This window comes from Xenopus laevis, chromosome 9_10L (genome assembly GCF_017654675.1).
Source record: "Xenopus laevis strain J_2021 chromosome 9_10L, Xenopus_laevis_v10.1, whole genome shotgun sequence".
Lineage (NCBI taxonomy): Eukaryota > Metazoa > Chordata > Amphibia > Anura > Pipidae > Xenopus > Xenopus laevis.
Window position 1 is genome coordinate 61728636 of NC_054387.1, and position 71910 is coordinate 61800545.

At 41.6% G+C, this 71910-nt stretch overlaps 4 protein-coding genes across 5 annotated transcripts; 1 reads left to right on the forward strand and 3 right to left on the reverse strand.

Annotated features, from left to right (window-relative positions):
* Positions 1-239: 239 nt before the first annotated feature.
* ubxn4.L (UBX domain protein 4 L homeolog) lies at positions 240-17736 on the forward strand. Its single transcript, XM_018235691.2, has 13 exons — positions 240-430; positions 6856-6958; positions 7104-7132; positions 7636-7754; positions 12785-12947; positions 13178-13295; positions 14291-14345; positions 14522-14686; positions 15359-15486; positions 15581-15683; positions 16252-16383; positions 16962-17173; positions 17361-17736. Exons 1-13 carry the CDS (start codon positions 349-351, stop codon positions 17494-17496), a joined length of 1545 nt encoding a protein of 514 aa, XP_018091180.1. The 5' UTR covers positions 240-348; the 3' UTR covers positions 17497-17736.
* A 734-nt stretch (positions 17737-18470) lies between these two features.
* lct.2.L (lactase, gene 2 L homeolog) lies at positions 18471-34848 on the reverse strand. Its single transcript, XM_018236846.2, has 17 exons — positions 34212-34848; positions 33682-33752; positions 31249-31329; positions 30784-30886; positions 29447-29525; positions 27942-28632; positions 26024-26669; positions 24290-25849; positions 23415-23683; positions 22982-23272; positions 22272-22470; positions 21739-21941; positions 20540-20646; positions 20320-20454; positions 19974-20194; positions 19166-19402; positions 18471-18962 (listed from the first exon to the last, which is right to left on the reverse strand). The coding sequence occupies exons 1-17, from the start codon at positions 34819-34821 to the stop codon at positions 18733-18735; spliced, it is 5733 nt and encodes a 1910-aa protein (XP_018092335.2). The 5' UTR covers positions 34822-34848; the 3' UTR covers positions 18471-18732.
* Positions 34849-41811: 6963 nt separating this feature from the next.
* Positions 41812-47216, reverse strand: MGC79670.L (MGC79670 protein L homeolog). The gene is given in 2 exon segments (NM_001093323.1): positions 41812-45417; positions 47154-47216. A coding segment is annotated over 1 exon segment (1581 nt). The 5' UTR covers position 45417; positions 47154-47216; the 3' UTR covers positions 41812-43835.
* Positions 47217-54567: 7351 nt separating this feature from the next.
* Positions 54568-69940, reverse strand: LOC121398285. Of its 2 annotated transcripts, none has more exons than XR_005964222.1 (2): positions 62088-63186; positions 54568-55147 (listed from the first exon to the last, which is right to left on the reverse strand). XR_005964222.1 is itself a non-coding variant. In XM_041577300.1 (2 exons), exons 1-2 carry the CDS (start codon positions 69822-69824, stop codon positions 55003-55005), a joined length of 753 nt encoding a protein of 250 aa, XP_041433234.1. In that variant the 5' UTR covers positions 69825-69940; the 3' UTR covers positions 54568-55002. The 2 variants fall into 2 exon arrangements, 1 of the variants encoding a protein (XP_041433234.1); XM_041577300.1 differs by lacking the exon at positions 62088-63186 and adding an exon at positions 69217-69940.
* Positions 69941-71910: the final 1970 nt, after the last annotated feature.

The window sequence follows — 71910 nt, forward strand, 5'->3', positions numbered from 1 at the left end:
CAGATAAATCAATGTATAAGACCAAACGGAAAAACGATGCAAATACTGCAATACGCAGAATTACTTTATAAAACAGTGAATTATGAGCAGAACACATAGTTGTGAGTGACACTCTTATCACCAACATTTCTATCACCACTAGAACATGGTGGCTTGGTTGTTTCCACGACAACAACCTCCTTCGGCTCTGCGTATTTGTTTGGGACCTACAAGGGCGTGGCATATTGTGTGCGTGCGCCGTAGAGTGGACGTGCTACGTCACATCCTGTTTTCCGCCTCGTCATCATCTGTGTGTCTAGTGAGGGCAGTGACAGGAGGCGGGCAGTAGTTTTGTGCAAGGCCGGGGATATGCTGTGGTTCCAGGGCTCCATCCCGGAGGCCATAGCGGCCGCAAAACAGAGCAGCTCCGTGTTCGTGGTGTTCGTGGCTGGTAAGGAAAAGGGATTCGCTGCCTTTCACTGGATTGAGAAAATGCACAGTAACTTGTCATGTGTTTTAGCGCTTACCTAGGCCGGTGCATAGCCAGCTGTCTGTCATAAGGAAGGTACAAGGGCTGCCAGAACTTCCTTTATTGGGGGAGCCCTGTCATTTTCATAGTTGTGCGTATACGGTGGCGAAGATAGCGACTGGCAAAGCTGCTTGTGATTGCCCAGAGACTGCCATAGTTTTATACCTGTCAGAGGAAGCCCAGAGACTTCCATAGCCAACTACCTGTCAGAGGGGAGGCCTGGAACTGGCGTAGAGAACTATCAGCATCCCAAGGACTAACCCTGCTAACTGCTTGTCAGAGGGAAACCCAAGTACTTCCACTGTCAGAGGGGAACCCAGGGGCTGGCAATATTATCTCCATAGGGTAGCATGAGAACTTTTAATTGACCTTTAATAGTAATAACGTAATTGTCAGAGGGAAGCCCAAGTAGCATTTAACTTAATGTGGTTCTCAGCCTTACTAACTTTCTACATGTCTCACAAAGTTGAGCAACTCTCCGCTTCTGTCTGTATAATGAAATGAATACTTTCTCTGTAACCTAGACAGCCTAACGGATCAACCCGTGTTACGGGAAGACGGGCCATTATTATTCTCAGTGCCTAGTAACTGCTTGTTACGAGGGCATTACTATTCCCAGGGCAAGTAGTTGCCAGCTTATAAAGGGTAATCATTGGTGGGGAATAGAGGTTACTGTTTAGCAGGTGCAGCCTGGTGATTACCCTTCTCTAAATTCGAGAGCACTGTGACCATCCTCCTGGCAAAAGGGGACCCTTGTCACTGCCTTTAATAAAGTCATAGCTGGGATCTGCCTTTTATTTTATTGAATGTAATCACTGCTTGTATAATAGAGAACACTAACTGGGAGGTTGGAGCTTGACCAATAAAGGCGCAACACTATGGCTGTCAGTGTACAAGGACATTTAATAATGAGGAATGGAGTCACTGTATGCATTTAAAGGGTAGTTCACCTTTAAGTTAACTTTTAGTATATTTCAGAATGGCTAATTCTAAGCATCTTTTCAGATTGACTTTTTTTTTATAGTCCCCAGCTTTCAAATAGGGGTCACTGACACCAAGAAAAAAAACCTCTGTAGGGTTATAAATTGTTATTGCTACTCTTTATAACTAATCTTTTATTCCAGTCACTCTCCTATTCATATTCCTATCTCTTATTCAAAGCAGTGCATGGCTACTAGGGTCATTTGGGCCCTAGCAACCAGATTGCTAAAACTGCAAACCAGAGAGCTGCTGAATAAAAGTCTAACTAAAAAACCACAAACATTAAAAAATGAAAACGAGTTGCACATTTTCTCAGAATACCACTCTCTACATCATACTAAATGATAATTTATTGATGAAAATGCCCTTTAACAGATGGAGCACATCTGATGATGCATGGGCTCAGTGGCAGTTAACAGTCTGCAGTCTTATCTGTGAGTACTTGAGCTACACAATGCAGCCACTGCAAATTTACTAGTACAGGTATGGGATCCCTTATCCAGAAACCCATTATCCAAAAAGTTTTGAATTATGGAAAGGCTGACTCCCATAGACTCCATTATAATCAAATAATCCAAATTTTTTAAAATTCTTTACTTTTTCTCTGTAATAATAAAAGAGTACATTGTACTTGCGCCAAACTAAAATATAATTAATCCTCATTGGAAGCAAAACCAGCGTATTGGGTTTATTTAATGTTTACATGATTTTCTAGTAGACTTAAAGGGGTTGTTCACTAGAGAGCTTTTTATTCAGCAGCTCTCTAGTTTGCAATTTCAGCCATCTGGCTGCTAGGGTCCAAATTACCCTAGCAACGCTGCATTGATTTGAATAAAAGACGGAGTATGAATAGTAGAGACCTGAATAGAAAGATGAATAATAAAAAGTAGCAATAACAATACATTTGTAGTCTTACAGAGCTTATGTTTTTTTAGATGGGGTCAGTGACCCCCATTTGAAAGCTGTAAAGAGTTAGGAGAAATAGGAAAATTGAAGACCAATTGAAAAGTTGCTTGAAAAATTCGCCATTCTGTAACATACTAAAGGTTAACTTAAAGGTGAACCACCCCTTTAAGGTATGAAAATCCAAATAAAGGAAAGATCCATTATCCGGAAAACCCGAGGTCCTGAGCATTCTGGATAACAGATCCTATACCTGTACTGCTATAATACTTTTTCTTTCTGCATCAATGTTGCTTTTTATGAGATGTCCCTTAATGGGGATGTAAAGGCAAAAATATAAAATCCCATTTTTACTTTAATGAAAAATAAATCTATCTCCAATATACTTTAATTAAAAAATACTTTCAAATGGCAGGGGGAGCCCCCCACCTCGAGCTCGAGCAGCATTGTTGGATTCCCTGTAGAGATTTGTATCGAGAGACTCAGTGCAGTCTTTATATTCTGATTACTAATCAGTCTTACTGTATTGGCTTCTATGGCAGATATTATTTGACTTGTGCTGTTTTGATTATTTATGACGATCCCTAAGCTTAACCTCCCAACTAAAGCCCAGACCACACTGAGCATGTGCAAGTCTTGATATTGCAGAAATGTCTAACAAAGTTACAAGATGACAGCCCCCTGCGCCAACTTTGAAAGCATAAATCATTTGTCTTATTAGGCTGCTAGTGCAGTAAGTTCATGTTTATATTTAGTATACAAAATACAGCATTTCTAACATTATTCTATTTTAGACTTTAGTTGCCCTTTAAGTTTGTTTATTATCTATTTAGTGCCTTCATACAATCCACTATTGCGCCATCCCAGTAATTATAGCCAGTCTTCTGTTAAGACTGCACTTGGCAGAGTTAGGCCATACTAAGCATTATAGTTGTCTATAAGAAAATAAAACCGAGAAAATATGTGTGCACCTGTCCTTCAGATTTATTTGCCTCACAGGGAGGGTTTTGGGTAAAGAAATACGTAGCACTTGATCAGTGTAGCTTTCCTGACTAAAATATGTTTTCATGAAACACAGTGGAGAGACTGAGATTGTCTCCCATTATCTACATCTAAATTCCTTCCTGACTCCAAAATGGCAATCGGATTTGTCCCTGGATCAACTTGTACTATGAGCTATCTTCCATAACCCTGTATTCCCTCACATCTAGGGGCATTGTGACACCCATTATTCTTATAGCATCCAGGTGCCTTCTGGGTAATTTTGTGGCATTCTCATTAACTGTTATGGTAAGCAAGGCTCTGCAATGTGTTATAATAAAGTGCTGCAGGTTTAGGTGATCTTATTGGGAGGCATACAAAGGTTAAACAAAGGCAGGCCAGATAAACCACAGCCCTCCCAGTACTATGGGTGGTATCAGTTGTTGACTGTTTATTATTGCCGGAAGGGGGTTATTGTGTTGAAATCTGGGTATTAGATGATAGACTGAACTAGCAGGCAGAGCTCCTGATGACAAGTAGCTGCTAATAATACACATGTGCTGATATGGTATTTATAGAGTCCATGTTTATGTGCTCTCAGCTTTGTGTGCAATGTCAGAATCAGCCAGTTATATCTTACTAAACATATACACAATCTCCTGATATCATCTTGCCTTACTTTATATACTTTTCCACGGGTACTTCGCTTCCCCTAGCACAGAGCTACCTTACTAAACTCAGTACCGTCTAGTGTCCTTAGAAGTGGGCAGATTATTCTTTATAATTCACAAGGAATACATGTGTTTGTTTTCCCTTTAAACATTGTTAGCCTGTACAATGTCCGGACTGCATTGCTGTCATTCCTGCAGCTACAAGGTCTTTTCCTTCCCTTTTGCCCTTGAACAAGTTACCAAATCCTTCTGTTTAGCAATAGTGACACTGGTTATTCGCACTGTCCTGGAACCATTAAAGGGGTTATAAACCAAACAGTAACAAAATAAAATGTAACTTTTTAAGTTACTTTCACATATAAATTCACAAGGGACATCAATGGATTTGAAGTTATTTTAATTACGATTGATTTGTCTCTCCCTTTCTGCACTTGCATGCTTCTAACAGGTCTGTTAATTAGCTGACTCTGCTACATTGTTTCTATAGTTACGTCCACCAGGGCATAGCATAGAAAGGAACAGAGAGAGTCATTACCTGGATTGCATAGCCAACATTAATTTAATTTTAGGTCATTTATTTGGTATGCATTAAAAAAGATGTATAGCATAAGTGAAACCCCAATTCCTTGTAGGCAATGAATACTGTATTGTTCACATTTCACAATGGGCTAAAAATTATCATTTAAGGGATACTGTCATGGGGTAAAAACATTTTTTTCAAAACACATCAGAATTCTGCACTGAAATCCGTTTCTCAAAAGAGCGAACAGATTTTTTGAAATCTGACATGGGGCTACACATATTGTTAGTTTCCCGGCTGCCTCCAGGCATGTGACTTGTGCTCTGATAAACTTCAGTCACTCTTTACTGCTGTACTGCAAGATGGAGTGATGTCACCCCTCCCCCCCATAGCCTAACTATAAAACAATGGGAAGGTAACCAGATAGCAACTCCCTAAAGCTGGCCATAGATGCAAAGATCCGATCGTTTGAATCCTCATACGATCGGATCTTTGTGTCTATGGCCAGCTTAACACAAGATAACAGCTCCCTGGTAGATAAAAGAACAGCACTCAATAGTAAAAGCCAGGTCCAACCGCGTCCCATTCAGTTACATTGAGTTGGGGAAACAACAGCCTGCCAGAAAGTAGTTCCATCCTTAAGTACTGGCTCTTTGTGAAAGCACATGATCAGGCAAAATAACCTGAGATGGCTGCCTACACACCAATATTACAACTAAAATTAAAATACACTTGCTGGTTCAGAGTGAATTATTTGCAGTGTAATTTAGAAATAAAAACTATATCATAAAAATCATGACAGAATCCCTTTAACTTTAAAAATGGACCATAAGGGTAAGGCCACACTGGGCATTTGAGGAGATTTGGTCGCCTGGCGACTAATCGCCTCGTCTTTGCGGCGACCAATCTCCCCATATGCCTTCCCTCACTCTGTGCCGGCTAAAATGGAAAAACGCCAGTGCTAATCACACGCCGCAATTCGTTTTCCGATGTCGCCCGAAGTTTCCTCGTGAGGCAACTTCGGGCGACTTTGGAAAATGAACCGCCGCGTGTGATTAGCACCGACGTTTTTTTTTTTTTTTCATTTTAGCCGGCGCAGAGTGAGGGAAGGCGTTTGGGGAGATTGGTCGCCACAAAGACGAGGCGATTAGTCGCCAGGCGACCAAATCTCCCCAAAACGCCCAGTGTGGCCTTACCCTTAATTGGAGCTCCCCAATGATCCTTTCTGGTCCCTGTCCATGTTTTAGATGGGGTGGGCATGTTCTAACAGTCTCTGCCAGAAACCCAGTAGGAGGGGGATAGACAATCACAACCCTGCAGTCCCATGAGCAAAGACAGGCTTTGGTTCACTTTGGTTCTTATCTGTCTAGTTGTGGATTGGCTCCTATGCTACTGTTTAATGTGCTGAATGGTGCTGCCTCCCCAGCACAGCCTGGGGAGAACAGAAAGTGGAACACATGGGTGGGACTAGTAGGGTTTTAGGAGAAATTTTCAATAAATCAGTCCAAAACACATCTTTTTGAAGCAAATTTCTTCTATATTTAAGAATATAATGTACTGGCACATACTTGTTTTTACACAATATATCGCCTTTAATGATTTAGCCCATACACACATTATTTAAATCAAATTGGGAGCAGAATCAGTAAATACTATTAGTGAGCATGTTGGAGACCTCTAGTGACCAAAGAGAGGTAAAACCACAATCTCAATAATTTCTCCAAAACATGCTATTCAATAAAAAATATATATTTTATTCACATCAGTAGTTGAAAAATATGTATAGTATTCCCTCTAACGCCTAACGCGTTTCATGCTTACCCAGCACTTAGTCATAGGCAGAATACACACATTAACCCAACCCAATGCAACCTCCTAGTGATACTGGCCTCTCACATGTTCTAGCCACCAGGTATATAATGGCAAATTCTCTGATGCCTTTCTGTGCTTGTCTGAAAGCACACCGCCTCTACCAAATTCTGGCCACAACAGAAAGACATAGGTTTTCATGTACATAGGGGCCTAAATGGACACCCCCAGGCCCAATAAATAGTGATTGTCTTTGGCATCTTACATAAGCCCATCTGGCATTTGCCAGAATCTACAGATTGCCATTCCAGGCCTGGGTCTTTGTGTGAGAAAAAAACAAAAGGCTTGTGTACTCAACAATATTATTTTATACTGCATCAAGACATTTGGTTTTATAGTATCCTCGTGCTTAATAACAATAAATGATAACACACACTTCTTAAACACACCTTAAATACATTTTTCTCATCTTCTTGTTTCAGGGGAAGATGAGCAGTCGGTACAAATGTCAGAAAGCTGGGCTAATGAACAAGTGATCCAGACCACCATGGAGGGATTTGTCGCTATAAAGCTTGATAGCCAGAGGTTTGTTTACTGGGTGAAATTTATATAGTTTCTCCTCAGTCTCTGGTCTCTCTCAGCCCTTTCTGATAAGCACACGAGGAATGGCAGAGTTTTAGTTGTTCTTTAAAGACTTCTATTTCTAAAATGTATCTGTCTTTCTTTGCAGTGAATCCTGTCTGCAGTTTTCTCAGATCTGTATCCTTTTTTTAGGAAGACAAGCCTGCTTCTTTTAGTGATGCCTGCAATAGCCTGTATGTGTCTGTTGTTACTATGGGGTACATTTTATCAAATGCTCACTTTTGTTTCCACCATTTGATAAAGATATGCCTGTCTAAATCCTGTACTGGTGAACAGAGAGCTGTGGAGTTTCTCTCTGGCTATGACCTATTGTGAGATCTTTTTTCACTTAGTTAAAATTGCCCCTAAAAATTCCTTACACATGAGCACAAAGCTGTTTTCACCTCTGGTGGAACATTTTTAGTATGTTTTGAATGAAAAAAAAAAAAAAAGTTAAAGCTTCTTTTAGCCCTATAGTTTAGCTGCATTTAAAGCAAAGTCTGTGGCATGGCTATAAATGCCAAAAGGTAGCGCTTGGGAGCTGTGCAACCCTAATACAGTCAGTGCCATATGGATATGTAGCCCACAGGGTTAATGAGAGTTGCTGTCTGGTTATAGCTTCTTTACTAGTTGTTTCTCAGATCCTGTAGTGTGTATCCCATCGAGCTTCTTTATCGGGGAGAATGGAATGCCATTAGAAGTCATCGCTGGCAGTATTTCTGCAGAAGAACTTGTTGCAAAGATAGCCAAAGTAAAACAGGTCAGAAGAGTGCATTTCTAAGTCATCATATAATAATTGTGATTTTTGCATCTGGGAGTACATTAAATTAATTATGGGATAAATCATGGCCCAGTACCCATTAACCCCCCTCCCCCTGTGCTTGTAGGTGATTTTAGTCTCCCCCTTCCCCCCTGGGACCCAGGGATATAGCTTTAATTATATGTACTTCCTATTCATGGGCTGCTCTCTTTCCCATTCACAAGAAAAGGCAGGGCATGAAGAGCATAAAGCAGGTTGATAGAGCTTAGTCTTTTAGGGAGATTGATCTAGCAATCTGCTTTTCTCTCACCTAGATTGGGGGACACAGGCACCATGGGGATGAAGATCCTGCAGTTTGGAGAGTGGACACTTAGATGTTAACGGTGACTCCTGCTCCTGCTCTGGTCTTCATCCCATGCCTCCTCCTACCATCTCCAGTTTTTTTTAGTGTCCTCAGAAGTAGACTCTGACACTTGGCGGCAGGAGCAATTGGTCTGAACTGCGGTGTAGATCATGCCACACTGGGGCCAGTGAGTACCTATCTTCAGCGCCTTCTCAGCCAGATAGTTGCCTGCATTTAAAAAAATTATATAGATGCCCTCCTGCCTTCCAGCTCTATGGAGTCTGCGTGCAAAGCTCCTATCTCCCTGAGGCTGAGTTCCTGCTCTGTGGAGGCCCGCACCAGCCTGATACACAGAGGATGTTTTTATTCTGGGCACAGGCATTCTGGCTGAACCGGTAAAGATTTTTCCCACCCCCACCTTGCATCCTCCCCCAGGCACATAGCTTCCTTCTATTGCCTGTTCCTACTCCTGGGGAGTGTAACGGGCCCGAAGGCACAGTAATAGTGTAGACCAAAGAGGAGACCAGACCAGGTTCGAGGTACAAGAGGGTTTATCCAAAGAATCGTCAAAATACAGGCAAATAGGTCAGACCAGGCAGAAGACAAGCAGAATCGAAGAACAGGCAGAAGTCGGTACACAAGAATCAAAATAGACAATAACACCCAGGAACTCTGTAGCAGGAACCTATAGTTGGGCAAGGACTGGAAGGGGAAGTACGTTTAAATAGTCTCTGGGTTGGCGCCAAATTTTGACGCGCTTGCGTCAGACGCAGACGCCAGCGTCCTCACGCTGACGTCTCGAAGCCGGCGCCCGATTCTGACGCCGGCGTCCGTTCCGTCGCCGACGACCAATCCTGGAGTGGGAAAAAGGTGAGGTCATAGACCTGTGCCCAGCAGGAGCCATGTGGTGAGGCAGGTGGTCGCCATCTTGGACGCCATCTTGAAGACCTGAGGTAGATTCCATTACAGGGAGTGAGTCTCTTCTACAGTAGGGAGTCCCTACTAACCTCCAAGCTGCAGGATCCCCCTTGCCATCTTTTCACACCACAAACCCACAGGGGGACAAAATATCTCCTCTGATGAGGAAGGACAGGTCCTAATAGACAATGATTCTGAACAGGATCCTGATCCAGAACCTAAAGCCCCCAGAACACAGGGAGAAGTGGAGGGACTCATACAGGTGGTTCGCAAAACTCTTAATATCGAGGAGATGTCCTCTACTACAGAGACCTGAAAGAATATTTTCAAGAGACAAAGAAAGATCTCCTGTGTCTTTCCAGCGTATGAGCAATTCGATGAGATCAATAAAGCTCAATGGAAAACATCAGATCATAGGGTCCCACAGGAATGCATAGAACTATGGTCCTCTCCTCCTACTGTCAATTCGCCAGTCTCCAGACTGTTGAAGACTACAACTATCCCAGTAGCAGATGCAGTATCCTTCAAGGATCCTATTGACAAGAGGCTAAAGGGTTTCTGTAAGACAATCTTCACCGCATCTGGAACAGCTTTTAAACCAATGTTAGCTATCGCCTGGCTGGCTAAGGCAATGAAGGTCTGGGTTGAACAGGTGGCACAGCTGCTTGTTTCAGAAGACTCAACGACGGACCTCCTACTCTCCCAAACAGCAGATGCTACAGCCTACATCTGTGATGCTTCACTGGATGTAGCTTGTTGCCAAAGCATCAGAGCAATCCATAGCGGCTCACAGGTTTCTATGGCTCAAAACCTGGTCAGCGGACCTGACATCAAAGAGGTCTGTAGTCAGTCTACCCTTTCAGGGAAAACAGCTGTTCGGGGCAAAACTTGACAAGATTATATCACAGGCAAGGGGGTAAGAGCACCCTGCTCCTACAAAGCAACTTTAAGAGGCCCCCCTTCAAACGATGACCCTTTTTTCGTCCCTTGAGCCAGGGGCAGAGGTCAAAACTACATCTGGAGAAATCCAACACAGGCTTCTGCCAGAGATACCATAACAAGCAGGGGTCCACGTGGAACTCCTCCAAGGGTTCCGCCAAAACCCCCCAGGACAAGTCCACTTCTTCCTGAAGGTGTGCCCACCCCTGGAGGGATGCCCTTAGGCGGATGCCCTTAGGCAGATGCCTAGTGTCCATTCAGGAGGTGTGGCGAAGTCTAGTGAAGGACCAGTCGGTCCTCTAAATAGTAACCCTTAGTATTTAATAGACCTGTCACAACATCCGCCTCACAGATTTTTCATCTCCGGACTTCCCCAGTGGAGTCCCAAGTAGGAAGCATTCCTAAGGGTCATACAAGATCTAGTAAGTTCAGGGGTCATACAACCCGCCCCACGGTTAGACAGAAGAAAGGGGTTTTATTCAAACCTTTTCATCGTACCCAAGAAAGATGGTTCCTACAGACCAGTACTAGACCTAAAGACCCTCAACCTTTTCATCAAGACTTACCACTTCAAAATGGAATCAATCCATTCAGTGTTAATGTCCATGGAGAAACACAAATTCATGATGGTTATAGAAATAAAGGATACATACCTGCACATCCCCATTCTCCCAAATCATCACAGGTTTCTGAGGTTCTATGTGGTGGGGAACCACTATCGTTGGCCCCCCGCATCTTCACACAGATAATGCATTATCAGGATTCAGATTGAAGGGCATATGGGCCCCCCCCCCGAAATGTTGATACTGGTGGTGTTATAAATAAAGAAAGTGGCACTTCCCCAACTGCAGAATAATAGAGTGTACGGATCCTTGATCAAAAATTTCTGGTGTTGTGAGACCTAGCTGGGTCTGTAGATGACCAGCACCACCATTGCAGTGAATTTAAGTACAGGAGTTGTGGTGGATTGTAAATATATTTGAACTTTTCAGCTTCACACCAGGCCACTACAACTGATACTACGGCATCAGAGGAGAGATTGCGGGAACTTGGACAGAGAGATAATGATCCCAGAACAGGATAAACTGTCCCTCGAGTGGTGGCTCCACCCCCACCTGATGAGGCGGTAAAAAACCCTTTTCCCAACCACTCCTGGACGGTGGTAACAACAGACGCCAGTCTACGTGGTTGGGGAGGAGTGCTGGACAAGAAAACAGTCCAAGGCCTTTGGAACCAATCGTAGAGGTGTCTCCCGATCAACCTCTTGGAGCTCAGAGCAATACTGTACTCACTACAATATTGGCCAGTTCTTCTGCAAGGGAGACCAGTACGAATACAGTCAGACAATGTGACAGCGGTGGCCTACATAAACCACAAGTCTAGCTGCCATGGCAGAAGCAAAAATTAATTCTAATGTGGGCAGAAGAGAATGTCTACACTAGTTCTAGACTAGTTCCCCCGTATAGGTATCCAGTCCCCCCACTGGATTCTGTTCGGCTGGCCACGCTGATGGAAAAGGTGGTATTCCTTTTGACAATGACATCTGCCCGCAGAATTTCAGAGCTGGTGGCACTATCATGCCAGTCTCCATTCACCATTATCCATTATGATAAGGTGTTTCTCAGGCCAACACCGGAGTTCCTCTTTAAGGTCGTATCACAGCTCCACCTCAATCAAGATTTGGTGGTTCCGTCACTCTGCCAGAGCCAAAGAATTCGCTAGAGAGGTGTCTAAACAAACTGGATACGCGCAATCAATACACACTTGGAGGCTACAAAGAAGATCAGGAAGACTAATTCACTTTTCTTACATCCTACATTAAGAGACACAGGCACCATGGGGATGAAGATCCTGCAGCTTGGAGAGTGGACACTAAGATGTTAACGGTGACTCCTCCTCCTGCTCTGGGCTTCATCCCCTGCCTCCTCCTACCATCTCCAGTTTCTCACCGAAGAAGGAGTAAGCTCATCTAGAGAACCCAAAACAGAGAAGGAGTCTCCTCACCCCTTAACCAAAAAAACAGGTAAAACTAAAAATTTTCCAATGTGGAAAATTGTAACTTACTTGGGCAACCAGGATGGCCCATCAGGGAGGGAAGGCCTGTGTCCCCCAATGTAAGGTGAAAGAAAAGGATTTAACGGTAAGTACTAAAATCTTTCTTTCTCTTACCAAGATTGGGGGATACAGGCGCCATGGGGATGTCCCAAAGCAACCTGTCAGGTTTTCAGTTTAGAACTGTCTGTAACACCTTCCTCCTGAAGCTTGCTTCTGCTGACGCCTGAGTGTGGAGACTGTAGAAACGCGTGAAGGGAGGACCAGGTGGCTGCTCGACACACACGTTCGGCCGACGCTTGGTGTCTAACTGCCCAGGAGGTACTGATTGAGCTTGAAGAGTGACTCTGAAGGGAGGCGGTCTGCCCTTCACTGCATAGGCTCTGATTATATTTGAACAAATCTGTTTGGCTATAGTTGACTTAGTGGCTCTCATACCCCTTTTCTGGCCTTCTGGAAGAATGAAAAGGATTTAGCCGTAAGTACTAAAATCTTCCTTTTCTGGGCCATTGAGAGAAAGTCTGGGAGAAAGATTGCATCAGCTATTTCACTGAGGTCCAAGCCCTTTCCCCCTTCCTGACAATTCAAAATCTATGAGCAGGAAGTAAGCAGACTCTGTATTTGGGAAAGTCGTGTGGGTGAGATTGAGGGTTTCATGTAAATGGCCTGAGTTTTATCCCTACTAGCCTTATCTCTTTTAAGCAGATGAAAGCCTTGTGCTTTCATAGCAAGTCCTTCTCTCTACAATGGCATGATTATATGAATTGATACTTTCTAGATGCACTCAGGAAAAAAAGATGGGTTTCTAGTAAATGCAAAGCTTCCAGAAAGTTCGCCAGAGCCCTGTTCCGATTCACCTTGTCCTGTTGTTCCACATGCCAGCCCTCCAGATAATGCGCAGCCAGCAGGCACCGAGCAAGAGTCTTCAGCACCTACAACAGGTAATAATGAAATGAACCATTGACGAGAGCGTAAGGCTCACTTTGAATAAATCCTGGGGCCATTCGGTACTTTAATCTGAGTAAATTAATTCAACTAAACTAAACCCATTCTGATTGGTACAGAATTCTAACTCCCTGTACTTTCTTTTTCTGGGCTGCTATGCCTTCTAGACTGTCCCCTCTATGCATAGTATTTCCAGAATTTTACTGTGCTTTCTTACTTTGCTTAGAACCTTCCACACCAGTGGAAGCACTGCTCAACGACCACGAGAGTGTATCCCTGGAACCTGTTGCTGAGTCTGAGCAGAATATCCAATCAGAGGAGGAGCTTGCAGAGAAAGTGCAAAGGTGAGATGGGGATTATTATTTAGTCCTGAGAATTGCCATAATAGTATTCTGCTGTCTGCCCAGTTCTCCTTTAAACTATTTTAAGTATGATGTAGACACTGTATTCTGAGACAATTTGCAATTGGTTTTCATTTTTTATTATTTGTGTTTTTTCAGTTAGTTATCTTTTTGTTCATCAGCATTCCAGTCTGGAATTTAAGCATTTGGTTGCTAGGGTGTTTTTTTACCTTAGCTACCAGGCAGTGGTTTGAAAGAGAGACTGGAATATGAATCAGAGAGCATCTGAATAGAAACATAAGGAATAAGAATTCTTGAATTACTTCAGCGCACTTCCAAACTTTGAGATATACTGGTGCTTCTTTTCTCAAAAGACTTCACCGCAAGTCTTCAACATAAATGGTTCAATCAGATGAATGAGGAGAGCAATCCAAACAGCAGAATACCTGCTACAATTCTACATTGATACATTGTAGCAGGTATTCTGCTGTTTGGATTGCTCTCCTCATTCATCTCATTGAACCATTTATAAGGAATAAGAAGTCGCAATAATAAAATTGTAAGCTCACAGAGCAATAGTTACCTGCCAGGGTCAGTGAATTTGGAAATAAATCATGAAGACCAATTTCAAAGTTGCTAGGAATAAGTAATTCTATAATGTACTGTCCTGCTTTACCTTTCAGGGTCCATCTTGCCAGTATAATAGTACTGTATGAAATAGACAGTTATATAGTCCTGGAACTCCACAGTCAACTGTGGTATACCAAAAATCTTGCCAGCATTCCACAATTTAGGGCAATTGACCCAGGTACCACTCACATATGCCATATTCAAATAATTCCATGAAGAACAGGTGCACACACACAGGTGTGCACCTGTTCTTCATGGAATTATATATATGTAGGACATTCTATAACATACTAAAAGTTAACTTAATTGTGAACCTCCCCTTTAATCACTATATATTTAATGTTGGCATGTTTCTTTATTTTGCCCAGGGTAACACATAAACTAGAGGAGAGACGGGAGCAGAAAAAGAAAGAAGAGAAACAGGTAAACACAGATTAAGCAGAATTAGTTCCTTTGTGCTGTTAAAGCAATGACCATAGAAAGAGTGGCATGTAAGACAGATTTTTTATAACCATGATAAAAAAAAATCTATAGACATGGTTGTCCTCACTTTGCTGAGTGAAATTATTTATTCTCATGAATATTTATTTGTTACACAGAATGAGGTCAAGAAGGAAATTGATAGAAGAAAAATGGGCAAAGAAATGCTGGAATACAAGCGAAAGCAGGAGGAGGACTTGGTAAAAAGGGCCCTGGAAGAGAGAAACCGAGAGAAAGCAGAAGAAAAAGCTGCTAGGGATCGTATTCGGCAACAGATCGCTCAGGTATGGTATGCTTGGGCCTTGGTGGTTGGCCACACATAGGTAAAGCAACCATCGAACCAACACATCTGTGGGCACACCAATGCACTGTCATTGGCTAATTAGATTTTCAGGGCAGCCTAGTCAACATCCAGCACTTTTGCTCATTATTACATCCCTTCAGGTAAGACTACAATGGCACACTTCAAGATATGTTTATGTGCCGCATACTAAAAATTAATCCATAAAGGTAACTCAAATTTAGATACAGGATCCGTTATCCAGAAAGCTCCGAATAGATTCCATTTTATCCAAATAATCCAGACTTTTAAAAATGTTTTAATTCTTCTTTTAATAAATAAAACAATACCTTGTACTTGATCCAAACTAAGAGATAATTAATCCTTATTGGAAGCAAAACCAGCCTTTTGGGTTTATTTAATTGAAATTATGGAAATATCCATTATCTGGAAACCCCCATGTCCCGAGCATTCTGGATAACATGTCCCATACCTTTTATGCCTGTGAAGGCAAATTAGGACTAGAGAAGTATAACACCTCACAAATGAGTTCATGTGACATTACAAAAAGACAGATTCTCTGTGTTCATTGTTTGTTAGGGCACCTTAAGCACTTAAAATCAGTTCTGCCCTACTCTGCCTGCCTGTTCTTACATTTGGCTTTTCCCCATTATAGGACCGTGCTGATCGCGCTGCCCGTTTTGCAAAAACCAAAGAGGAACTAGAAGCATTAAAAGTGGCAGAACTGCAGGCCCAGCAGGCTGAGAGAGAGGCCAGGAGAGAGGCAGTACAGAAGGAGAGGAGGTATGTCATTCTAAAATTACAGCTAGAAGTATTGTAGTCTTCCTGTTTGTGTTCAGTCTACCCCTTACCTAACACAATGCCTCTCTGTGTACAGTACTGTCGCCCGGATACAGTTCAGACTTCCTGACGGTTCTTCATTCGTCAACCAATTCGCATCAGAAGCTCCTCTTGAGGACGCAAGACTGTTTGCTGCACAGGTTCGTTTATATTGCCTGATCACTGGCTTCACTGGATTTATATATGTGCTGTACAGGGTTTCCACCAGCAGATGGTGCTGCATATTAAGTTTTTGAATGTTCTATCCATGGACAGTATTAACATTTTAAATATAAGAAAATTGGACTATTTTATATACCTGCCCACACCCTTCAATTATTTTTTAAAAAAATGTGACCGAATATACTGTGTATATCTTTGCACACAATATGTCAGACCTAACTAAAAGATAATAATATAATGTAAATAATCCGCTTCTTCGTTAGTTACATTCCATGCACAATATACATGCACTGTTTAATACCTGCTGTGGGGATGATAAGAAGGTTGTCAGCTATTAGGCCTCACAGACACACGTGTGGATCTTTGCCGCATTTTCGGCACGGTTTTTAAAAAAGCTTCATATGTGTCCGGGGCCTTAGAATACTCATGTGCACACATACGTAGGTTTATCAGCACCAGTTGAGAACCTACACACACTGCCATTATACCTATATGTCCATAAACATTGATTCCACTGCCTTATTTTCTTTCTCTTGTTACTTGCAGACAGTCGGAAATACTTATGGAAACTTTTCATTGGCAACCATGTTTCCAAGGAGGGAATTCACCAAAGAGGATTATGGAAAATCTCTGTTGTCATTGGAACTAGCACCCAGTGCTTCAATAGTTCTCTTGCCAGTATGTGTTCCATTCCTTTCTGTTACTGGGTTTAAATTGTAGGGAAAAACGGCAGATGTGTTTTTATTTGACTATTGGTAAATGATGCCCCTTTGGCCCTGGACACACATGCGGATCTTCAACTTTTAATTTTTTGGCATGGTTCGTGAAATGGTTTTTTTAAAAAAAAAAAACCGACCTCCGCGTAACTACGCTTAGTTTCAAGCTTAGGCAATGGGACATGCCGCTAGTGTATTTACACGGTGGTCAGCTTTTTTAAAAACCATGACGCACACCACCCTGAAAACGCGGCACAAACCGCACGTGTGTCCAAGGCCTTAGTGTGCTAACTATCTATCTACCTAGATATCAAGATATAGATATCTACCTAGATAGATAGATAGATAGATAGATAGAGAGATAGATATCTAGATCAACCCAGTTCTAGGTAATTAGAGACACCCCTTTCCTCTTTTTGTGTACCCCAGGATTATTTGTGGGATATTTGGTAATTGGGCAATTAGCCTTTGGTTTTGCTTTAATGATCCTGAATTGTGACATTTCCAGACTAACATATCAATGTTTGTTTGCATGATTAGGCAGGAAGGCCATCTCACGCTGTAGTACAGAGCTCTGAAGGCGGGGTCTGGAGTTTCCTCAGTACAATTCTCTTTCCTCTCCTAGCAGTATGGAGATTTTTAAGCAACTTTCTGTTTGGTAGCCCTTCCTCTTCACAACCTGCAGAGCAAGTAGCACATCCACAGCATGAAAGCACAAACCCAACAGCAAGCAGCAGTTCTGAGCCAAAGAGGTAAGAACTTGGATATAAAGCTGCAAATCTTTATAACTGGATAACTAAAACACTTGCATTTTAGCACTTTGTTTCCATTAATGAGATGTTTGGTTGTCAGAACCCAGTGTGTGGGGTGGGCTTGATTCTCACAGACTGTGGTTGGTTTATGGCTAATTGTCAAACATTCTCCCTTTGCTGTTTCCAGAGACGCTGTTCGGAAAAGAGTTCTAGAAAAACGCCCAGAAGAGTTTAAAAAAGAAGGCAAAATCTACCGTCTGAGAACTCAGGATGACAAGGATGAGAATAACACATGGAATGGGAACTCTACTCAGCAAATGTAGGTGGACTTAATGCCAAATGTACAAAAGCTTCTGAAATCTGTCCCTACGTCTACGAAACAGGTGGGGACTCTGGTATTGTAGCCACATTCATAAGAGCATTCAGTACTTTAGTCTGCTGCATGAAAGTAGGTTCTTACACCAGAAGTGATTTGATTAATCCTCTTTATTTACTGCGAGTGCTTTATGTATGGTATCTTCTCACTGTACTATAAACCTATAATAAATACATATTGGAATTTTTATTTTCACCTATTCTCCATATTTCCCAACTGGGGAACTAGTCCGTTTGTAGTTGTTCCGTAGCCTTGGATTCCTCTGACACATGGAGTTTTGCTACATCTCACTATAATGCAATCTTTTTGGAAAATGACAAGTCTAAAAGAGAGAGAGAACTTATTTATATGATTCTGCCCTTTAATTCTGCAAAAAAAAGCAAAAGTGAGCTGTTTCTTGTAGTTTTTCATCATGGATTTTGAGACATTGACAATAAAATTTTCAAAAAAAACAACCTTGTGATGTCTCTTGTTTTAGCTTTTGATTGGTTACTTACCCCCCCCCCCCACATAAGAAATTGCATGGTAAATCAAAGCTATTTTATTTCAGCCATTGTTTCATTTATATCTATTCCTATCTTACCATAATTAATCTTTAACTTAGGAGTACATAGGAGGGCAAATAGGCATTCACTCCTAGAAGAGCCAGCCCCACAAGTTAGGAATCCCTACTATGGAGCATCCTGCAATTCCACTGGATCAAAGCTCTGTGAAGTGATAGGGGCCATACCTTCCTTCCACTTCCCTCTTGGATCTGTTGAACAAAGCTGTGTTCCACTGTAATTCCCATAATCCTTTTTGCCCCTAAACATGGTAGAGAGAGCAGTTTGGGAAGATGAATTAGAATCTAGCATTTAAATATTTGAAAGAAAGTAACTGACTTTCCATCTCACTCAACAACAAACAACCCAGAAGCAAAAAAACTGTAAACAACATTTTTAATATAAATGTAAATGTACATCTCAATATTAAGGTCACTTTAAAGGCCAAATTAAGTAAATTTTTTATTACAAATAAACAGAGGAGTTTGTGTGGACTAATATTCTATCAACATTGCCAAAATTCTATGTTTTAGGCGGTGCCATCACTTTCTGCTTCGACACAAGGATCATTTGCATTTCCTGTAAAAATCAGCAGAACTTTGAAAACTGTTCTAGAATTTTCCAGTCCTGGGTGCGGGCAATTAAAATAAATTAGCTGACTTTGATTTTTTGGCTAACTTGCTGTATAGGACAGCAAATAATATAATCCCCAAAACGCCAGCGATCATGAGAGCAAATTCCACATATAGGGCGATCTGAGCATCTGCAGCTGAGATTCCCATCCCAAGAAAGGAAACTGTTTCTTCATCTCCTTGTAAAGGTTGGGTTGTAGTAACACCTGATTGGTCAACTGTCGTTTTAGCTGTAGTGCCTGTTAGGGGAAAAGGTGGATATCAGTCCGTGCATAAACTCTGATTTCTATATAATTTCTTTTGATTCATACAGGGCAGAGAATTTGGTATCGCTTATATATTATAAGGGATAATGTACCCCCATGCTGTAAATTATAAGGATATTAGAAGTAAGTGAGGAACCATATAAAGTGTTATATGACTATTGCTGCTTTGAGATTACCTTCAGGTTCAGGCTGGAGACAAGGAGGTGTGCCATCTTTGGGGTCTGGGAAACCATTGCACTGAATCAGAGATCTGTAGTATTTTGCAGAGTCCTTAGGGATACGTTGCAAACTGGGGTCTGTGAAGTTAACGTAATACAGTCCGAACCTTTCTGTGTATCCTGCTGCCCACTCAAAGTTATCCATCAGGCTCCAGGCTGCATAACCCCTGAGGTCTGCTCCATCATACTTGACAGCTGTTAAATGGGACAATGAAACACAGGCCAATTTCAATGAGAACAAAGTCAGGGCTGTTTATAAGGAGAATATTAATAAGGGAGCTAGCTTTATTTGCAAGGAAAATAAATGAGAATGGAATGAACGTATCATTACCCTCTGCCAAGATCTGGGTATCCGATATAGCAATGCTGGGCAACCTGCAGCCCTCCAAATGCTGTTGAAATACAACTTCAAGCAGCCCCAAACTACTGGTTTTTTTTTTTTTTTTTTTTTTAATATGTTCAATGCTGGGGCTGAATGGCTGTACAGTGCTGTATTTTATATGGTGCTCAATTACGAAATGTTAATATATGAATGAATGAGCCATTGGCCTTCATCAGAGTGTCTTTCACTGGGGTATAGGCAACTACTGCATTACTTTTTGGTTTTTGCTTGTGGATGAGGGCAGGGCCCACAGCCAAACAATTAACCCAGCAGTGTGGAGGGCTGAGCCCACAAGTGGAAAGTAATGGGGAGAAATTGGCTGGATACTGCTAAATATTGCAGCCATCTTGTAATTACTGCATTGATGCTAAATGGGTCCTATACCTTTCAGTGCCTCATTGATATAATATTTGTAGTAATGTTCCCTCCATACATCCTTCAGATTGGTCCCGCGTTCTGAAATACCGTTTTCTGTTACATAAATAGGAGGGTTGTTGTAGGTTTCTTTAATCCAGTTTAATAACCTTCTCAAACCAAATGGAGTGATCCTCAGCCAGTTGGAGCCGGAACCGAGCCAAGTCCGATCGCTGATCACAGATGTACCTCTATACCATACAGAAAGGCACGTTATTGGGACAGTAAAATAGCAGACAGATAAGTATGTGCCAGTTAAGGATGTTGCCAATCATTTGCTCTGAATATTATCAGTGGGTAAATCAGGGGTTATCACCTGTCTGCGTCATATGTTGGGTCTCCTTCTGGGAAGTTCAGGGGCGCTGTGAGCACAGAGGTATAATGATTGAGCCCGAAAAAGTCATGGGTTCCCTTAATTCTTTGCTTCTCGCTCTCTGTGAATTCTGGGAGTCTGTCAGAAAATAAACAAAAATAAATAATCCTTCCTATAACATGAAACAGTGATGTTGCCACATGTAGGCACGTTAAACGCATACCTGGATTTTGTCAGCCCCTGACCCAAACTTCTCTCCAGGATCCTGGATTTCATGACCTCATTGTAATCTCCATGGAAAATGGGATCAGCAAACCAGCCGCAAAAAAACTAACATACCGAAAAGACAAAAGGACAGTTTATTTAAAAAGTGCAAATGGAAGATGGGTTTGAATTTGCTCATGTTTTATTCCCCTCCACTGTCATTGCAAATCATGTGGCACTTTGACTTCAATAAATATCTTCAATCTGTGCTGATAAGCGCTTGCTTTATACCTCCACGATACTATGGACTCTCCCAGAGATAAGGTGCAATAAAGAAGGAATGCATCGTCTAACCCCCATTGGACACCTCACCAGACCTTTGCCCCTTAAGTCATTTAATTGCATATAAATGATTGTTTCTACATTCTACATGATTTCAATCTCTTTTGGTCCAGTAGCCACAGGCCTCTGGCAATAAAGTCAATTATTCTGGGGAAATAAGTAAATAGTAATTAAATAAAAACCCTACATTGGATGACTCGGGTTGCTTTTCACTAGCCCCCATTATTAACCTCCCATGAATAACTAGATTTAGATTGTAAGCTCTACGGGCAGGGACTGTGATACTCTTGTTTCTTTGACATAGCTCTAGGGAATCTATGCAACTGTACTTTGTATTTAATTGTCTATTATTGTAATGACCCATGTTTGTTCTATTAATTAATTGCTTATTGCTGATGAGATTTTCATGTTGTATTGATCTCCATGGCCAAACTCTGTAAGACAACTTTACACTGGCCTAGGGCCATATAGATCAGTGCAATGAGTAAACCCATTAACCAGCTGCTCAGTTTGACCAAACCAAACTCCTGCCTTGGGAAAGAAAGCAGCCCAAGAGCAAAAAATACAGAGAATTAGAGGAAGCTTAGAAAACATAGGATTCATGTATACTTTGGTGAAGATCCTAAAGGAGCTAATGCAAAAGGTCCCAAGTGGATATAAAAGCACAGGCCCGGACTGGCAATCTGTGGGTTCTGGCAAATGCCAGAGGGGCTGCTGTATGGTTCCATAGAAAGTTACCATATAGTGGGCTGGTAGGGGGCTATTTGGGTCTCTGTGTACTTGGAATGGCAGGGCCTATTTTGACTCCCAGTCCAGGCCTGAAAAGCACCTCATGGTGGCTGTTTTTTTTTTTTCCAAACATGGTTGCTTCCATACCGACATATATGTTCTAGCGGCCTCCACATCCTCCTGATTGTAGGGGTTCCTTGGCTCTGCCCAGTCGGAGTTGACTGTGATAGAGATGAGGCCTCCTTGTGTGGCCCTGTACTTATCGTTGTACAGATGCCACGCCTCCGCATGAGCCTTGATAACATTGTGGCCTACTACATAGGGAGCAGTTCCTATTCTTTCATTAACACCTTAAAAGAATGAAACAAATAAAGAGTGAGATTATAACAAGTTCACTGTCTGATTGGCCAATATAGTAACAGTTATTTTGTACTCTACAGATGATCTTCCATTTCATGGAACCCAGCCCATTCTATCCTTAAGCTTTAACTTGCAGGCCACCAATTGGGCTCGAGTCCCCTCCAATCAGTTATAGTAACAGCTATATGGATAATCATCTGAAATGAGATAAGGACTTCCAGTATAAGGACTATGCCAAACCCTTGGTGCTAAAACATTACATATTTTCAGATCTTCTTTCAGAGTCAGTGAGAACTTATTGGTGTGAATCTGCCACCTACCTGGAGCGAAGTTGCCATAGCCATAGCCAAGGAGGGCAATAATGTACGGTTCATTGAATGTTATCCAGAACTTGACTTTGTCTCCCAGTTTTTGGAACATAAGGTCTGCGTACTCTTTAAACCATTGCACCATGGTTTCATTTTCCCAACCACCCACATTCTGTAAGGCTTGTGGAAGATCCCAGTGATATAAGGTTACCTGTAAATGCCAAAAAAAGGGGTAATTGTAATTCTGTTATAAAGATTGTATTGTTTAATGGCATCTACTATTGGTGGTGCTTGGACCTGACAGAAAAGGTTCAGATGTTTCCACACTGTGTTCTTCGGTGTGGACAAAGGCAAGTAGTATAAAGCAATTTGATGGAACAACAGATGCCTTTAGTGGCCAACCTGTTTCTGCCCATATTCATCATAATCACCCCCCCTTTATATTATTGCCTTCTTACTGACCATGGAAATAGAGCCGACCCTGAGCCATTAAATACAGAAAATCATAGCAAGATATGAGGGTGATGTCTTTGCCCAGTTCTAGAGGCACCAGTGCAAATGTGCATAGATTTCTTGCTATGGGGCTTTATGCTTTGATTGCTCATGCATTCTCTTTAGGGATGTCCATGCTACATAGCTTCAGCTGATACTGAACTACATGTACATAAATAGCAGTGGTGTACTGTTTTGATCAGTATATCACAAATACATAATTTAATTACCTGGGGTATTATATTGGCAGCCAAAAGAGCATCTATCAGACGGATGTAATAATTCAGACCAGCTTGATTGAAAGACTGCACAGTTCCATCTGGGAGGACTCTTGGCCAAGATATCGAAAATCTGTAATGTGAGACTTTAAGGTTCTTCAGCATTTCCAAATCCTGCTCCATCTTGTTGTAGCTATTGCAGGCTACATCTCCATTACTGTCATCTTCGATTCTGGATGGCGAGTGTGTAAACTGGTCCCAGATACTCAGTCCTTTCCCATCTGCTCTCCAGCCTCCTTCAATCTGGAGAGATACAACAGTACTTCAAAGACTTGCTTTAGCCATATCAGAGCTTCAGAATTTAGCCAACAATCAGTCCAGTGTTTCTGCAGCCCCTACCATTAGTGTAATGGACAGCTAAATGAAGTGCTCTAAAATTACTTACCTGGAAGGCTGCAGAGGCCACGCTCCATGCAAAGTCCTTGGGGAACTCCCCATACAAGAACTCTAACTCCCTGTCCTGTGGGATCCCGTTGTTGCGTATGACTTGGGCGTAGTAGATAGCAGAGTGCTTTGCGGTCCTGGGGCGGCTGGGTTCTTTGAAGTCCACATAATGCAAGCCAAACCTTACTCTGTAGCCCGATTTCCATTCAAAGGAGTCCATGAGGGAGCGGGGTGCATAGCCTTTTAGGTTTACACCATCCAGTCTGTAAGCTGCGGACACATTTTAGAATTTAGTTAAATAATCCTCACCACATTTGCAGGAAGGCTGTTCTATGCATGTATCACTCTTTCTGTACAGAACTGCTTCCTTCCTTATGTTCTCTTTATTTACCCCCTTTACTTCCCTCTCACCTGTGTTAATTATCTTGATATTTAAATGTTTGTAACCATCTCTCCCTTCTCTATTCTACCTCCCCTCCCCCAATGGCCTCAGCACATTTCAATATGTATTATTCCTATGTGTTTTAGTTCATTAGCTTCCCCCTTCTGGTAATTGAATCCAGCTGTTACCCCAGTATTCACTCAGGAGCAGATCTCTAATTTTGTCTGCTTATTGTCCCTAGGCTGATAGGAATATCCTACTGCAGTGATCTGTCGTCATGGCTAGGGTAAGCCAAACCTCATCAGCCTTCATTACATTTGTTTTCCTTGGTTCATACTTATCAACACAATGGCCATAAGAAAGAGAGCAGCCCGTGGATTACAGAGAGTCATAACACTGTACTTGGGTAAATGTTATGGGAGCTTGTACTACATTAGCTTTGAGGGAGGTTCCTAATGTGATTAATGAAAACTACATATACCATGCTTTGCTACCTTTTAATGCCTCATCAATATAGGTTTTGTAGTAAAAGATCCGTGCGGTGTCATCATAATCTGGTGGTACATCATCTGTTGCATCTCCATTCTCCGTGACATAGACTGAAACATTTCCATACTCCTCCTTCACCCAGTTAAGAAGCCGACGTAACCCCCATGCCACTGCTCTGTGATCTAGAAAGGGTATTGTTGGCCAGTGTATGTTGACTTCTTCCACTGTATCCCTGTCTCTTTCAAAAGAGGGCGGGTTTAGGGATACTGTTTTATACTGAACTATTTTTGTAGTGTAAATGTTTATGCAGAAGACATCAGCCGTTCCTTGGATGTAGGCCTTTTCCTCCTCTGTGAAGCTTGGAAGCCTGGAAGATTTTAGGTTCTGTAACTCACTTTTATTGGCCACTTGCCACTTCATGGCATCTGGGTAGTCACCATTTTTGAATATGGGGTGGGCAAACCAACCCAGTGAAAACTGTAAGTATCTATCAGCTGCTGCCACATCTCTTGGGTCTTTGGGGTTTTTGGGTTCTGCCCATTCTGTGTTGAGACTTAAAGAGATAACACCACCTTGACTTGCCCTATACTGCTGGTCATAGGTATGGTAAACTCTAGCATGGACTTTCAAAAGATTATGAGCTACCCTGTAAGGAGCAGATCCTGGGTCATCTTTTAATGCAGGTGGCATTGACCCCAGACCATACCCAGCTGTCACAATAGTGTGGGGTTGGTTAAAAGTCATCCAAAATTTCACCCGATCTCCAAAGGTCTTGAAACAATAGTCAGCGTAGCTGTGAAATGCATCAAGCACTGTGTCGGCCTCCCAACCACCTATATCCTGGAGAACTTGGGGCAGGTCAAAGTGATAAAGTGTCACCATTGGTGCAATGTGGTTTTCTACAAGTTTGTTGATAAGTCTGTTGTAATAATCCACCCCTTTTTCATTGGGCGTGCCGGTGCCAGTTGGGAAGATCCGAGACCAAGACAAGGAGAATCTATAGCTTGTCACTCCTAAGGACCTCAGCATGTACACATCTGAGTCCACTTGGTTATAACTGTCACAGGCAATGTTCCCATTGTCATTATTATAAATATTCCCAGGAATCTGCGTGTATGTGTCCCATGTACTTGGCCCTTTCCCATCAGCATTCCATCCACCTTCAATCTGATAGGCTGAGCTTGAAACCCCCCAGTGGAAGTCACTTGGAAAGGTGCCATAAAAATACATATCTCTTTCAAAATCAGTTTGCCCTGAAAATGTTTCCCATACAAGTTTGGCCTTTGAAGGAACTTCAGAAGAAGGCAGGGCAGGTAACTTCTTTGCTAACGGCCATCTTGAATTTGATGGCACAACATTTGTCTTCTTTGTCATAGGGAAGCCATTGTTTTCAATAATTCTGTGGAAGAAATACGCTGATTCCTTAGGGGTCCTCTGCCTATTCCCATTCTTAAAATCCACATGGTGTAACCCAAACCTCTGGCTGTAACCCTGGGGGCCTTCAAATCCATCTAGGAGGGAGCGGACTATGTAAGCTTCGACAGCCACATTATCAGTTTTGACAGCTGCAAAGGAAGAGGATGACATGATTATTCACTATTAGCACTGTGTTATAAGGCATGGCCCTAATTACTCATAACAATTTAAAACCCAGAAAGCATTGGGAGAAGCCAAGAGATAGGTACCATTCTCAATGCTCTGCTTTATAAAAATCACATTGCATTCTGTGCTGACATTACCTTTCAGGACCTCATTAATGTAGGCCTTTAAATAGTCCACTCTGTTTGGGTCATTGTACAGCTCTACATCATGTGCAGTAGGCATCCCATTTCCTGTTATGTATATTGGCAGACCACCAGTGATATACTCCTCTTTCACATAGTTCAACAGCCTCCTGATCCCCCAAGGAACCACTGAGATCCATGGAGAGGAGGTCACAGGCCATGAAGGGTCCACATAAGGGTTAAAATCCCCAATGCTGTCATATTCAGTGACACAGGTTGCACTAACAGATGCATTCACCAGCCTGGAGGTATAATGGGAAATGCCCAGGAAGTCTGCAGTGCCTCGTATGCTGGATTTTTCTGCCTCAGTGAAGGTGGGCAGTTGGGAGACTATCCCAGGGCACTGTTGGTTCTTTTTCTGTATTTGGGCTTTGAGAACAGCTGGGTAATCACCATCGACTAGTATAGGGTGTGCAAACCAGCCCAGCATGAACTGAAGGTATCGCTCAGATGCCTCAACGTCAGCTGGATTAGTAGGGGATGCTGGCTCGGCCCAGTCTGAGTTGAGAGAGATTCCCACTTTACCCTGCTGCTGGGCACGGTATTTGCCGTCATACAAATGCCAAGCTTTTGAGTGAGCTTTGATTATGTTGTGGGCCACCTTAAAAACATGAGAACAAAATAAAAAAATGAATGTTACATACAACTAGATAGTAAATGTGAATGAGTTGGGTATGCTGTATACCAAATCCTACACTAAAGGTATAACTGAATACCAAACCATATCCAAATCCTAATTTGAATATTTAAAGGCAGCAGGACTTTGTCAGGTGTACTTATATCCAAAAATTGTTCCCAAGCACACTGGAAGCAAGTTGGGCAACTCAGTGTTACTGTCACCAGCTCTGCTGTACCTGTTTTGCCCCAATCTTCCTACTTACTCTGCAGTAGTGATGTGCAGGCCAGCCCCCGAAGCCCGTGGGTTTACCAGAGTCTGGCGGGTTTGAACTGAACTTCCCCTTGCACCCATCCCACCTGTGACCTAACTATTCCCCACTGCCACCAGTGGTGGAGTCCTCTTATACTTCCGCGCCTGCTTACCCCCACCTTTTCGGTGAGGTGGGGGTAAGCCAAGTTAGGGTCAGGTGCGGGTTCCAAATGGCCAGGTTAGGGTCGGGTGTAGGTCAACTTTTCATCAACATCATCACGCGGGTCCCAGTTACAATTATTTGTAACCCCAAAGACAGCACTAAGGTAGTTGATCAGTTTAGTTGGCCTGGTTTTTAACTAACCAAACTCATTTGAGAATCAGGTCAATGACCTCTAGAGTGAATATGGTAACTCAAAAAGGTAGATTGGGATCTACCAGTAGACCTTTAGCTGGTGATCAGTAGATCTCAAGACACTGTCAACAAACAGTTTGTCTATATCACCCTCCTGTTTGATTATTTTCATTCAGATATTTATTATGTCAAGGTACATAAGAAATAGTTGTTTGTTAAATATATAGTGAATAAAGTACCCCCTCTTGTAAAATATAAGGATATTATAAGTTACCGAGGAGTTTCATGACCATAAACAGGTCATGGAACTCAGAGGTAACTTCTAATATCCTCATATTTTACAACTGGGGGTACTTTATTTATTATAATACACAAATTTTAGTGAGTCATGTGACAGAAATTACATCAGAACTCTCATAAATCAGTATAATATTTAAGTAATATTTTCCATGGAACAGAATGCTAACAATGCTTTAATGGTTGTAGATCATAATAGGACAACATCACTAAAAGTAGAACCCGCATTAGTAAAGTATAGGCATTCCTGTTGTTACTAATGTATATAGGGTTCACTCTTTCACCTTGTTATAAATAACATGTGCCCTTTACCTATATACTGACCTTTTTATTCCACAGGTCTGAGCACATACCTTGTAAGAAGCGTTTCCAGGGTCCTTAATCCCTGGGGCGTGCTGCCCAGTGCCATAACCTGCATAGCTGATGACCCACGGTTCATGAAACGTGATCCAGTGTTTGACTCTGTCTCCAAAACTGCTAAAACAGAAATCAGCATAGTCTACAAAGGCATCAATGATGCTCTCGTTTGTCCATCCCCCAAGGTCTTGAAGAGGTTGGGGCAAATCCCAGTGGAACAAAGTAACCATTGGTTCGATGTTTGCTACTCTCAAGCTGTTGATTAGCTTATTGTAGTATTCCACCCCCTTTATATTCTCCTTGGATATTACCCCTTTTGGAAAGATTCTGGACCACGAGATAGAGAACTGGTACACACCAGACTGCAGACCCTTGAGGAGATAGACATCATAGTCAATTTTATGGTAGCTGTCGGAGGCCACATTGGCAGTTGAATTCTGTGCAGCCATGTTTTCATGGCCAAACCTGTCCCAGATTGTTTCTCCTTTTCCCTCTTCTGCCCAGCCCCCTTCCACTTTGAAAGCAGCAGTAGATGAACCCCACCAAAAACCATTGGGAAACACATCTTGCAAGAAGGAGTCTCTCTCAGTCGGGGCCTGGTTAGCAAATCTGTCCCAGACTGTAGTGTAGGATGAACGAGGGGCGATTAGACTTGAGGATGGTGATCTCCCTGCTCCTAGTTCCACCCTATCAAGAGACATACCATAAAACATAACATAATTAATGTTTAATTATAGAATGTGTATTTCTTATACTAATGAAATGATGTTGCATCACATATTCCTTTCACTCCTTTCCTCCCAATCTTTGCAAACCACATGTAAGGACATTTTAGGCAACCCCATCAATCTGCCTGACCGTGTCCAGTTAGGATTAGACATCCAGCCAATTAATCTAAACTCCACCCATCTTTCAGTAAATCCCCTCCCTTTTGGGTCCATGATTTAAGACTGTCCCATGTAAAGTAGAACCATTGGGAGTTATCAACATGCCCACATGGTCCTAACGCCACTTGACTACTACAGTAACATCTCTTGGCCTACCTCCAGTAACTAGCACTTTTGTTCTGCACTTATATATAACATACATATAACATGCAGCAACAATAATTAATCTTCTTAGACTTAGGATAATCCACTTCCACCACCTTGTGAGAGCACAGATCATTGTTCCCATATGAGCTCACAGTGCTAGTATATTCTGTCATTCAACAAACAACATATTTGGTAAAATACACAGACATACATTATGATTCCTTCTTATTTTTCTATATATTTGTGCTTATCCCTGTGACTGGAGGCAGCCATACTGGCAACTCTGCCATGTACTGCCTTGGTCCCAAGGGAAACAGTGGCCTGTAGTGGATAAATGGTTGTGAACATTTAAACATTTGAACTCTGAGACATCTTTGAGGCATAGCAGCAGCCATAACACTGACAAGCCAATAGCTTCTGGTGCCCAAGGCAAGTCCCCTACCATCACTGCCAGGCTGTGTTCATACCTTTCCTTAGTGATAGGTGAATAGTCTACAAAGGCACTGATGTCGTACCCCAGAAACACCACCCCGGTGTTACTCAGATCTAAAGGAAAAAGTGGTAAGATATGAGTTACATATTTGTGCTGGGGGGGGCAATAAGTCTGGTTACATTTAAAGATTACACCCTTATTGGAGCCCCCATATTATAGATACTCTTGTGTGGGTGCCATTGTTATAGATAAGAGGAGGGTGTAGTCTCCAGAAGCACAGTTGCCATAAGGAATAGAAGATCACCACGTGTGCCTGGCCATGCTCTTTATTTGCCCGATGGATCTCTCCAAACCATGCCCCTGAAACTGACCCAAAGAACACCCCTGTGAGAAAAGCCTGACACTTTTCTGCTAGTTGGGGGTTTCTTATTATGACTAGACCCCTGACAGTAGTCCTGTCTACCTTAACCCCCTCCCCCACACCCAGGTCCGGACTGAGAATTAGAATAGGCCCTGGCATTTCAGGTACACAGAGGCCCAATCAGCCCACACAGAGGCCCAAACAGCCCCCACCAGCCCACTAAATACTGACTTTCTATGGCACCTTATAGCAGCCCCTCTGGCATTTGCCAGAATCCACAGATTGCCAGTCCGGCCTGCCCACACCCCAGACTGCAGTCATGCTGGATAGCACTATTGGACTAGAGCAGTGATCCCCAACCAGTAGCTCATGAGCAACATGTTGCTCTCCAACCCCTTGGATGTTGCTCTCAGTGTCCTCAAAGCAGGTGCTTATTTTTGAATTCCATGTTTTGAAGCAAGTTTTAATTGCATAAAAACAAAGTATAGTGCCAAGTAGAGCCTCCTGTAGGCTGCCAGTCCACATAGGGGCTACTAAATAGCCAATCACAGCTCTTATTTGGCACCCAAGGGATTTTTTCATGCTTCTGTTGCTCCCCAACTCATTTTACATTTGAATGTGGCTCAGGGGTAAAAAAAGGTTGGGGACTCCTGGACTAGAGCATAGCCACTTTACAGCCCTGTCCATATCAAGAAGCAGATATAAGGCAGTTCCCTGCACCATGCCACCAGCTATCTTGGGCAGTGGCAATTGGAAGTGACAGGGCTAATAAGGTTTTAGGAGAAATGTTTAATCAAGGTTTAAAAGGTATGTACTTAAAGGCACCTATCTTTTATTTCTGCAGGTGGAAAATATACATGTTTATGACATCCTGAGTCAGATTGATACTCTTGACATTTTCTGATATTTTCAATAAATACAACAAATCTGGAGTCACATAGAATATGAATGAACTCTTAGCAATAACCAATGACTGAACTGGCAGCTTTCTAGTAGATACTGTCACTTACCTGCAGCAACTTGATAGGTTGGGAGATATTTACTTTCTTCTGATATGGAAGAGCAGTCAACCTTCAGCTGGAAAACCAGAACTGGTAGTCCCTTCCAGATACTCTGTAACACAAACACCCCATCAGCCACCATGCCCAGTTCCTACATCGAAAATATTATCAATTTATTCTATTGTATTCTTAGCTTTGCAACATTTTGCCTTTAAAACATTAAAGCAACACTTTTATCCCAGATGTGTTTGGACATAGACAAAAAGGTTACAGATATATAGAGACGTTGGGGTAACAGTCACCCTGCTATAGTTCCAGGGGTACCCAGGACACACTCACCCCAAATCTCACCCTAAGTGGCCTTCAGGCTGGGCCCCCTTGATTGATGTTTAGGCTGCCCCTCTCCCTCTAGCCCCCTACTGGGGTTTGGAACCATTGAGTGTTACAGTAATATCTATTTGGAGGTTTCAGTACCTGTTCCCCGTGAGGATTTTCCAAGCTGATTCCATTCCTGCAACTGTAGTTTATCTTCAGAGCAACAAAATCTACCAAGTCCTGAAAAGAGAGACAATTAAATTACAAATAAATACCTCCGACTTTGAATTTCTGGAAAAAACTAATCGACGGTGTTCTTCCCAGTCAAAAGTTGACATATATGGCGAGAGGCTGCCCAGGAAAATTTGGGAAGATATGGCATGCCTGGTTGGGGGTGGGCCAGAATGTTTGAAGGTCGTCTAAATTTTATCTACTAAAGGCAACATGTGAAATGTGACCGAGGCCTATCGATATATACGGACTGAAACTGACTTCTGCACTTTTACCCGTAGTGGGATGCCTAGTTCGACTAGCCCACATTAGTAACACTCTGAGCCGAACGCGGGAGACCCTTCCCCCTCTTTACTCTTTCCTTTTCCTCGGTTTACCCCGAGGTTCTATCTCTCTTGACTCTTTCTCTTTCTTTTTCTTTGTAACTGGATGTTTGAAATGCAATAAAGAAAATCTGTTAAAAAAAAAAATTACAAATAAATCTGGTTGGGGGCAAATAAAGGACTTTAACCTCCCCCACACACACACACCAAAATAAACACAGCATTTCACCCAGGACAGGTTAAAAGATTTCTGTCGCTGCTGATAATATCTCTGCATGTATTGCCGATCAGATGATTTTCAGAGGGAGACTGTCACCAGGTTTTGTCGGACATAACTTTTGTACGATTGCTGTCAAGGGCAGAACATTGGCTGATCTGTTCTTTTACTACTTTATTTGATCTGAATGTAAGTAGCAGGTCGGGAGATGGGGAAGTCTGATTGTTCGAGGATTCGAACGATCGGTTCTTTGCGTCTATGGCCAGCTTAACAGACATCAGCTTTCCTCCAGTCAAGACTCCACAATTCTATGCATGCTTCTTGACAGGCTTGTTAAACAGCTAGCAGGTGCCATATTGTGTCAGAACCAGCAGTGTCCAGAATCAGTGTCAGACAATAACAATGACAATTCGACATAACTATAAACTCAGTTAAAATAAGGGATAAATGGATATTGTGAAGTTGCTTAGAAAGAAGGCTGTGATGCTTTAAATGGAAACCCATTAGACCAATTGTTCTTGGGGCTAGGTGTTGCTGACTGCCAGTGGGAGGGGGTGGGGGTCTATCTAAATGGTTGTTTTCAACCCCCTCCCCTTGGTTCAAGGCAGGTATGAGAGGGGATGAGATTAAAGTTTAGGGTCAGGGCACACAGGCAGATTCGGGGAGATTAGTCCCCCGGCTACAAATCTCCTATTCTTTGGGCCGACTAATCCCCGAACTGCCTTCCCCCTGGGTAAAATGTAAATCATCGGAGGGATGGCACTCGGAGCGATTCGTTTACCGAAGTCGCCCAAGGTGCAACTTTGGAAAATTAAGTGCTCCGAGTGCCATCCCTCCGGCGATTTACATTTTACCCAGGGGGAAGGCAGGGGAGGCAGTTCGGGGAGATTAGTCTCCCCAAAGAAGAGGAGATTTGTAGCAGGGCGACTAATCTCTCCGAATCTGACCATGTGTCTCTGCCCTAATGGTAGCCAGCAAAGTGCTTGAGTTGTAATGAGAAGATTTTTTAATATTTAATTTTGAAATCTGACATGGAGCTAGACATATTGTCAGTAAACAGTGTAATTTATGCAGGCTACAAATATTAAATGTTGAAAAGGATAGGGCTCTAATTAGGGGAATATGGCCCAAAAAGAAAGTAACTTTGAGTTGCAGGCACCCCGGGGCACCCTCAGTTTTGCTGGCAGGGGGATTCCCATGGGGTAGAATATTCAATAGACGATTGGCAAGTTAGTTAGCAAAAGCAGAGGGCCCTCATCCCCTGTGGCCAACACTATAGTTATGTAACTGGGCAAAAGCAAATAGACCTCACTAAGATAATAGTAGCAAAGGCAACTAAGGCAGGTTTGTACATTTAGGATAGGTTTCTAAATGATTTAAATGGGTTGAATTTGGTTAGGCTTGTGTGGAAACCTGAGGTATGGAGAGGTATGGGGCACACTGAGAAGAGAGAAACTAGGGAGAGCAAGGCAAAGGGTTCTGAGCTCCTCCTTGGTGGATGCTCTTAAAGAATGACATGATGTCAACTGAGCCGCATTTGGTGGAGAGGACTTAATATGCTAAATGTCTAATAAAGCTGTGACCTCTGGTCCCTCTTATTTTCCACAAGTTTTGGTGTTCAGTCTTGTTATTTAATTAACATTGGTTAGATGGAAATATTTGTAAAGCAGTGACAACAGATATTGGCATAGAGCATTTAGGGCTCATTAAATTTTTTGTGTGGTGTTCCCCTTTAATCTTCTGTTGTAGGGATTCAGATCAGAATGTTTTTAAACAAACTAAATGACTAACACTAATATAGACAGAATATTTGACATTTACCCGGTAATGTGGTTGAAGGGACAGACATGGCTCCAGCAAGGCCGGTTCAATGGCAACAGACAGTTTTCCACCTTGGAAAGGAAACACATGACAAAGAAATCAGAATGTACAAAATTACATTTAATTAATTAATACAAAATTTAGATGTTAAAACAATGACATGATGGGGCCAATTACAGATGGGAGGGCTAATTTAATAACATAGGAGCTTGTTAAAACGTATTGCTCATAGGATGCAGGTGCTCCAATAAGAAGACCAGTTGCTCTGGGAAGGGAGTGTAAGAGATGTAAAGGTGCAATTCTAATGTTGCAGAAGCCTTGTGGGGGAAAGGGCTTGGATGGAACATGGGATGGATTTTGGCATAATCTGCCATAAGCAAGGTGGATCAGGGGGATGACCATTCCCTCCTGGCCTCCTTCTTCTCTGTCAGGGCCCTACAACCCAAGGGGGGCAGGTGCCCCATAGACTAATGACTGGGACATGGATTTCTCTAAGTTTCCTTAACAAGTCCTAATAAAGAGCATCTCACCTTTGGAAGAGTATTTGCCTCTGTACAAGTTATGGGTTCTCTCATGGGCATGGAGCAGGGTCTTCAGGCCTTCAGGAGGCACCTCTCTGCTTTGTCCTGTGGGGACATCATAGGTAATCCAGGTCTGAACCAAATCACCAAACACATTGAAGGCAAAGTCGGCATGGGCCACATACTGATTGGCTAAGTCACTGCCGACTTGGCTACTGCTAGCAGAAAGCAAGAGACCACTGCTGCGCTCTCCTTGCAGAATGACCACAGGTTTAATGTTCTCACTGACCAGGAGCTGGAGCAGACTGCGATAGCACTGGACCTGCCCTGTCTGATCATAGCCCTTGTGGAACAGGGCAGCCCACTGTAGGTTCAGCTTATAATGGGTGGCCCCATATTGGTGCAGAGTTGGCAGCTGGTCTCTAAGTTTCTGCAAAAGGACATCATGGCAACCAATATCTCCAGCTTCATTTCCCTCATTCAATTGCCCAAAAAAATTGCTTGGTATTGGTCCAGCAAGGGCAACTAATTTCTCATTGGGTATCAGGTTATGGGCTTCCTGACACATAGAACAGAGCAGCAGTGTCAGTAGCAGCCCTACCCTATATGCTCCCATCATGGATAGTCTGGCTGGGGAAGTGCCCAGGCTTTTATAGCATGGTAGGGGCCATAAAATTAACATTTAACCTAAACTATGTTCAGTGGAGATAAGAAAACTGCTACGAAGCACAATTATAGAGATGTCACATGCCGATTCATAAAGGATTCAAAGGAAAATTAATATATTGGTTTAACTCTTTGTCAGAGAGATATCCTCGACCCTCCTAACTGGGGCAGATATTAAAGGGCTGGTGAGACAGAGCAACCATGACTCTGCTTCTCACTTATTATATATTATTACTGCAAAGGATTGGATAGCACACCTGATTTCAAAAAAAGCAAAAATTTATTTATTATACACAAAAAGAAACTAACACAAAAAAAGAAAATTTACAGAACAAAAGCATAATGAGCCCAACGCGTTTCGACCTTAAGGGTCTTCATCAGGGGCACAAAAAATTAACAAAAATCAAAAAAGGCAGAACGAGCCTTACTGTCTGTCACATTTTATAGTCCATGTAGAGTCCATTCGACAGGGATCCGGCGTCTGACGTCACTTCCGCCCCTCTGGTCACAAGGGGAAGAGTAGCGTCATCAAGTATCATGGTGGAACGCAAATGCGTTCCAACGTAGCGTGCGTCCTACATTCAACATTTCACAGACGCCAACCACTTCCCTGACGTCACTTCCGGATTATTCAACGTCCAAAGGAGAACCAGCATCATCCGTAGATACAACTGGAACGTAATTGCGGTCCACCACAGTAACAAAGCGGATGCGCTCAAAAAGGGGTTGCACATTATATAATGAATATCATCAACCGTATTTATGAAGACATATCACTATTAAAAAACAACAAAAAATCATCATTAATATATCAGTAAATAATCTTAATTAATAACTGGCTATATAAGTATATCCCAATAAGACATCATTAATACAAGATTAAATGTAGTAACCCTCTATTAGCGTGAGTCATATAGATCCTAAGAAAACTATGAACTGGGGGGTCTCCTTAAAGGATAGTTGACCGGAACAATAGTCAAAAAACTGTCAGAGGGATCAATCAGTTGACCATCATACTAAAAAAAATTTTTTGGAAAAATAAATAAAAAGTTGAAAATAGAAATAAAAAATAAAAAATAAAAAATAAATCAAGAAAACAAAACTATTCTTATTTAGTACTTACTCCGGAGATCACGACATATGTAGAGGCTGAGCAAGAGAGTCCGCAAAAGACCTCTCATCTAGTCTGCAGAAAACAAGATAAATTTAATGTATCATTAAGTCCAAATGGAGTTACTGTATTAAGACGAAATATCCATTCCGCCTCACGACGCAATAATAAAGTATTCTTATCCACACCTCCCATTGAGGAAGATATCTGATCAATCCCCATTAAACGCAACGCCGATATGTTGTGATTGTGTTCCCTACAGTGTTGCACTAAGGGAGTGGATTCCTTAACCAACTTAATGACACTTTTATGCTTAATGAACCTGTCTTTTAATTTTTGTATGGTCTTTCCAGTGTAGTATAGGCCACATGGGCAAATAATAATATAGACAACAAACATTGATTGACAAGTAATCCTATGCTTAATGTTATATCTCTGCAGTGTCTGTGGGTGGGTAAAGGAAGTACCCTGTATCATACTGTTACATACTGAGCAATTAAAACATCTGTAATTGCCCAGTTGAGGATTGCTCAAGAAATGAGGAGATGTGTAATGAAATTTATTATTCGCCTTCACCAAATGATCTTTCAAATTTTTGCCTCTTTTGTATGCAAACATGGGTCCCTCCTGGCACGAAGTACCTAAAATCGAATCTGTCTGCAAATGATGCCAATGGGTGGAAATGGTGTGTTTAATAAAACGACTAGCTGTTGTGAATTTTGACACAAATACCGTCCTGTTGTTAGTAGAATCTGTCCTTTCAGAGTTAGTTTTTACCTTTGTAATTGCTTGATCAATCACCTCGGGAGTATAGCCACGCTCCCGAAATCTGTCAGTCATAGATTGTATAGAAGAATCAAGTTCATTGGGATCTGATGTAATGCGCTTCACTCTAGTAAGCTGAGAGTAGGGTAAAGCCTTAATTAATGAAAGGGGATGAAAACTGCTAGCATGGAGAAGTGTATTACGGTCCGTAGGTTTACGGTATATGCTCGTGGACAATTTACCTTCATCAAGATTGATAAGGATATCCAAAAAGGATATCATGGACGAGCTCCAGGACACCGTAAATCGTATCGTGGATTCGATTGAATTCAGGTAGTTCACAAATGTAGTTAGCGCCGATTCATCGCCCTGCCAGATGAAAAAAATATCATCTATATAGCGATGATAGCAGATTATGTGTTTCCAAAAAGGTGAATTATAGATGTATTTATCCTCATATTCAGCCATAAAGAGGTTCGCATATGAGGGGGCCACATTACTTCCCATAGCGGTTCCTTGTTTCTGTCTGTAGAACAAATTTTCGAAGCTGAAGTAGTTATGATCCAAAATAAAACAAAGTAGTCTAAAAATGAAGTCTGCGAATTCCTGATTCTCAAATTTTTCAGTTAATAATTTCTTTATGGTATCTTTTCCCAAATCGTGTGGAATATTGGTATATAAACTCGAGATATCCATTGTGACAAGTAGAACTTGACCTGCCACAACAGAATCTCTATTTACCAATTTTAGTTTTTCCAGAAAATCAAAAGAGTCTTTGATAAATGAGGGAATCAGGAAAACATACTTTTGCAAATATGAATCAACTAATTGAGCAAGAGGTTGACATATAGAGCCCGAGGCAGATATAATTGGTCTACCTGGTGGCTTAAGGTGGCCATACACGGGCCGATAAAAGCTGCCGACAGACCAAGTCGGCAGCTTATTGGCCCGTGTATGGGGGCCCCCGACGGGCTTCCCCGATCGAGATCTGGCCGAAAGTCGGCCAGATCTCGATCGGATGGGGTTAAAAATCCCGTCGGATCGCGGCCGCATCTGTTCGTTGATGCGGTCCCGCGATCCGACCGCCCGTTTGGCGAACGCTAGGATCCGATCGTTGGGCCCTAGGGCCCACGATCGGATCAGCCCGATATTGCCCACCTCAAGGTGGGCATATCGGAGGGAGATCCGCTCGTTTGGCGACATCGCCAAACGAGCGGATCTATCCGTGTATGGCCACCTTTACTCAAAGACTTGTGTATCTTGGGAAGTAAATATAGACATGGTCTCCTTGGATTCTGCATGATCAAAAAATCCCCAGTTTTCACATCAATGATCTTAGCTGTCACTGCTATACTAACCATATCCTTAATTTCTCTCAAATATCCGAACGTCGGATCACCAGACAACAACTCATAGCATACATTGTCTGCCAATTGATCTAACGCTTCCAACCTGTAATCTCCATAGTCCATGATAACAATGCCTCCCCCCTTATCTGCTGGTTTCACAATGCGTGACTTGTCCTTAGCTAACTCTTGTATTGAGTTTATTTCAATGCGTTTGACATTGCTTGTATAACGATGTTTGTGTCTAGTATACTGTTTTATATCCCTCCTAACATTATTGGCAAAAGTCATTACTGACCTATTTTGTACCGGCGGCATAAATGTCGATTTTAGACGTAGTAGATTGGTCATATTATATATTATTATCACTGGATCAACTGGCAGTTAGGCAGATTTAAAAAAAAAAAAAGGTTGAACTTGATGGACGTGTGTCTTTTTTCAACCTTACTTACTATGTTACTATGTTACTATGTATTGAGGGTTATATTGCTTGTGGGTCAGCTGAGAGCTAGACTGGGTTACTTGATGGGCATTTAGTAGGTGTCCTAACTGCAACCAGTCTGTAGTTATACAACCTTTAGAATCTTCATTTTAAAGGGGTGGTACACCTTTAAGGTAACTTTTAGTATGTTATAGGCTAATTCTAAGCAACTTTTCAATTGGCCTTCATTTTTATGATTTATAATTTTTGAATTATTTGCCTTTTTATTTGACTCTTTCCATCTTTAAAATGGGGGTCACTAACTCCGATCTACAAAAAACAAATGCTCTGTAAGGTTACAAAGGTATTGTTCTTGGTACTTTTTATCACTCATGTTTCTATTTAGACCGTCTCTTATTCATATTCCAGTCTCTTATTCCTATCAGGGCATGGTTGCTAGGGTAATTTGGACCCTAGCACTCTCTACATCATACATTAATTTAAAGGTGAACAACCACTTTAAATCCACCCCCCAGTCTTATCTTCCCATATTCAAACCTTGGAAAGCCACATAGAACCATGATTCATGGATCCAGAAACCTATCCAGAAAACATCTCTGCCTAATGACTGGCGGGGACATATTTGTTGGGCTTCTGCCACAGAAGGGAGAAGATCTCCATTGAATATGTCACCTGACACCTCCCTGGGCCTGAGGTTTATTAATTGGCATATGGGAGTCATGTTAGCAAAAGGGTAAAATGTACACAGACAGAGAACCTTCAGTTGTGGTACTGCCTTAATCTTCTTCTTCCAGTCTCTCACTCAAAACTCTGGCTGGGTTGCTAGGATAAATTGTACTCTCGAAACCAGATAGCTGCTGATTTTCTAGACTAAAACAAATCAGGTTTGTTGATCACTACTCAGAAATTCATCACGAACATTTCAGAACAGTAATTACCTGAGCAGTGGGTGCAATGGCAAGACCAGAGTCATTACCATTAAAGTCTACGAAGAGGCAAATTCATGTGCCATCCGCCTGTTGAGCAGGAAATCTCACAAGGGGCAAAATACCCAAACTGGCTGCATATGGCATAGTCCTAATATTTGCTTGGGGGGGGCTTTGGGGGTATCTGTGATGGTTGACAACCAATTCAAAGTTTTGCTTTCGGTCTTTATTATGGAGTTAGCTAAAAAAAGCCAGTCAACAACTGGATTCTATGGGATACCAGCCATGTGCAAATTTGCTGTGTTTATAAAAGAGCCCCCAATGTGTTTGCATGGAGGAGATGTACTGTGTAAAGGTAGAAAGGCTCAATGGCTGAAGCCAGTGCCAGGCCAAGTTCTTTAGCATGTCAAGGTCCAGCCATTCTGCCATCACCCCCCGTGCCGCTGCTGATTGCTCACAACCCCTCGCCCTTCATTTGTTTGCCAGTCACTTACTCACTGCCCAACCCAGCTTGTGCTTCTCACCCTGTTGTGCCCTGGGTAGCCATGGTCCCTGCATTGTTTACACCCAAATTCTGACTATAATATCCTACATTGTTCACACATGTAACACCTAAATTTTCACCTCTATTTTTCTGCCTGCCCTATGCTCCCTGTGTGTGCCATACTCTGCCTGCCCTATGCTCCCTGTGTGTGTCATACTCTGCCTGCCTTATGCTCCATGTGTGTGCCATACTCTGCCTATGTTTGCCATACTCTGCCTGTCCTATGCTCCCTGTGTGTTCCATACTCTGCCTGCCCTATGCTCCCTGTATGTGCCATACTCTGCCTGCCCTGTGCTCCCTGTGTGTGCCATACTCTGCCTGCCCTATGTTCCCTGTGTGTGCCATACTCTGCCTGTCCTATGCTCCCTGTGTGTGTCATACTCTGCCTGCCCCATGCTTCCTGTATGTGTCATACTCTGCCTGCCCTATGCTCCCTGTGTGTGTCATACTCTGCCTGTGTATGCCCTGCTCTGCCTGTGAACATAAGCCTGGTAGGGATTGTTCAGGGGGTTTGTTAGCATTTGAAAATAGTTGTTAGGGCCCCTAAGGTGTTTAATCATGTACTGGGGGTTGCTGTGTTATCCACAGGGGAGGATGAGACCTATGGATTTAAGGGTATGTCTTAATATGACAACTTTTTTTCACATATGATATCCCTGCAGTCTGCACCAACCATTTCGTTTTTTGGTGTGCTACCTCAATAAATGTGGACATGGTCTTGTGGTAAAATGAGTGTAGTTTAAAGTGGGTATGGTTTTAAAACAGGGAGTGGCTAACATTGGCTTCCCTTATCGGTCCTCCACCATGTAGGCCATAAAAATTCCAGACCTCAGTAAAAATTATTACAATTTTTCTCAGCAGCTTTCCAGTTTGAAGTTTCAGTAGCTATCTGGTTGCTAGGGTCCAAAATACTTAAGCAAAGTTGCTTAGAATTGGCCATTCTATAACATACTAAAGGTTAATTTAAAGGTGAAGCACCCCTTTAATGGTGTAAATGACAAGTAAACTTACTGAGCTTCAGTTAATCATAGGAGGAGAGAAAATGGGCCAGGGATGCACCCCAAATGCCAGGAAAATGCCATCCAGTCACGTTGTATAAAATGTTGGTCAGATGGTATCTAGTCCCAGAGATGGGTGAGAAGGGTAAGGAAGAAGCCAAGGGAACACAGGAAAAAATGTGGGGCTTTTGGTTCCCTAATGGGATCTGGACCCCCAGTCTGACTCTATCTGTTTTCCTGTTATACAGAGAAATAAATGAATTTTCTTTGTTACCCAAACACATGAATATGTGCTATATGTGTAATGTGTGTATTGTCATGCATATGTAACATGCCATAAACCCAAGGTGCACTTTAGCACGCGTTAAGTAAGAACATGAGGCACTTGGGTTATGTATCACTGGGAACAGAGACCTGTTAACAAAGGTTAAACTAATCAATATTTTCAGACTTATTACAGTCAGTTATATAACCTTAGAATCAGTTAGATAAGTAGATAATTACATTCTAAAATGAGAGATCAAAGCAAGTTACTTAACAACTGCACTATAGGAAACATCTCAAAAGGGCAACTAAGGGTTAGAGTCTCTCCTATGACTTCTGCTTCCATTCCATTTCTGTTTTCTTTTAATGGCTGCAACTTGTATCTATTTATATTGGATCAAGGAGAATGTCCCATCGTTAGAAATTATTTTATGTTATCTATATAACCTTTGTTTACAAGAGGCAATACATTGTTGGACTGGAAGCCAAAAACTGAGAATGTGCTTTAGACATATATACAGTAGTCCATATATCTGAGAACAATTGATGTTAAGAAGAGAACATTTATTTTAGTGTATGGATGCTGTGGGGTGATGTTCTGCTATACATGCTAAAATGTCAACCCATTCGCAAGAAGGTTTAGTTGTCTTCAAGATTTCATCCTTATGATTTGGTGTCAACCACAGAAAGTTTGGTTTAGATAGATATATTTGTGCTACATCTTGTATATCTTTTAAACTAACTTGTTTAATTTCACTGTATTACTAAATATCTACATTTTCTGCAAACTGCAATACATTTTTTTGGTAAAATAACAAGCTTGTTTATTGTTAAAACCAATAAAAAAGAATTGAAAAAATAAAAAATAAAATAGATTTCCTGAGACACCCAGGGGTCTATGGGAAAAAGGCAAGTATAGACAAATGACCCCCAAAGAGTAGGAATCAATAATCAGATGAGCCAATGGGAGCCCATTATGTACAACCAAATGAAAGACCATGGCATAGAGAGTTTTACTCTTTGTTTCATTAAATGCAGAAAAGGATAAACAATGATATTTGCCCCCAGATGACCTTTACAATGACATGTAATATTCCTACTCATTATTGCTCCAACTAGCATTTAACATGGAACAAGGAAAGCACAAAAAAGATTATGGTTCTCACTCAATAGTCATTTCTCTGCAATGTCATAACAGTGCAGGAGTGAGTGAGATTTCTTCATCTATGGGTTGTTCACTGGTTAGAGATGCAGCCACAGATATCCAAGAGATAACAAGCTTGTAAGCTCTCATGGGCAAGGCTCTTCTGTGCTTGAGCTGGGTGATTACAAGCTTGTAAGCTCTTATGGGCTGTGCCCCTCAGTCCTTGTGTTTGGTTTTTGCATATTATTTTTCCTGTTGGTATTCTCCCCTGGTCCAATGCTCTCTATATGAGCACACAGCTTTGAGAGAGAGAGAATTGCCCTGATCCATTGTTCAGAGATGCATAACAGTTTGGAGCTTAAAGGAGAAGGAAAGCTACCAAAGTAGTTTATTGTCAACAGATTAGCCACAATAGTGCAAGCTATACCACTATATTTATTCTGCAGAATGTTTTACCATACTTGAGTAAACAACTCTCGAAGCTCTCTCTATTTGTTTAGCATAGCAGCTGTAGTATTAGCTTGGTGTGACATCACTTCCTGCCTGAGTCTCTCCCTGCTCACTCATAGCTCTGGGCTCAGATTACAGAAGGGAGGGGAGGAGGGAGGGGGAAAAGGGAGAGAGGAGCAAACTGAGCATGTTCAAGCCTTAACCCTGGAGGTTTATGCTGAAAAGAGGAAGTCTGATACAGAAGTCCATGTATACACAATAGAAGGGAATCAATGTTGTGTTTCTTTTGACAGAGGAGTTTAAGGGTTTACTGGTGTATTTATATAGACCTTTCTGATAAAACTTACTCAGTTTTAGCCTTTCCTTCTCCTTAATAAATAACCAAAGAAAGGATGAATGGGTAAATGTACCACCTGCTCTTAACTCTAACCTGCTCTTAACTCCAACCTGTTGGTACTAACAAGCACCTGAAATATCTAGAGGCCTTTGCCATTTTAGTGACCCGGACACAAATCCTCAAGAGATAACACAGCAGGCCCTTACTTCAGGCCAAAGGCATTTATCTATCTGAATTGTGGCTTAAAATCCACCCTAACCCACATACAGTATGTAGGTCAATGTATGGGTAAACCTGTAGGACATAGAGACTACCCTAGACTATTATATTGGCATCCATTTCAGCCAGAGGCTTTCCCATATGTTAGCAGCATGAGATATGTGTCTTTCCAGACACTATAATTTTTACTGGCCAAAACGATACTGATGAAGAGTAACAATAATCATTATATAAAAGAGCTAATTCAATACACAGCACCCATTACTTCAGGCACAAGCATCCAGCAGAATAAACTGAGGGAGATGCTTGTGGACCAAATCTCATCTGCTGTGGTCTTCTAGACACCAGCTATATATCTAATGATAGATCATGATCCAACAGAATAGGTATCACTTCTCTACAGTCATATGAGAAAGTATGATTAACTTCTAATTCTAACCCAACCACTGTCTCGTACATAGAAGGCAGCATAAAGGGGCTCAGTGAAGGTAGAGGTGAAGGTGTGGAGATGTCTGATTGGCTCAGTAAGCTCATAAAATGACAAGCGCCCTGCCTCATAGTCGAGGAATATCCCAATTCTCTGGCAGTGGGACTCAATGGTTAAGGGGTTTATGTTTGAGTCATGTATCACTGAAAACTCTTTATTGTATTTGTACAGACACCATGACTTTTTGTTGTTTCCCAACCAGGACTGGTCTCCTTTCTTTTCTATACTGGGAAAGGCCATTCCGATCTTCCAGCCACCAGTCTGACTCATCTCCACTTCCCAGTAACACTGCCCAGAAGAGAACGACCTGATGCTTAGGATCTGGAAATAGAATTTAAATCTGCCCCGCATTGGTAGGTGGCTTTGCTTCCTATCTGACCTTGAGAGACTTTTCAGATCACTGGATATAGCAACATTATTATGAGCTGTGTTCATATCTAGTAGGATGTCTCTGGCCTCTGGGATGAAAAGCCCTCTCTTTCTTTCCGCATCAGATATAATATCAGCCAAGGCCTTGTGTAGGGTCAGTGAGATCAACACATCATCCAGATCTCCTACTGCGGCCATTTCTTTGTTGTCTCTTTCTCTGTCCTTGTGACTTTTGTGCTCATTATAATCTGACTCTCGCCCCTGTAGGACAGTTAGTGGATCAGTCATGTTGCATAGCATTTCAATGTGGTGCATCTTTCCAGACAGCTCCTCCTTCTTTATTTCCAGCTGCTGAATGACATCAGAGATGTGAAGTAAAACTTGTTCCTCCTGCCTGGAGATCTCACACAATACCTGCTTCTCTAGTACTTCCAGCTGTTCCCTGATGTCCCTAAAAAAAGCTGTGACTTGGTCTGATACAGCAGCAGCTTTGTCTTGCACATCTCTTCTGTGTTCCTGCAGGTTCTGCACTCTTTTGTGGGCCTCCTCTTGTTTTGAGGTTAAATTTTCCATAATATTTCTTAATCTTTTTTTCTTTTTCTCAGTGGCCTCATTAAGGAGCTCCACCTGGTGACCCCTGTGTTCCCCTAACACACAGCAGGAGACACAAATACAAACAGCATCTTCAGGGCAATAATACTTTAAGAGCTCTTTGTGTACCGAGCATTTTCGATTGCAGAATGAGGTTGTGGGGTCAGTAAGAATATGTTCTGGAGACTTACTATGGACCATGACGTGGTTATCACACAGATATGCCTCACAGAGTAGACAAGACTTGGCAGCAGGCGCTGGGCTGTGAATGCAGTATGTACAGAAGATTCCAGTCTTTTTGCGTGGTATAGAACGAGTTGAACGGAATCGCTCTGCTATGTTGCTCAGTTTTATGTTCCTCTGCAGTGCCAGGTGCTCCCGAAACTCTGCTCTGCATTCTGGGCAAGAATATGCTCCGGACCCCTTCTGTGTGGTCAACACACTTTTGATACATGCCAGGCAGAAATTGTGCCCACATTTAAGTGTAACTGGATCAGCGTAAATATTCAGGCAGATGGAACAATTAAGTTCTTCTCTTAGGTCAGAAGATGCCATTCTGGAAACAGGAAAGACATAGAAGTCAGTTGAATACAGTGTCTCCGTGATCTAGTCTTCTATCCCCACTAGATGCAGAATGAATACAAATCCCATGATGCAGTGTGAGCTCTTTCTGAAGTGTGGGGGAATCCAAGCTCAGCCACATGTACAGAGCACTGATTCTCCCTACTTTCTGGTCTTGTGTTTATTTCCCATAATAAGGCGGGGGGGGCATAGTATTTTCCCACTGAATTGATCTTCTTGGAGAATACAAAGCAGGTTGCTGGTGCCATAATGTAAAACAGGAGAAGAAAAGCTACCAAGGCAAAATATTTATATATAATATTGCCAATAGATTAGCAGCAACAGTGCAAGCTAGAATGCCATTTTTATTCTTTGGAATGCTTTTCTATTGCTTTTCTACTGTCTGTCTTTGTTTAGGATAGCAGCTGCCATATTAGCTTGCTGTGACATCACTCCCCGCCTGAGTCTCTAACTGCTCGCTCATAGCTCTGAGCTCAGATTAGAGCAGGGAGGGGAGGAGGGAGGGGGAGAGGTTTAAGCTAAAAACAGGAAGACATTTCCTGACCATGGGAGAGAGAGCAGCTCATGAGCAGTACATGCATATTACAAGATATACAGTACATGCAATGTGAGGCTGCAGTGCTTGGGATGCAGCAATAAATGTGTCTGCGAGTAACGGCAACAGGTTTTCTCCCCAAAGTAATTGGACTGTAGTCAGGGGGGATCATCCTGTTGAGGCTAGAGCAAATGTACCCAAGCCCAAGACTCCCCCAGCTGAACTAATTCTTTGGTGTTTGAGCATTAAACAGTAGATGATATAAAAGAACAAATGTTATAAAATACTTTCTCCTCCACCCATCTCCTTACTCCCCACAGCACCTAAACACCCAGTATCTTCCCACACACCTTTATATTACCCCCACAATTTTTATAATGCTCTAATAAGCTTCCAGTGGGCCCGAAAGAAGTTATTCTTTATGTTATCCATACAGTCCCAGTGCATCCCACACATACTTCACTTACTTTAACACTCCAATTTATACTCCCATATCTTCCTCTGTTCACGGCACCCTTTAACCCCAACTCCATTCTCTCTACTCCTACTTAGTACCCTCACTCCTTTCTCTATACTTCTACCCAGTACACTTCAACCCCCCACTCCTTCCTTTGTACACCCATTCAGCATACTTTACTCCAACTTCTTTCCCTATACCCCTACTCAGCACCCTTTAACCCCAACTCCTTAATCTGTCCCAGTGCAACACTGTTTCTGAAGTTGCAAAACTCTCCTCTGTACCATCCAGACAGCTGATATGCCCCTGCGTGATCCGTTGCACTGGTAAAAGTGGACTGAGTTCCCTGCACCTTTCCTTGTACCTTCATACTATTCTGGATCTGCCATATTCTTGTCTAAACCTTCACAGAAGCCAGATTCCCCAAAAAGGCCCATTGTACCCACTATACTCTTTTCCACATAGATCCCAGTGTTCACTTTATCTCAATACAACTGAAGGTTAACCATAGCTTACTCTCTATCTCCATGTAATTCCTTTATTCCTGCACCCTCACGCACATCAGTTGTGCCCAATGCCACCCTCTACTCTTCACATTAGCTGATTATATCACTATGTATTCCTGTGTACATTCAAACACATCCATGCTTTTGCAAACACCCCCATTAGCACCCTTTGGGTTACTTAGTGCACTTTCCTTCCCAGAATTCATACCTACCTTTCTGCACTTGGTGCTATGCAGGTAAATGCTCTCAGGCTGCTCCTGACTTATAGGCACTGCACCCTGGATCAGAGGCTCTTGTTTGTAGCTCTTCTTTCTTCCTACTGCTGTTTTTTTAAGAGCGGTGGGAGTAGTGAGAGGGGAATTGCCTGAGATGGAACAGCCTGGGAAACTGATACACTGGAATCCTGGCCAGTACATGTGCTGAGAAAGCAGTTTCATACATACAGTACAGTTGGATGGATAGGACAGATGTACAGTGAGACCGATGGATACATTAGGTCAGTTACACGGGACAGTACTACAATGGGTAACTGCCATATGACCTGTGATTGGATGGAACTGTTGTATGATTAATTGAGACAGTGGAGCAGTTGGATAGAACTGTATTAAAAGTGAATGGGATGATGATGCAATTGTTTGAAACAGCACAACAATGGGACTTTAACCTGATTAAGTCTGATCAACAGGCCAGGACTCCTTCCTGAGCTTACTGGCCAGTGTATGGCTCCAAAATACTTAAACCCCAGCTGGTATGTGGCTCTGCCTGATATCATTTGAGCTGGCTGGAAAATGGTTCTGGGCAAGGACCACATTGGGCTGTGGATGTGCTTCTCCCCAGCTAACTTGGAAAGGGCTAGAGGTATAGAGGACAGTTATGTGGATGGGAGAGTTTTGCAGTTGTAAGGAACTATGGTATGATTGGGTAGGACAGTGATGTATATGGATTGTGGAGTAGTCCCTGGCCCTAACAACCAGGCAGTGGTCTGCATGACACATGGAATAAAGATTAAGAGAGGAAAAGAAAGCTAAACAATCTGAGGTGACCGATTGGGTTTGAGTTGTGCTGGCAAAGTAACTGGGGATCCTTGACCTTTACGATATTCAATAAGTATTTACACAGGCTTCTTAGGTTTCTTTTAGCTATGGGATTTTTAAAGGCATTGTCAATGCATTAATATAATTAGGACAAGGCTAAACGGAAGATTTCCTAGTGCTTTAAATTCAGGGTAAATGTTTGGTTGTGCAGTTGCTAAATGTCACCCTGAGGATTGGATTTCAAGGCATTTAGCAGCCGGGTTATTTATAGATACACAGAAATAGTCATTATGCATCTGTCAATCATCCTGGCAACCACACGACTTCCCTAGTGGGTCTGTTTACTATGGGGGAAGGGAAGATTTCCTCCAATCATCAGAATTTTTATTTTGGCCGATTTGTAGTCAGTTTGAAAGTCACTGAAAATCCCACAGACTGATTCATCTCTTGTAACCCACTTGCCACCAGATATCACTTCTTAATTTATTAACTAATGGTATAAAATTTTCCATTAGCGGTGTCAGATTTTAGAGGTAATTGATACAGATAAAGGGTCCTTCAGTGTAGATTTCTACCTACTCACAAGCAGGGCCACCGTTATAAATCATGGGACCCCGTACAACAACATTTTTTGGCCCAGCCCACCCCAGCCCCGAAGCCCCACCCCAGATCCCGTCCAAACCACAGTAAAACGGCCATACAGACATCAGTGGTAAAAAAACGGTAAACCCCCCCTACACACAATTTATAAAAAGCCATTGATTGTCAGAGCCTCCCTATAAATTAAAAAAAACATTGGTGGCCATGGCCCTCTTATAATTTAAAAAAAAAAAACATTGGGGCCCCACAGAATATTTAAAAAAAAAAAACGTTGGTGGCAGGGGCCTATAGAGTATTAAAATTGAAAAAAGCGAAACAGCTACATTCAGTAGTGGAGAGTGAAACAACCACCCATCCAGTTAAAATGTAGCAAGCCAACCAGTTCAGGCTATGGTTGCAACAATGTAAATATATAAAATATAACTTTTAATTTAAATTGTTTAAAAAAGCTTTAACTGGCAACACCAACATATACACTCACAGCGTGAGACTCAGTTTCCATCAGTGCCCACCCTTCCCCCACCACACCTCCTACCTAGCTACGTTGGGAAGAGTGGGAGCTATCCACACCACCTTCCGCCTACGCCGCCCTACGCGTTTCGCTGCCAAGCAGCTTCGTCAGGGGCATAAGTGCTGGTCGCGCTCCTTTTTACCGTTTAAAGGCATCTCGGCGAGTGTCGGTGCTTTGCCATTGCGTCTGGCGACATGACGTCACTTCCGGTTTTCTGCAGATATTACCGCCTATTGGCGGAAGTGCTCGTCTTTTGCTTCACCCCTAGAAATATATATCTACAGTTTGCCAGTACTGCACCGCTCATTGAAATCTTTTATTATTTAACTTTTTTTGACGCAAAAAACCAAGGGGGAATGGCTGTAAAGTCAAATAGACTACTTAATATTTCAGGTTCCATTGATATCTCGCCATTATTTATAATAAAATGTACAATTACACACTTATGTAACCCAGATGCCTCTACATATAGAAAGGAGGAGCATACGTGCCAGTCAGCGAAGAAACTTATTTTTAAATAGTCAATCGTAGTGTAATTTTCAAAATTAATCAGAATAATTATTGGAAGAAAATATATGTAAATGTAATTCATAGTTAATTAATTATATTCCCCGAATATTGTAATCCTTAAAGATATATTAAAGAAACTGTGCAAAAGTGAATCCTTCATTTAATCCATTTGGCGATTTACTTTGACACCAGTATATCCATTGCGCCTCACATTGTAGAAGTTTTCTATTAACATCCCCTATTCTCGTAGTAGATTGAATGTGTTCCATTCCAGTGAATTTCATCACTGAAGTGTCCCCTTCATGGGACTCATTAATGTGGTTGGCGACTGATGTATTCCTTTTATGCAGCACATCACCTAGGTGCTCTAGGACCCTCCGTCTAAATTCCCTTTTAGTTTTTCCTATGTAGTTTTTACCGCGTTCACAACTCATGATGTAAATAACTCCTCTTGTTTTACAATTAATTAAATCTTTGATTAAGTATTCTTTAATGTCTGATCTACATTCTATTTTAGTTGTTTTCTTTATCCATGGGCATGCTTTGCAGGTTCCACATGTATAGCAGCCCTTAGTCTTATTTGACCACCAGGTGGATTTAGGTGTATTACAGTAATGGCTCCGAATTAACCTGTCTTTAAGATTCTTGCTGCGTCTAAAGGTGATAATGGATTTATCCCCTATTACTGTTTTCAAATCATGATTAAAATCGCACATTGGTGGCCAGGGGTTTAATAAAATAAAAAAAAACACATTGGTGTTCAAAGAACTAAACTTGTGGCTTCTGGTCTTTAGCTTTGGCTCCTTTTGGGGCTTCAACAATTTTCGTGGATTTGGGTCTTTTTGTGGCTTCAGGACATCAACTCTGGGTCTTTTTGCGACTTTAGCTCTGTTCGCGGCTTCAGATCTTTGGCTTTTGGGATTCGCTATTCGGAACTTTGGCTATTCGGGACTTCAGCTCTTTGGGGCTTCAGCTATTCGGGACTTGAGAGGTGCAGCATAACTTTGGCGCTGTCAAGGGGGGCCTGGCAATTAAAAAAAGTGGAGCACAGACTGGCCCCCTTTAGTACCCCCTGTGCCCCCCTGAAGGTGTCCCTGCTCAAAAGGAAACAATATCAATGACTGCTTTACAGACACATCTAAAAAGAAAAAAAGGGCAGTGATCATGTTGTGACGGCTAAGGGTAAAACACAGATTAAAGTGTAAAGTACATGTTGTGTTCTGTGATCTTCAATCTGTTAGTTTGTTGCTGTTTGTTTCTCAGGTGACAGTGTTGGAGACTGAGCTGCCAGTAAAGTAAGGTTTGTATCACTCAGCCTGCAGCTTTGTGTCTTTATATGGTCACAGAACCCCTCAGTGACTTCTAATATCCTTATCATTTATAGTAGGGGTACATTATCCCTTATAATACAAGAATGATACTCAAGAGTTCCCTGTATAACTCAGCCTTGTGCCTTTATATGGTCACAGAACCCCTCAGTAACTTCTAATATCTATATAAATTACCGTAGAGGGCAGGCCCGGATTTGTGTAAAGGCCACCTAGGCCCAGGCCTAGGGCTGCAGGTTTTTAGGGGGGGGCATGCTGCCCAACCATACCCAGATTGGTTCAGAAATGCTGGGGATGAGCAGGAGATACCATCATTTTTTAAATTTCCCGTGTGCCAATCCCCATTGCTCCAGTCCAGATGATGAAAATTTGCACGAATAAAAGGGAGGGGACAGGGGCGACGAATAGCACTGGGCCTAGGGGCGACCCACTATGTAAATCCGGCCCTGGTAGGGGGTACATTATACCTTAAAATACAAGAAGGATACTCAGAGTTCCCTGTATAACTCAGCCTACAGCCTTGTGTCTTATATGGTCACAGAACAACCCCTCAGTGACCTCTCATATCCTTATAATGTACAGAAGAGATACATTATTACTTACCTGAGGCCCCTGTATAACACAGTATAACTCTGCCCTATGCCTTTATATGCCTTTATCTGTCTGTAAATGACAAATATGATGAATGATTAATAAGTGAAAAAACTTGATAAAATTGAGCGAAAAATCAGACAAATTTCCCAAATTGTTTGATTTTTTCGAGTTTTTTTTCCCGAAAACCGAAAAGGTTAGATTTTTGGGCTAAAACCAGCAAAGCATGGTTACCATGATAACTTTGAATTGGGATAGGTGCCTCTCCCATTGACCTCGACAGGTCTGAGATGGTGGATTTTTGGATTCTGGCTTTTTGCAGTTTTCGGGATATAATAAATCTCAAAAAAATCAAATCTTTTGAGATTTCACAACTCGATCTTTAATAAATAACTTTTTAATAAAGTAATGAAAATATCATGTACTGTTTCTGTTGCTTCAGACAAACACTACTATAGTTCATATAAACAAGCTGCTGTGTAGCAATGGCGGAAATTGAAAAAAGGCTATATGGCACAGGTTAACTAATGGATAACAGAGAACAACATGATGTCCTACAGAACTTATCTGCTATCTGCTGTGTAACTTATATGCTGTTTTAACTCTTCCTTTCCCTAAGGTTTAGATTTAGTTAGGGATTCAGGAGAATCTTCCATGAAAGATTTGGAATCCGGCCAAATCCCAAAATAATGGGTTAGGTGCATAATAAGGCAGATGGACAGAATTTTCTCTTGGATATATGGATTATATAGTAGGTGCAGTATCATGAGTACATGAGGTATAATGTTCCATCAGACTGGAGGAAGCTTCTTGCCATAGCACCACATGCTTAGTTAGCATCAGCCTAACTTTATCTTTTAACAGCTCTGCACTGTAAGAGCAACTAGAGCAGTGACCCAACCAGTGGCTCGTGAGCAACATATTTCTCACCAACCCATTGGATGTTGCTCCCACATTTGAATGGGGCTCATGGATAAAAAAGGTTGGGGAGCCCTGAACTAGAGGGTAAAATGCATTAGGCTAGAACAGGGGTGCCCAAAAAGTAGATCAGAATTTACCAGTAGACCTTTAGCTGGTGATCAGTAGATCTCAAGACACTGTCAACAAACATCTTGACTAAATCCCTGTTTTATTCTTTTCATTCAGATATTTATTACAATTTAATTATTAAAGTTACATAATAAAGCTTTTAGTAAAACATAGCAATATACATTTTCTTATAAATCAATATAATATTTAAGTAATATTTTCCATGAAATAGAATGATAACAATGCTTTTGTGAATGTAGATTATAATGGGACAACCTCACTAAAAGTAGATCTCGCATTAGTAAAGTATGGGCACTCCTGGGCTAGAAGTACCGTACTTTATTGACTGAACCCTGCATCAGAGGGAATTTTATTCCTCCAATAAGCAGGTTCAAATTCAAGTGCAGTAAGTAAAAGTGCAATTTTGAGTGCAACCACCATGTTTTTTTTCCAACAATCCAACCTTTTCCCCAGAATTCCAGTGCCATTGCAGTCACAGGGTGCTCAGCACCAGCCATCCCCGCCTTCCATTCCGAACTGAGCATTGATGCAGGAGAACCCTTGAGCTACCACCACCACCTTGACTAGGCGGTAGTTCCAGGGTTCCTTTCTTGCCATCGTTAATAAGCGCAGCGAACTTCTAAAGAAGTGTCCATAAAATTGGTGCAATCGTCACTTACACATCGAACACTGCAAATGTAATTTTATCTGATTGGTGACAGAACTGAGCAGAAGTACATCTGCTATCATTTCCAATGAGTTCAATGTGCAAGTGACGACTGCACTAATTCTTTGGATGTAAGTGTGCTGCGCCTATTAATGCTGGGTGTGAAAGGAACCCTGGAGCTACTGCCTAGTCAGGAGGTGCCGGTAGCTCAAGGGTTCTCCTGCATTAATAGGCGCGGCAGTGCTCAGTTCAGAATAGAAAGCAGAAAGGACTGAGCAGTGCAGAGCACAACTATACAGGGTCGGACAGGGGGGACCAGTGCCCACTGGGGCTGATGTCTCAGGGCCCCCCAAGCCCCGACTATGCCGCTAATCCCCCTCCGGACCCCGGCCACAGCCAGCTTCAGCTTTCCCCCCCGCATGTACATGTGCGTACCTGGTTTTGACACAACTGGGGCAGGAGACAGAGATCACAGCAGCAAGGGCTGGAAGCGGGTCTGGGCCAGCAGGGCCCACAAGAGCCAGGGCCCACCAGGTTTTTTCCAGGCGTCCTGTTGGCCCAGTCTGACCCTGCAACTATATGGAAGTGCAAGGAGCGCATTATGATACTGTACCTTTAATGAAAGTGGTTTTACATGCAACTCACTGCAGGGATTGCAAACTGCATTTGCTGACCAGGGGGTGCCTTTTGTCTCCAGTACATTTTATCTAATAAAAATACATTCTGTATACAAAAATATCATCAGTACACAAAATTAATGCCTCTCAGGGTACATATGTAATTAGGGTTGCCACTTGGCTGGTGTTTTACCGGCCTGGCCGGTAAAAATTATGGTTGATCCCAATGTTATTAAAAGGGAAAAAATATAAATATACAGGAAGGATGGTATTTTTTTTCAGAAAAGGTGGCAACCCTATATGTAATCATGGCCATATACACTAGAATAAAATATACAAAAGACATATTTATGGACAAAATATATTATATGCAAATTACACGTATATGCCAAGCTGTATTTCAATGACTAAATAGATGTTTCCAGAAAGGAAGATTTGGTAGCACAGAATTTAATCTATCAACAATATGAACACAATTTTGTTTAAGTATACTGGCAATCAAATTACTGAACCAATAAGTAAACATACTCAATACCCAAATAACAAGCAGGTTTTAACTGGAGTCCATTTACTTGTCTTTCTTGCCACTGTAAAGTCTTGACCCACACAGAATTTATTTAACAAGTTGAAAAGCTGCCGGCTCTGCTCCACATGGCTGCATCATGTCTAGTGCATAGGATACTATCTGGCCTACTATGAATGTTAAAAAAAAAATCAGAACCTAAATAAGATAACTTGGTGGTGATATGGCTACTTTTATTATCTTCCAACCAAACCCATCATTACAATAGGGCCAATATCCAATCAAAACTTTATAGAATTAATTAAAAGAGTGGGAAGAAAGACCAGTACATGGCCTCAAATTAAATACAGCGTGCTATTGGGTAATGAGTAACCTTCTTCTTATTGGTTCAGTAATTTGACTGACAGTATTTTGTCACAAAATGATATATTGGAATCAGAATGGCTTTATGTCAACTATATTTAATTGCTTTTTATGATGTCTAATGCAAAATATTTTTTGTTTCTCCAAACAGTGGGCACAAATAAATGGTTGTAGTGCTGGTACTACTCTACAAATGCACAATTGTCTTTTCTTCTGTATCTTGGTTGCTCTTATTCTTCCTCGATTTCTCAAGTTTACGGATCAGATCTTGTTTCAATTCAGGAGTGATCAATGGATAAACATTTCCGCAATGCTCTTGATTTCTAGGACATCACGTTTAATACGCAGAAGTATCTCTGTTAATTCTGTCACTTTCCTCTCATTTTCACTCAGAGAAGATAAATGCTTCGGGATTATAGTCCACCTGTTGTACCTAGGCAAAAACAGGGCAAACAGTTTAAGCAATTTCTTACTTATATTGGATTCTAATACACAGAGAGACAGTGTTTTTTCTATATAGTCCATATAAAATATCCACAAACCTTTATCAATAAAAAGAAAAAATTTGAAGTTATTATCAATCACAACCTTGATTGTAATCCTAATTTAATTTCCCATTTAGTGAAAAAGAAAATACAAGTCAAGGCTGTACAGTTAAATACTCAACATGGTATCTTGCACAATTTAAAGGTGTTGCTCACCTTTGCGATAACTTTTTTTATAAAATAATTTTTTATTATTTCCATACAAACAATCACATACAAAACAGTGATATTGTACTTGAAAATACAGCACAGTATAAAACATCACCCGAAAAACAAAAAAAGGGGGGGGGGTACCTGTTATCCTGTTACTCTTCCCTAATCCTCTTGATTAATCTAGTTTATGTCTAATCCTTCTTGTGTTAAACATGGCTCCCAAATCTTCTTATACTTTGATGTGTTGCCCCTTTTTTCATATGTGAGCTTATAGAACGGGAGCTATAACGGGAGTACCGTATTTATCTGCCTCCTCCACTTTTTCATGTGGGTTTTTCTCTTCCCATCCAGTGCATAAGAATTGTTTTCCTACCATGGTAATGCAAAATTTTAATCAAGGTGCGAGTGATCTTACTTGTATTTGGGAGATCCTCTATAGCAGGGGTCCCCAACCTTTTTTTACATTGTGAGCCACATTTAAATGTAAAAAAGAGTTGGAGAGCAACACAAGCATGAAAAAGTCCATGGGGGTGTCAAATAAGGGCTGTGATTGGCTGTTTGGTAGCCCCTATATGAACTGGCAGCCTACAGTAGGCTCTGTTTGGCTGTACATCTGGTTTTTATACAACCAAAACTTTCCTCCAAACCTGGAATTCAAAAATAAACACCTGCTTTGATGCCACTGGGAGCAACATCCAAGGGGTTGGTTAGAAACATGTTGCTCGCGAGCTACTGGTTGGGGATCACTGCTCTATAGCATCTAGTAACACCTGCTTTGGTTCTGCTGTCAGTGGTAGTCCCAGGTCATTTATCATATACCTTACTATTTTACCCCAGTATTTTTTAATGAGAGGGCATTCCCACCACAAGTGTAGCCAGTGAGCAGGGGTCTAATTACATCTATGACAAGCATCATTTTCCTATTTGATATAACTTTTGAGGTGTTATATATACCCTATGCAGGAGCTTACATTGAATAAGTTTGTCTCTCCCTGAGACCAGGTGATAAAATGGGTCCTCAGTGGCGTCTTCCCATTCCTCTTCCGTTAGGTTGGGTATATCTACCTGCCACTTTAGGTATAATGTTGGGAATTTGGAATTCTGACTACTCATAAGTGCTTTGTATATTCTGGATATCACTTTTGTAGGGGAGGCACTCCATGTCTGCTACCTTTGCGATAACTTTTAGTGTGCTGTAGAGCAGTGATCCACAACTAGTAGCTCGTGAGCCACATGTTGGTCTCCAACCCCTTGGATGTTGCTCCCACTGGCCTCAAAGCAGGAGCTTATTTTTGAATTGGTATAACCCCCCCCCCCCATTACTTAAAAACATCACCAGTTACAGATGTTGCTAACATGTCATAACTAATACCTGACTCAAGGTCACAATATAATCCATCCATATTTTGAGGTAGTATATACCAAGATTCTCTATAGTTGATGGACAGATTCCCATGTAGCTAGAGATATTTGCATAGATGTCTCACACTCTGGTATAGTGAGAGAGAAGGGGCGGATCTTCTTTGGCTGCTGGATACTGATCCAGCTGAGTGTGCCCAGGGGAGCCTGGGTACATCAAGGCCCAGAAAAGCCATGTGCCTAGAGGAACTCTGTCCTCTAGTGTCTAAGTAGGGGAGCACGGACCCTGTGAATGAGGCTAGTAAGTGGCAGGGATATTTCTGTAACAGACTCTCTAGTAGAGTGAGCTAGAGTAGCTTGAGAGTAGTAGTTCCTGAAATCTTCCGTTTAGCAAAGGCCCTAGCCTGGGGCGTTTGAGTCACATGTAACCCATTTTCTAAGCACTAGCTGGACATTAACCCCTTTTTGGTTTGCTTAGCCAAGTTAGCGTTACACTTATGTAAAAAAAAAGTTGGGGTATCATCTCCCCTCATTCCAAATTATACCTTTTCTATTATCTGTCCTGGGAATACTTTTTTGTCACTATTTCTGCATTCTGCAAAATAGCTAGCAACTTTTTTGATCAGAATATCTAACATTAGTAATCTGATTAATATCAATATTAATATCTGATTATATCTTTAAGGGCTTGCATAGTGCAGCTTTTAAACCATTTTTTACATCACTTAATAAATTACCGCTTTGCTGTTGCAATTTGTATACTCCTTTATTCCATGTGTTTTATTTGTTACCGTCAACTGACATTCCCTTTAGACCTCAAGATGTTCATGGATGACACAGCGCTGGCTGCGACATTTATAGCAACCTTTTAGCTCTAAAAAATGGGTATGTATTGAGGATTTTCTAAAAAAAATAAACTCAGAAATATCCGATCTCTAAGTATATGCGCTAGCTATGTTACTAATTTACAAGGTCTCCTAATATCAGTATATACAAATACGTTAACATTATTTAATAATCAGCTGAGTTTCAGCCCCCTGCAGCACTAGTCTTGAGAAGTCTACTTCAAGTTAGAAAACTTAAGCAAACACCTGTTTATAGTGTATACTAGAAATTTTACTAGTGCAAATTAACACCTACGTTCATAACTATTTAACACTATTGTGCCCCATTCCAGTTTGGCATGTCTCCCCGTGTGTTCCACTCTTCTTTTTTAGGCTTTCAATGCCTTTGATAAATATCCCCCTAAAATTACTACATAATGAACATTGTGCATGTTTGACCTTAGTGCATGTGAACTACATTTTCACTCAGATTTTTTTTTTTTAAAAAATGTCATAATCAGGATGCAAATAAAGGGGCAATACACCCCCTTAATAAAATGAGTGCAATGAATAGAGCTTGAACATACTTTTTTCTTATTAATATTTCCTGTCTATGGTTTCTGTTTTCCCCTGCACTAAACAGGGCAAAATCTGACACGGGGAGGCACATTTACTATTGGTCAAATATCGAGGGTTAATTTACCCTCGATATTCGACCCTCGAAGTAAAATCCTTCGACTTCGAATATCAAAGGATTTACCGCAAATGCTTCGATCGAACGATCGAAGGAAAAATCGTTCGATCGAACGATTAAATCCTTCGAATCGAACGATTCAAAGGATTTTAATCCATCGATCGAACGATTTTCCTTCAATCAAAAAAAGCTTAGAAAGCTCACATTGGTGCTCGGTAGGCTTTAGGTGGCGAAGTAGGTTTTTTTTAAAGAGACAGTACTTCGACTATCGAATGGTCGAATAGTCGAACGATTTTTAGTTCGAATCATTCGATTCGACGTCATAGTCGAAGGTTTAAGTAGCCAATTTGATGGTCGAAGTAGCCAAAAACTCTCGAGTTTAGTAAATGTGCCCCTAAATCTAAAGTCACATTCTACTCCCTGATCCAACGAGAGCCCTATAATGAGCTAGGGCAGGACTGCCTAACTGGTAACCCTCCCTTGTGTGGCCCCCAGTTGAAAGTCAGCTTGCTGTGTCTGTTTACCATGTATAATATTTAAAAGGTATCATTTAAGAGATTAATTGTTTAAACCTCAAATTGAGACTGTAATCCCCTATATTGTTCACACATGTAATCCCCCCTGCATTGTTCCCACTTGTAACACCTCTATTGTTCACACCCAGTCCCAGACTGAACCTGCCCACATTGGTCACATGTTCACACTTTATACAAAATGCTAATGGGACCCAGCATTGTGTCACTGTATGTAGTACATTTTAGAGTGGTCCTGATGGGTTTCCCTGTCTCCTGCTCTGTTCTGCCTTCCCTATGCTCCCTGTGTGCCATACTGTGCCTGCCGTATGCTCCCTGTGTGTGTCTTTCTCTGCCTATTGAACATAAGCCTGGTATTTGTGCTGATGGCTTGTTAGCCTTTGAAAATGATTGTTAGGGGCCCCTAAGGTGTTTAATCATGTGCTGGGGTACTGTATTATACACAGGGGAGGAGACATATGGATTGAAGGGTATGTCTTAATATATGAGTGATAAGTGATATCCCTGCAGTGACCACTAACCATTTGTTTTGTTGGTGTGCTATCACAATCAATGTGGACATGCTCTTGTGGTAACATGGGTGTGGTTTAAAGTGGGTGTGGTTTAAAAACAGAGAGTGGTCAACACTGGCTTCTGTTATTGGTCCCTCCACCATGTAGGCCAGAAAAATTCCTGTCCTTGGTACCACAGAAGTTGGACAGCACTGAGCTAGGGGACAGTCACTGGACTGCCGATTTGTTTGATTGTACGGATGTTGGTGTTAAGATGTAGCCCTGTTTAGTGCAATAAATAACAAAAACATTGTGATTAAAGCCAGAAGCAAACTGTATCTGCACAAATACATTGCATTCATGTTAACAAAGGGAAATAATACATATACAGTAGCTAGTATCCCTAGTCCTACTAGTGAGAGCCAGGCTGTGTGCAACAGGGTAAGTAATGCAGCACACAGCTTTCTAACAACCATAGGTTTGTTTTAATGTAATTGCACTGAGGTATGTTTCAGCAGCAACAAGTTCCAGCCACTTACCTTTACTTACATCTACTTGGATTGATGACATAATGAGAAATCAGCTTTAAAGGGGTTGTTCACCTCAAATAAACTTTACATATGACGTAGAGGGTAATATTCTTAGACAATTTGGAATTGGTGTTCATTTTTTATTATTTGTGGTTTTTGAGTTATTTGGCTTTTTATAAAGCAGCACTCCAGTTTCCAATTTCAGCAATCTGGTTGCCATGGTTCAAATGAACCTAGCAACCTATAGACTGGAATTTGAATAGCAGAATGTTATAATAAGAATAAATGTGTAGCCTTACAGAGCATTTGTTTTTTTTAGATGGGGTCAGTGACCCCCATTCGAAAGCTGGAAAGCATCAGAAGAAGAAGACAAATAATTCAAGAACTATAAAAAAGAAAAAATGAAGACCAATTGAAAAGATGTTTAAAGGATAAGTAAACTTTAAAATAAGTGAATGTAAAATTGACGAGAGCACTATTCTAAGCACTTCATTAGTTATTTTCTTTTTATTCCAAGATATTAAGCCAAACATGTGCTGTTAATATGAATATGAATGAATTTTGTTACAACAGCGCCACCAGTTGGTCATTTCCACACCATTCTGACCACCGAGAAGTCAAGGAAGTTGCCAAGAGAAAGAAAAGGCTGCTCTGATGTTCTTCTGCTTAGGAAAGATGTGAGAAAGGTTTCTAATTTTTTTCCTATTCTTTGTGAAAGGCACCCTAGACACTAAGAAGATCACTTTCACAGCTATATAGCTTTCCATAATATAGCAGAGAATTTACTGGGATTCACGGAAGGCCTATTAATCCTTGGATGTGATTTTAATGTCCCTCTGGACCCCCAGATCGACTGCTCTACGGGAAAGTCTAGCATATCCCATGGAATCCTTCGTGATATCACAAATGATTTACACAAGCTACAAGTAGTGGATATTAGAAATTAAACAGTGATGGCTGTGCACACCCAATCATTTGAAAATAGCTCTACCTTGTCAGCATTTTCTGACGGTGCAAGAGACTAGAGAGAATAATATTGTATATCAAAAAAAAAAAGTCTCACAATGCACTCAGTAGATTCTTTAAAAAATCCGAAACATTTTATTTAAACAATATAATTTCTGCTAATCACATTTACCCAATATGGAAATAAATCAATCCAATATACCACTTAATACATTTAATATGAAATTATAAATGAAGACCAAATTAGTTTAAGTTCATCTATACCTAATGAATTTAAGTAGTTCACGTGATTAAAAAATCAATTGATATGAATTCATCTATGTACAATTAGTTTAGCGTTTCATGTATTGAATTAATTAGTTAAATAACATTTGTAGGTAGATAGTTCAGTGCCGTCCAATTAAAATGAATTAAAGTTGATGAATTGTGCCAAAAGTCCAGTATCAAAAATTCATTATGAATAAATTCCTGTTAAAAATAGAAAGGAGAAGTTTTAAAGTGCCATGTGCTGATTCCTCCAACAAAAGATTTTCTGCATTGAGAAGTCGTATTGGCCAAACTTGAAATTAGAAACTGCAGTGTCGTGGAATTAGTTGTAGCAAAAAGACAGAATTAACATCATTATTTTAAAAGAACAGTTCAGTGTGAAAATAAAAACTGTGTAAATAGATAGCCCGTGCAAAATAAAAAATATTTCTAATATAGTTAGTTAGGCAAAAATGTAATGTATAAAGGCTGGAGTGAACAGATGTCTAATAAAACAGCCAGAATCCAACTTCCTGCTTTTCAGCTCTATAACTCTGAGCTAGTCAGCGACTTGAAGGGGGGCCACATGGTACATTTCTGTTCAGTGAGTTTGTAATTGATCCTCAGCATTCAGCTCAGATTCAAAAGCAACAGATATAACCCATGTGCCCCCCCCTCAAGTCTCTGATTGGTTACTGCCTGGTAGCCAGGGTAACCAGTCAGTGTAAACCAAGAGAGCTGAAAATCAGGAAGTAGTGTTCAGACTGATATGTTATACATCAAATCACTCCAGCCTTTATACATTACATTTTTGGCTAACTAACTATATTAGAAACATTTTTTATTTTGCACAGCCTATCTATTTACCCAGTTTTTATTTTTACACTGAACAATTCTTTTAAATGCACAGTCTAATAGATGTTAGTAAAGTTTCCGATGCTAGACAACCTCTGCTTGATATATTTGCAAACCGACATGCTTTCCGCACAGCCCACATGAATTACGGGTTCAGCTGGGAGACACATTTTATACCTTAGAGCAGAGGCTTCCCCTCTAACGTCCGAAGTGCTGTGTTAGCCGATCTGGTTTACAAACAGAGGGGATTAGCATTAATTGCAGCAGTTCAACCGGGCCACTTTCTATAACTCCTCCAACACGCCGACATGTTTTGCCGCAGGTGGCTTCTTCAATTAATTGGAGTAATTGGAGGCATCTAATATAGCCCCCAGCCATTTAATATGCTAATGAGCCCTCCAACTCCTATGAGTTAGAGATTAAACAATACATGTTACAGCCCAATGCACATTGGGAGGCATTCATCACAAGCATTAAGTACTGCAGTGTAACAAGCACATTTTAAGTTTTGAGAAAAGATGAACTGAACTAACATTTAACCCTACCTCAGATCACAATGGCTAACATTTTCTTTATATATAGAATTACTTAGAATCCCGTAAGCACCCCGGATTTTTTTTTAACATTTATTCTATATGAAAAGCATCATAGCAAAACCCTGAATTTCCTTTCTTCATTAAGGCCTTTTGGCCATAATGTATCCAGAGTGTATATCCATTTTAACTCTTTCTTAAGAAGTAATTTATCTATGTCGCCTCCATGAATCCCCATTGTAATGTGCTCAATACCATGCATCTTAAAGCATTAGGTATCACCTGCATGGATTTCATTAAAATGTCTGGCCACAGAGCTTTTAGGTGATTTACGTCTTATGTCCCCTATGTGTTCTAACAGACTTCTGCCAAGGGCATGTTTCGTCTTACCCACATACATTAGGGGGCATGTGCATTCTATAATGTAGATAACAGCAGTCGTTTTACAGTTGATATAACTATAGATAGAAAAATTCTTATATGTCAATCTAGGATGCTTAAAGGAATCACATATTTTAATAAATCAGCATGCCTTACAGTTCCCACATTTCCAAGAATCAATTACTTTCTTCCCTAGCCAAGTTGTAGCTCATGTCTGTTTTGTCCCCACAAAGTGGCTACGTGTCAATTTATCTTTCAATGAAGGTGCTCTTTTAGCGGTAAGTCTGGCATAGGCTCCCAGCCTCCCACTAGTACTTGCAGTTCTGGATCTGCCAACAAGATATCCCAATTGTTATTTAGGACTTTCCTGATGTCATCCCATTGGGAGTTATAGTTTGTTCCGAACCTATAAAAAGTGTCCCTTGTTTTCTTATTTTGTTTATAAATTAATTTTGACCTGTCTGACATTCTTGCTCTTTGATAGCCCTGTTCAATCATACTGTTGTCATATCCTCGGTCTTTGAACCTACTTGACAATTCTTTAGCTTGTGTCTCAACGCCAGTGACGGGCCAACCCGGCCAGGGGCCCTAGGCAGCCGGGGCGGTCAAAGCGCCCAATACGCGAGTGCGAAAGCCGCCATTGCGCATGCGCGAAAAGCCGCCATTGCGCATGTGTGAATGTTTTACTGAAAAACGGAAGTGAAGGAGAAATTGCATGTTATAACTACATTGATCCGACTGTCGGATGAAGCTGTGATTTCATCCGACAGTCAATGTAGTTGTAACATGGGATTTCTCCTTCACTTCCGTTTTCAGTAAACCATCCGACACGTCGCATTCGTTTAGTCGCATTGCGACGTGTCGGGTCTATACGCATCGAGCCCTGCCCTAAAAGATAACACTATTACTTCAAAGAAAATGTGACCGAAGACGTCAACCCAGTGATAGTTTGGGAAGCCCATAAATGTTGTATTAGGGGGGACACTGATTCAACTATGTTCTAGGAGAAAACAAGCCGACAAAGCCAAACACAAGTCTTTACTAACTGAAATCCAAAATCTCGAAACTGGCCACAAATGCACTCCCTCTGCAGACCTTCTCTCCAAACTTACCTCCCTACACACAGAATTAGCAGAACATTAGAACTTTTTCACTGAAAAAGTTATTACAAGAATGAGGCATCACTTCTATGAACATGGGGATAAGTGTGGCAAGCTATTAGCTCACTTATTGAAATTTACGGATTTCAATAAACTACACCACAACCCCCAGATAGCACAAGAATTTCATAGGTATTACACTGAATTATATCAGATAAAGATCCCTACAACAATTGATGGCTCCTCTCAGGCCAACGCTATTGATACATTCCTCAATATATTGCCCATCCCCCAACTATCATCGGCACAGAAATGAACTATGGAGGCAGATATTACAGCAGAGGAAGCTTTCCAGGCGATTAGTTCGTCCCCGACTAGCAAAAGTCCTGGGCCTACACCATCAGCTATTACAAAGAATGTTCAGACCTATTCATACCTCATATGACAAAAGCAACGATGAATTCTCACATACTGTAACTCCTTAGAAGCTCACATTTCTCTCCTTTTAAAAACAAATAAAATCCCAGAAGACCCAGGAAGCTATAGGCCTATCTCATTGATAAATGCAGACGTGAAGGTCCTAGCAAAGATAGTGGCTTCCAGAATACAAAAGGCTCCTAGTCAACTAATAGGCCTTGACCAAACGGGCTTTATAGTAAAGAGATAATACCAATAAACTGATAATACCAATAAACTGATTAACATTCTCCATTTTGCAAAACACAAGAAAATCCCCCTTATGCTACTGTTGACAGACACCGAAAAGGCTGTTGACAGGGTCAGTTGGGCATATATGTTCTAATGTTTGGATTTGGAGAATGTCTATGTAAATGGATCAGATCTTTATACAATGGCCCATTAGCAAGGGTTAGGGTGAACTGAGTGCTCTCTAACTATATAACAAAGAAGGGCACCCGGCAAGGATGCCCTCTCTCTCACCCACCTCATTTGCCCTAGCTTTTGAACCTCTTCTTATACAAATTTGCCTACATCTGGGCATCTCTGGGGTCACTATAAGATATAGACAATATAAAGTAGCTGCAAATTCGGATGATCTACTTTCTGGACTAAACAACCACTGTCCTGGATAGGAAGAATTAAAGTTGTTAAGATGAACATAATGCCACGACTACTCTACTTGTTTCATTGTGTACCTTTACTGTACCCTAAAACTTGTCTTTTCAATCTACCATAATAAAATTTATCTGGAAAGACTGTCCAACAAGAACTAAAACTATCTTACCTACAGTAGGAGGAAGGCAGAGGAAGGCCTAGCTCTTCGAGATTGTGTCTGATATTTTGGGCAGAGACACAGTCTGCGATTCGGGGAGATTAATCTCCTCTTCTTTGGGGCGACTAATATCCCCAAACTGCCTCCCCAGCAGTGGCGTAACTACCGGGGGAGCAGGGGGGTGCAATTGGGCCAGGGCCCGCACCCCCTCAGGGCCCCTTGGGCAGCTTGCACGCCACTGCACGCACAAAGAAAACAGTATATGGAGGGGGGCAGGGGGCCCGGCAGCATGTCCCACGCCAGGGCCCGCCCCCTCCAGTTACATTACTGCTCCCCTGCCTTCCACGGGATGGCACTTGGCCCGCTTTGTTTTCGGAAGTCGTCCGAAGTTTCCTCGTGAGGCAACTTTGGGTGACTTCGAAAAATGAAGCTCTCTGAGTGCCATCCTACCACATCCATTTTTGTGGTCACACCCCCTAATTACCATGTTCATTTTACAGGTTATGAAAGTTTGAACCAATTTCTGTGTTTTTTCTGTGTTATTACCAGTGTCGGACTGGGAAACCAGGGGCCCACCCTAAAACCTTTGACTAGGGGCCCACTAATTAATCTTAGACCAGGGGCCCACTCTTAGTACTATTATTATTCCTCTTCTCACTCAACCTCTATTCTCCTAGTCTCTTTTCTTTACATACTATAATATATTATTCCATCTATTTAGCCTCTTTGTTCTCATGGAAATAGGGAATGGCCATGAAATAGGCCAAATGTTTAGAACCACTGACATCTTGGCCCACCGGGACTTTTCTTGGTATCCCGGTGGGCCAGTCTGACACTGGTTATTACAATTTTGCTAATAAATGTGAATTGCACTTTTAGCTGCAAGTCACAGTTGCAGCTTAGAGACCTGCTTATCTTAATTTGTTACATTTGTTTCTTTGCTTATCTTAAATTGTTACAAACATATCAAACTGCACCTGCCAAATATTCTGGGCTCTACCAAAAGCCAATTAAGTTTTAGAAACTTACGGGTCCGTTTACTAAATTGCGTTAAAAATATTCGCACAATATATAGACAGAATTTTTGCCAAATATGTTATCAAATGCAAAGGGGGGCTGTGGGAGCACTCACATTGCTAAGTAAAAATATATTTAAGTATAAGGGAAGTGCTACCAGTAGTGCCAATTTGGTCGGTGCACATTCCCTGGGCCCCTGTCTAAGTAATTCAGTATATATGCAAATGCATGTGTTCACAAAGACAGGGGCTTTTTAGTTACAAAGTTATGATCATAAAGTTGATAAGCCACCATAAATTTGCGAATATTCATGCGCAAGAATAATTGTTCACCAGTTAGCACATTCGCTGAAAATAACCCTACATACACATTAACGGCCGGTTTACTAAACAGTGAAATGTGCTGAAGACAAAATTAATGCCAGAATATTCGCAAAATTTTACTGTGGCGTAAAAAGTTTTTTTTTCGCCAGAAAATTCTCAAAGGGCAGGAAATATCCCATAATACTTTTTTTTTACCCATCATTCTTTGCTGACAGGAGACAGATCTGTAGCTATTGCTGGCAGGATTTTTGGCTTCTGCTTCTATCTGTTGCAACAGCAGCAGTTTCAGCTCAGAGTCGTATTATTGGCAGCAGCATCACAGTCCAAGGATTCGTCAGCCTCTACACTTTTTTGGTTTTATTGTGATTGGCTACATTAAACAGTGCATTTCTATGAAGCAAAGAGATTGGCTGGTATGATTTCTTGTTCATATGATTCTATTGGCAGAAGGGTGTATATGATGCAGACATGTTTGATTGGTGTTACTCTGGTGATGTTGTTGGATGGTATAATCATCAGTCAATAAAGTTTATGAGTTTTAAAGATGCATTTCTGGCCATAAATGTCACAGTAAAAATTGCCATAATAACCGCCATAAAACAAGACTATTTTATAGCATAAATATTCGCAAAAATGTAATTTGTCACCAGAAGATTTGCAACTTGCTAAAATTACCGCTAACGTAAGCTGATTCGTTAACGTAGGTACCACAAGTGATCGCAATGACTTCTGAGCGCATTGCTGTTTAGTAAACGTAGCTGCTGCGAATATTCTGGCGTAAAAATATTCTTAGCGATAACATGCGAAACTTAAAGTCAAATCTACCGCACTTTAGTAAACGGACCCCTATGTATCTTTTATTGGCTGTTCAGTACAGGAGATCAAAGAGAAAGTCGGGACATTTCAGTAACAAGCCGGTATCGCGTGTTGAGCTCTCAAAATCGGGACTGTCCTGCGAAAAACAGGACAGTTGCGAGGCAGGCCCGGACTGGCAATCCGTGGGTTCTGGCAAATGCCAGAGGGGCTGCTATAAGGTCCCATTGAAAGTCAGTATTTAGTGGGCTGGTGGGGGCTGTTTGGGCCTCTATGTGGGCTGATTGGGCCTCTGTGTACCTGAAATGCCAGGGCCTATTTTAATTCTCAGTCTGGACCTGTTGGGAGGTATGCAAACTCTCTACAAAAGTACCCTGTGCCAGCAGAAACTAGACAGGGAGCTCAGCATCAAAGGTGTCTATCTGCATCCCCTACAGTCCTGGTACACAGTTGCCCTGGAAAGGAACAACGATGATGGACACACTGTGGCTGAACTGTTGAATAGTGTACTCTGCATACCACACTAAATATGTTTTTTGCAATAGCCTTCCCCCCTTTTCCAAACATATTTGAGCTCTTGGGAGCCCCTGAAAAGAGCAAGCAGCTGCTGTGTCAGGGCACTGCCCACTACTGTCTTGCTGGACTCTGGATGGGGATGCTAGAGAGTTATTGGGTACAATCATGGCTTAGGGAAGCATGTGCATTGGATGTGAGGTTGTGGGGGATGCTAGTACCCTAGGGACATACCTCTGCTGCCTCCCCTAATGATGGCTTTGTGTATGAGGATCTACAGGCAATTGGCAGGCAGTAGGGAAAGTTGAAAGAAGGAAAAAAGAGAAAAATTGCCAGTGCACGGTTTGCTTTTAAAAATATTTTTTTTTACAAAAAATGAGGTACCACACTTTGGCCAAAATATGTAAGTTCACGGGCCACGTCAAGGCCCCTCATTGTATGCAAGTCCAACACTATTTATGAGCATTATAAGTCTGTAGTGCTTTTAAAATCAAGTCCCCCAGCAACCAATGCAACTGAGTAGTACACTTACCTTTAGCTCAGGAGCTCTAGTGGGAAAGCAGGGAGCTTTTAAGCCCCAGCCAACAAACATACCCCTGTGAATAATTACCTTCCTTTGTAGCACATTTCAAATCAAGTCCCCCAGTAAACAATGTGACTGAGTAATAAGACCATGATGCACTTCCCCTTAACTCAGGGGCTATAGTAAAAAAGCAAGGAGCTTTTTAGCCCCAGCCAATTAACATACATCTGAAAGTGATTCCCTGTTTTAAAGGCTGAATGGCAGCTAGGCAATATTTGGCTAAAATTTGTAAACAAAACACAGAAAGAAATCGCCAGTGCTCGGTCTAACTCACGCTGTGGTGTTGACCAGCTGCTATAAACACCATTGTGGTAGCGCTCGGCCTAACCCACATTCTGGAGTTGACCAGCTGCTATAAATGATAAAAAGCCAATAGGGGAAATAGTAGGGAAAGTTGGTAGCAGAAGACGTGGGAGAGGTGTAAGAGTTGCAAGTACAGAGGAAGAAAGTGTGTGAAGAGGGGGTTGGCACAAGGCAATGCTTGGATGACAGTCGGGACTTGCCTAGGGCATCCTGAGGTTATGGCAGAGCACTAGGTACAATGTAGTGCTACAAATCACATGCCCTTTATACTTAGGTGCTAGAACTACTTGACTGACCACTTAAATCTCAAAAACATACAGAGAGCACATTTCCTATACAGGCCCCCAAGGACCCATGCCTGGGGCAGCAGCCCTATCTTCAGTTATCAGTGCATGTGCATGGGAACAGCTGTCCTGCACTGGTCTGATACCTAGGGTGCCACCGGAAAAAAATAAAGCATCTATAAAGAAAGCTCTAAAAAAGAGCAGAAATCATCAAAGCAAAATTACCTTAAAATGAAAGCCATAAGTGAATATTTGCACACAGAATCTCTGGATGTCTCCCCACAACAAGAGTAGTAATTATTCTCATACTGTTCATCATGGTTGAGGTATCTCTCAAAGGCAAGGGCAATTTCATAAGTTGTTAGAGCTCTGTGCAGTTGCGCTTGGCTTTCTGTTGTCTTCTCTGTGTGTCTGTCCTTGTATCCTAGAAAGTGAGAAACTTCATGGATTAATGTGCCCAGTTGGGAGTCTAATGCCAAATATTTCTTTTCTTTCCAAAATAGAGGGCACAAATAAATGGTTCTAGCACTGGAGCTGCTGTACACATAAGCAATTGTCTTCTCCTCTTTCTCTGGGTTGTTGTCCTTCATAAAAGTCACTTTCTCAAGTTCACGGATCAGATCCTGTACCAGCTCAAGACTGATTAATGGATAAGTGTCTCGCTTAGCATGTTCCTCTGGCTTCTCCACCAGTAGATCGTCCCTTTTCTTTAGAGCATCGTGTAGAATATGCAGAGTTCTCTCTTTCGCTTCTTCTGCCACTTTCCTCTCATCCTCACTCAGAGGAGATACATGCTTTGCCACCAGAAACAGTCTAAGCCACTTCTCCATCATATGAGATTTTTTTTTAATACAGACAGTATCTGAGCTGGTGACTTTTATTGTATTAAATGACAAAGGAAATCCCCATAATCCTTTATCAACAAAAATAAAACATCTGGCACTGATTAACGATTATGGCTTTTACTGTAACCCATATCTGGTTTCATTTTCACCTTTAGTGAAGCAGAAAAAAGCTTCCTAGTGGGAACTGAAGTTTCTCAGATCCTAAATTAATTTGCTGGGTTTAACCAGAGGATCCAGTGCTGCATGGTAATCATATATATCATTTATATAGCGCCACTGTTTCCTGCAATGCTTTACAGAGTAGAAAGCTACAAATAGAAGACATATACACACATTTTACCAGAATTGAGTCCCAGTTAACAAAGTTTGTATGCATGGCCCATATGCAGTGATTTGCAATTCACTAGTGGTGAAATTACAAAATGGAAAAAATGTGGAAAAAAAAAACACGCTGGAACCTCCTCACACAGTGATTCCAGATAGTTACTGAAAAAGCAGATTTTAGTACCATAAAATGTAAATTTGAATGGTCTGCATTAAACATAGCTATTCAGCCCAATAGACATCATTGATATGTGGACTGATTAATGCAGTTTGGTGAGAAACTGAGCTATGTTTTTCCATAGTAGGGCAGGGATAGAGGTTATGCTGAGCCAACCTGACTCTCCAACCAGATTAACCCAGTTACTCACTGAAGCACACTGCATTGGTATGTTGGCATATGAATGATGTCCCAGAGAAGTGTTTTTAACTTCTGGGATTTCTGTTAGTTGTCTGGATATTGGGCTGAATAGTTTATTCACCTGTTGATAAATATGCTCCTAAAGATTCCTCACAAGTGAATAGAGGGCTGAGTTCTCAACTAGTGAATGTGAACTTTCATTTCATACTGTTAAATATATGATCCATACCCTATGATCAGGGCCCTCTTCTGAACTTCCACAGCCAAGGTCTAAAGCCACTTAAAGGACTTTTGGCACCTAAGCAAGGGCCACTTGACAACCCTTACCCCCAACCCTTCCACAACACCATTTCCCCCTCTCTGGTAGAGTTAGTGTTGTACAAAGGCCAAGTGACAAAGAAAGGGTGAAGGGAGACAAGAGGCTGGTCTATGTTTAGCCAACAAAAATGGTTATGCCCTAGGCAGGTTTCCTTCCTACTACACAGTTAGTGATCTAAATGCCAACAGTGAAAGAACAGCTTCACTATTGTTCTCTCCATCCCCAAATTAGTAAGACACAGGCTGCAAAGCATTTCCAGTGGACAAGAGTTTAAAGGAGAACTAAACCATAAAAACAAATATGGCTTGAAAAGCTGTATTTTATATAGGGAACTTACTCCACCAGCCTAAAGGTTCAGCATCTCTACAACAATAATGATTTGGGTCTTCGAAGTTGAACTTGTGGACAGGAGCTCCCATCTTGGATTTTATTAGGAGTGGTACTACACATGCTCAATGTGCTCTGAGCAGCTGGTAAGAAGCTAAGATTAGGGGTTGTCACAAATCATTAAGCAGAAAATGAGGATCACCTGTCATAGAAGTTGATGCTACAGGGATGATTGTTAAATCCTAATGCCAAATGCACTGGTTTCTGAGTTGCCATGTAATGTGAATCTGAACTTATTACTGACTAGGGATGCACCGAATCCAGGATTCGGTTCGGGATTCGGCCTTTTTCAGCAGGATTCGGATTCGGCCGAATCCTTCTGTCCGGCCGAACCGAATCCGAATTTGCATATGCAAATTAGGGGCAGGGAGGGAAATTGCGTGACTTTTTGTCAGAAAACAAGGAAGTAAAAAATGTTTTCCCCTTCCCACCCCTAATTTGCATATGCAAATTAGGATTTGGTTCGGTATTCGGCCGAATCCTTCGTGAAGGATTCGGGGGTTCGGCCGAATCCAAAAAAGTGGATTCGGTGCATCCCTATTACTGACACAAAACTTGTATGTTGACATTTATATTCTATTTATACAGTATATTGTGAGTTGGTCCCCAAACTTAGCTAAGTGACAAGCACCCAGAATTAGCTGTGATTTAGCAACAATCAAAAGTACTGAGGCACATATCTTCCC

Bases quoted from the DNA above. Each gene is read 5' to 3' on its own strand.
- LOC121398285 (XM_041577300.1), bottom strand. From the start codon at position 69,824: ATGATGGAGAAGTGGCTTAGACTGTTTCTGGTGGCAAAGCATGTATCT. The intron at 55,148-69,216 runs GTAATTTTGCTT...GTTTTTGCCTAG, and splicing joins CTTATGGCTTTCATTTTAAG to GTACAACAGGTGGACTATAA.
- lct.2.L (XM_018236846.2), bottom strand. From the start codon at position 34,821: ATGATGGGAGCATATAGGGTAGGGCTGCTACTGACACTGCTGCTCTGT. The intron at 23,684-24,289 runs GTAGCAAAGCAT...ATGTGTCCGCAG, and splicing joins TATTGATGAGGCATTAAAAG to CTTACAGACTGGATGGTGTA. The intron at 20,455-20,539 runs GTATGCGTTTAA...ATTTTCTGACAG, and splicing joins CAGGGGCTGACAAAATCCAG to ACTCCCAGAATTCACAGAGA.
- ubxn4.L (XM_018235691.2), top strand. From the start codon at position 349: ATGCTGTGGTTCCAGGGCTCCATCCCGGAGGCCATAGCGGCCGCAAAA. The intron at 15,487-15,580 runs GTATGTCATTCT...CTCTGTGTACAG, and splicing joins GCAGTACAGAAGGAGAGGAG to TACTGTCGCCCGGATACAGT. The intron at 15,684-16,251 runs GTTCGTTTATAT...TGTTACTTGCAG, and splicing joins CAAGACTGTTTGCTGCACAG to ACAGTCGGAAATACTTATGG.